The sequence below is a fragment of the Gossypium hirsutum genome, chromosome A09 (assembly GCF_007990345.1).
Source record: "Gossypium hirsutum isolate 1008001.06 chromosome A09, Gossypium_hirsutum_v2.1, whole genome shotgun sequence".
In the NCBI taxonomy this organism is placed as follows: Eukaryota; Viridiplantae; Streptophyta; class Magnoliopsida; order Malvales; family Malvaceae; genus Gossypium; species Gossypium hirsutum.
Window position 1 is genome coordinate 7,740,234 of NC_053432.1, and position 72,089 is coordinate 7,812,322.

Consider the following 72,089-nt stretch of genomic DNA (forward strand, 5'->3'; position numbering starts at 1 on the left):
AACTTGAATTATATAATCAAACTAATAAACTTAAATATAAAATCAAATTATAATTTAAAATTTTATAGAAATAGGTATTAAATGAGTTTTTTTATTTGGATATTTTATATTTATCTCAGGTAATGTATTTATAATTTTAAATTATCTTCTGTCTTTTTAAAAAAATAACATAAGTAAATAAATTCTGTGTTTTCTTCTGCTCGTACTAAGGGAGAAGTCAGAAAATTTTTTAGGAAGGTCGAAATTGAATTGTAATTTTTACGATAATAAAAATGTAAATTTTAAAAGATTAAATCAAAATTTTATCTTTTTAAGGGAACTAAAATGTAATTTTATTTTTACTAATTTAAAATTTTAAAAATTTTTAAGGGGTTAGAACCGCTGACAACCCCTAAATTTGCGCTTGACTCGTATGTTTCTTATAAATATCTTCTTTCTTTTTTTTATTTGAATTCACGGTTGTTTTTTAATTGCCCATCATGCTTATTTTTAAAACGAAAATTATCCTATTTTTTATTTTTATAAATGATCATTTTTATGTGATAAAAATAAAATAAAATATGGAACATGAAATTATTTCAAAATGAATTATTGAGATAATTTAAATTAAAATTATTAACAAAATATTAGATAATTAAAATTAAAAATTATTGAGAATTTATTATATTTTATTTAAAATAGTATGAATTTATTAGATAAAATCAAACACGTGTTACATGACAATAATATAAATATGTCACGTGTAAAAAAATAAATGTCCACTTTAAGTGGGGTCTTAAACTGTGTAATATAACTAGTTCAGGTTCAAACTTTTAGTATTGGGTATAAAATATGATTGGATTTGGATAATATATTTGTTTGGTTTGAGTAATGGGTTTGAGTTTAAATAATTAAAAAATTAGTCGAAACCTTATGTATGTGCGTAGAAATAATAAATTTAGAATATAAATGTGTGCTTAAAATTATATACAATCAAAAATTAAATGTATATTTTGAAACTAGTTAATAATAATATATGAAATATATACGATATTAAAATGAAAAAAAATAGATTAAATTGCAAGTAAGATAACATTTAAACACGTAATTACATTAAGTTAAGAATATTGTTAAGTATGACTCATATTCCGGTCAAATTTGAGAGATAATCTCCCAATTAAATTCAGTTTATTTATTTCAGTTAAACTCTAATTAGTCTATATTATTTTATTATTATTTGAATTACGAATTTAGCCTATAAATAGACTCTTTTACAAAAAAAATTATATTTACCCATAGTTTTTTATCCTCTTTGGAGGGTTTTTCGATGTTAAATTTGTGTGTGTTTAATTTCTCAATTTATTCCATTATTTTTACTTATTCGTTGCTTAATCAGGTCGATCCCCAATAAATATTAAATGGATATAATTATTTATTATGGTGTTGTCATCAATTTGAGTTGGTGTCGAGTTGACTTGTGACACCAACTCAATTAACATATATATAAAGTGTATAATAAAATTAAAATGTATAAAAAATTCAAAATGAAGTTTTGGTTGAGTAGTAAAATTAAAGTTCTACACGTTGTGTGGGTTCAAAATAATATTTTTGTAATTTTCCTAACCTAGTTGGTATCTGATTAACTCGTGATACCAGCTCAGTAAGGGGCTTAAATGATAGTATATATACAACTTATGAAAGTAATAAATTGTGCATATTAAAATATGGTTGAAAAAGACATTTGTTGTTCAAAAAAAATATTTCCCAAATTGAAATGACCTTAGTATAGTTAAAAAAATGAGGTTGGATTGTACTAATGCCAAGGGACTAGAACTTTAGTTTGGCAAACCGCACGGCTTTAGGTTATTTCTTTTATTTAAATCCATCTAAGTTAACTTAACTCTTGAAAGATGATAAATTTCACAAAAATTCTCTAAGGCACTGAAATATAGTGGAAGCAAACTCAACAGACAAACGAGCTAGAAAGAATTGAAAAGCCACTGGTATTATTACAAATGATGAGGAATACTCTATTTTTAGTAAAACTCTTCTAGATCTAACGGTACAAATCGAATTACATCAACGACTATGATTTTAAACTCTATACATTTTTATCCTTAAGGATTTACAATAATTACTCTAGTAAATCTAGTTTTACTGGAGTGTTTCATTGGCACTAATGCTTCAAGTAGATGGGTTCTCCATATGTTTCATGAGTCGGGCCAATTCAAGTGGGTTAAATGAGTCCTATTTCATCAGTTGACCTTCATGGGATGTTTTGCGTGCATTCGTCACGGGCTTTGATCTGCGGCCCGTGACACTAGCGTGTTACATGTCTCATAATTTCAATTATAGGCGGAATAAAAATGATTCATGCTTCGAAGAGTACATGAAGATAATCTCAATGATGTAGATTCAAATTTAGATGATGACGAACTTGATTAAGGACCAACAAACTTGATAAGTCGAATATATTAAATATTAAAGAAGGAATAACCCACCAAATATGCACTAGAACAATTAGATAAAAAATATCATATTTATTTTTCTTGTTATTTTATTAATAATCGTATTATCGACTACTTTTTTGAACTAATATAATTCATATAATGATTTTATTTTAATTTTTGTTAATTGTTTAGATTCTATTTTTATCTCACTAATAATTTTTAAAATATAAATTATGTAATTGTGTAATTACAATTTGTATTACTAAACATGATATAGGAAATTACGATATAATTATTCTTTATAATTACAAGAGATAATTATACTTTTATTCAGTTACTCCATGCTATCTAAACAAACAGTTAAGCTAGATTTATAAAACCTTTAAAGTCATTTATTTTAGGTTAAATTAAAAAAAAAGTCACTTTTGTTTCTTTCAGATTACATTTTTGTCATTTATGTTTGAAATATTATGTTTTAGTCATTTATGTTATCATTTTGTTACGAAGTGGTTATTCTACCGTTAAGTTCTGTTACTTTCATCTCAGCAATTGGACATTCAAGTTGGCATTTAAAACCTATTTGGACTGTCGTTAGGGAGGTAACAAAGTTTAACGGCAAGGTAACCACTTTGTAACAAAACGATAATGTAAGTAACTAAACATAATTTAAAATAGAGGTGATCATGGGCCGGGTTCGAGCTGGGCCCAGACAAGACAAAATTTTAGGCCCGTCTACTAGGCCAGGGCCCGGCCCGACCTGAAATATGGGCCTAAAAATTTATCCAAGCCCGGCCCGAAATAAATTTGCTAAGCCCGAGCCCGGCCCGGCCCGACCCATATTATTATTTTTTTGCTTATTTCATTAAAAAAAATTAAAAATATAATAAATCAAATATATTTAAAAACATAAAAATAAATATTAAAACAAATAAAAATGATACTAAAACAATTCTTAAAAAATACACAAATTGACAATATAATAAAAAATGGTTATATTAAAAATTTAAAATGATTAAAAATAAAATAAAAAATATATTAATATATAATTCGGTCCGGGCCCGATCCGGCCAAAAAACTCTTATCCAAGGCCCGGTCCGTTTTCTAAACGGGCCTCGTTTTTTTGCCCAAGTCTATTTTTCGAGCTTATATTTTTACTCAAATCCTCCTATTTTTCGGGCGAGTCTTCGGACCGGACCGCCCAGCCCATGATCAGCTCTAATTTAAAACAAACATATTTAAATGAGGAAGAAGCAAATTAGTAGGTTGTAATGCCCCCAAATCAGTCTCGTTTTAGTCATTGAGGTAAATAAAATTTGATGGTAATAAAGAGACCCACGTTTGTAAAATATGTCCGAAATTTCTACGTTGATTTAAAAGTTTTCACTCAAAATTAGAAGCCCATCACATTTAAAAAAAGAACATCAAACAACAATTTTTAAAAAAAAAAAAAAGAAAAGAAAATAAAAGAAAACAAATCTCTAAGAAAACGGAGGAAAATAAAGAAGAAGGAAGAAACAAAGGCAAATAGGGAATCCCAAACATGCCCTTATCCTCCTACCTTGGCAGCAACCGCCGTGGCGGAGGATGGACACAGGCGTTGCTTCCGTCTTCATCATCAGTCACCGTGAAATCAACCCCCAAAGCCCATCAACCTCGAAAGCCACGCAAACGGACGGCTCTCCTCAACTTCCTCTTCGCCAACTTCTTCACCATTGCGCTTTCCGTTTCGCTTCTCTTCTTCCTTTTAACCCTTTTCCTCTTCGGAATCCCCAAACCCATTTCCTCACACTTCAAGCCCCGATCCCTGTCCAGAAGGCTCTCCTCCCGGAGGCCTGTCACCCGGAAAAAACCCGGTTCCAATCCCTACCAGAACGGTGCCGCTGTCGACATAACAACTAAACAATTGTATGATAAAATTGAGTTTTTGAACAAGCCTGGAGGGGCTTGGACACAAGGGTGGAAAGTTTCTTATAAAGGAGACGAATGGGATAGTGAAAAGTTGAAGGTTGTTGTGGTGCCCCATTCTCATAATGATCCGGGGTGGAAGTTCACCGTGGAAGAGTATTATGAGAAGCAAACAAGGCATATACTTGATACCATTGTTGAAACTTTATCAAAGGTTATTTTTCTTCCTCTTTTGGGGTTCTTGGCGGTTTAATTCTTGGTGGGTTTTTGTTAATATTAGGTCAAATGGTTGAATAAAGTTGCATTTTGCATTGGGGTTGGGTTTCTGAGCTTGTTACCTTTTTTTGTGGGGGTTGACAGTTTGATATTTAGTGTTTGAAAAAGTTTAAGAATTTGATTGGGAATCGATTGTTAAGCTTGATAGCTTTTTTGTTTGATATTTAGTGCTGAATAGAGATTAAATTTTGATTGGGATTTGGTTTTTGAGCTTGGTTAGTATTTTGTTGATCAATGGCGCTGAACTCAGGTTACAATGAATTAAATAGCGTGAATTTTCTTTTTGGCTTTCCTTTGCATAGAAATGGAATTTCATATATTCTTCTGATTCCTTTGGGATATAAATTTGTTTGATGGTTTTTTGGAGTAATTACTGAAGTAGATTATTGGTTTTCGGTTATGGTGTTTCATTTTATAAAGTTAATCTTTGAATTGTGCTGAAATGGTTAAATGTAGTGAGAATTTTGATTGGCATTACAGTTTTTTGAGCCTTTTTAATTCCTGTTTTCCAGTTCTACTTCATGGACTCAATGTGTTGCACTAAGGTGGTTTGGTGCACCTGGACTTAATTATTTCTATTAAATTGGGGTAGATACAGGAAACTGTTAACTTATAGGAACAACCTGTTAAATTTTCTAAAAGTTGTTTGAATTGAATTTGCAGGATAGTCGACGGAAGTTCATATGGGAAGAGATGTCTTATTTGGAAAGGTGGTGGAGAGATGCCTCAGATGATAAAAGGGAGTCTTTCACAAATTTGGTGAGGAATGGTCAGTTAGAAATAGTAGGAGGTGGCTGGGTGATGAATGATGAGGTATTCCAACACACTTGTATAATACTAGCAATTCATGTATGTGGGGGGTAGGGGCTTACAATTTTGTTTTCTTTTCTGTCATTTTAGTCCTGTATTTCGGATTAGACTTCAATATAGCTGTTTTGCTACATGAGGTTTTGCTTTTGGCTAAACTAATTTCTTTTTCTTAATGCAGGCAAATTCACATTACTTTGCTATAATCGAGCAGGTATATCTTAAACCCTGTTTCTTGGTGATTGTAGTTGGATTTATGACTATTTTCAGGTCGTCTTGGTATGTTGGCAGCTTGTGATTTTATGTGCATTTCCATTAATTTCGGTCCATGATGTCATCTGCAAAAAATATGTAGTTGTCGTACATTTTTTAATTCTCACTCCAATAGATTCTAGACTTGTTGTAGTATACATCCTCAAAAGGAAGGGCTTAGTCTTGCATTTGTGGAATCTAATACTTGTGTAACTTCGTGTATTGTTTTATTGTCTTCTTTGCATTTACACCAATGATTATAAAGGTTTATATTTTTCATGTTTCTGTCCTCAAAAACTCTTTAATGCCTTGTATTTTCTCTTTGATTTATATATATATTTTTATAAGCAGATAACTGAGGGAAATATGTGGCTGAATGACACTATCGGGTTTATTCCAAAGAATTCTTGGGCAATAGATCCCTTTGGTTACTCACCTACCATGGCTTATCTTCTCCGTCGAATGGGCTTTGAGAATATGCTTATTCAAAGAACCCATTATGAGCTGAAGAAGGAACTTGCTTGGAATAAAAATTTGGAATACATCTGGCGTCAAAGCTGGGATGCTGAAGAAACTACTGACATATTTGTGCACATGATGCCATTTTATTCATATGATATTCCTCATACTTGTGGACCAGAGCCTGCCGTTTGTTGTCAGTTTGATTTTGCTCGTGTTCATGGCTTTTTTTATGGACGGTGCCCATGGGAATACCATCCTATAGAGATTGACCAGGAAAATGTGAAGGAGAGGGCACTAACGCTACTAGATCAATATAGGAAGAAGTCAACCCTTTACCGGACAAATACACTTCTTGTACCTCTTGGAGATGATTTCCGCTATGTCAGCATTGATGAAGCCGAAGTGCAGTTTAGAAATTATCAAATGATATTTGATTATATCAACTCTAATCCCAGCTTAAATGCTGAAGCAAAATTCGGTACTTTGGATGACTATTTCCAGACCCTTAAGGACGAGGCTGACAGAATAAATTATTCCCTTCCTAGAGAAATTGGCTCCGCTCAGGTTGTAGGTTTTCCTTCATTATCAGGTGACTTCTTTACTTATGCCGATAGGGAGCAGGATTATTGGAGTGGCTATTATGTATCAAGACCTTTCTTCAAAGCTGTTGATAGAGTACTAGAGCAAACACTTCATGCATCAGAAATGTTGATGGCATTTTTATTTGGTTATTGCCAGAGAATACAATGCGAAAAGCTGCCAACAATGTATGCGTATAAGTTGACAGCTGCGAGGAGGAATTTAGCTCTTTTCCAGCATCATGATGGGGTGACTGGAACTGCCGAGAATCATGTTGTTCTCGATTACGGAACACGGATGCACACTTCTTTACAGGACCTGCAGATTTTCATGTCTAAAGCAATTGAAGTATTGCTTGGACTTCGCCAAGAGAAGTCAGATCAGAACCCTGCCCAGTTTGATCCCGTACAGATGAGATCTAAATACGATGCTCTGCCAGTGCATAGAGCAATCAGTGCTCGGGAAGGAACCGTACAATCAGTTGTACTCTTTAATCCACTGGAGCAAACAAGAGAAGAGGTTGTGATGCTAGTTGTTAATAGACCTGAAGTTTCTATTTTGGACTCGAACTGGACATGTGTTGAAAGCCAGGTTTCTCCTGAACTGCAGCACGACAAAAGCAAGATTTTTACGGGCAGGCATCGAGTTCACTGGAAAGCTTCTGTCCCTGCCATGGGTTTGCAGACATATTATATTGCCAATGGCTTTGTCGGATGTGAAAAAGCTAAACTAGCAAAACTAAAGCTCTTCTCAAATTTGAGTTCAATACAGTGCCCTACACCATATGATTGCTCAGAAGTAGAAGGAGATGTGGTTGAAATTGAGAATCAGCATCAAACTCTCACCTTTGGTGTCAAGCATGGTTTGTTACAAAAGGTAATCCAGAAAAATGGTCCGCAAAATACCGTGGCTGAAGAGATAAGCCTTTACTCAAGTACCGGAGGTGCATACTTATTTGTCCCCCATGGTGAAGCTGTGCCTATAATTCAATCTGGTGGGCATCTGGTTATCTCTGAGGGTCCCTTGATGCAGGAGGTGTACTCTTATCCGAAGACTGCGTGGGAGAATACTCCGATCTCCCATAGTACCCGTATTTATAATGGAGGCAATACGATCCAGGAGTTTCTGATTGAGAAGGAATATCATGTTGAGCTTCTCGGCAACAATTTTATTGACAAAGAATTAATTGTTAGATATAAGACAGATATTGACAACAAAAGAATTTTCTACACTGACTTGAATGGCTTTCAGATGAGTCGGAGAGAAACATATCATAAGATTCCGTTGCAGGGGAATTACTACCCCATGCCTTCTCTCGCTTTCATGCAGGGGTCCAATGGCCATCGGTTTTCTTTCCATTCTCGGCAGTCACTGGGTGCAGCAAGCTGTAAACAGGGGTGGCTAGAGATTATGCTTGATCGTCGTTTGGCGAAAGATGATGGTCGTGGTCTTGGACAAGGTGTGGTGGACAATCGTGTTATGAATGTTGTTTTCCATATCTTGATCGAATCCAATATTTCTTCGACTTCAAATCCCATTTCTGACCCACAGCCTCTGAGTCCATCTCTTCTCTCGCATTGTGTTGGTGCTCACTTGAATCATCCCTTACATGCATTCATTGCCAAGAAGCCACAAGACATTAATGTGCAGACACACTGGAATCCCTTTTCTCCTCTAACTACTCCCTTACCTTGTGATCTTCATATCGTGAGTTTTAAAGTCCCCCGACCAGCCAAATATTCTCAGCAGCAGGTCGGCGATCCTAGGTTTGTTTTAATGTTGCATAGGCGGAACTGGGATCCTTCTTACTGCCGGAAGGCCAGATCTGAGTGCACTACCGCGGCTGATGAACCTGTAAATCTATTCAACATGTTCAAGGGTCTTGCGGTACTGAATGCAAGGCCAACTTCCTTGAATCTTCTACATGAGGATACGGAGATGCTAGGGTACACTGAGCAGATTGGTGAGGTCTCACAAGAAGGCCGTGTAATTATTCCTCCCATGGAAATACAAACATACAAGTTAGAATTGCGGGCACAACAGTAAATGCCGGGGGCTGATTTAAACTGTGTGCTGCTATCTCATGTGATATCTGACCAAGTTAAGAACCTCGAAGACGGTTAGTAAAGTAAAAGACTTTCTGAGGTATGTAACTTAGGAAGAGTAGTGGAAATGCTAAGAGATTAGCGTCATTAAATTCCCATAGAAAGATACCAGGATAGTTTTCGGTTTTTGTACAATTAGTATATTATAACTTCAACACTGAGAAATCTATGTTTACTATATTCTTCCTAGAAACTGAGGTTTGTGGTCTATATTATTTGACCATAATCAACTTCAAATTTTGCTTGTATAATCTTCTGTTGTGAAGATTGATTCTCAAAACAGTGAGTTTAGCTCCAAATGCATATGAAAGTTGCACAGAAAGGGCTTTTTTCAAGCGTACTACTTTGAGAATGATATTAAATGCAGGCCGTTAATTCATTTTCCCTTTGTTTCTTGTCATCCAATCACCTTATTTTTTCCTTTTGACAAAATTGCTATAAATCATTATCATTCATGCTTGGCTCCAACTTTGAAATGAATATGGAATTCCTTGATTCCACTGATAGAATATGCTATGTTTATTTATTGTTCAAGAACTGTTTTTCCATGTGAGCAAATCCACATTTCAATATTTGGAAAATTTAGAGTTAGACTTGTCTGAGAGTATATCCAATCAGAACAGAACTCTTCAATATTTGGAAACAAAATAGGTTTGAGTAGAAAAAAGAAAAAAATATTTAAAATATGGGTTGGCCTAACTTGTTTTGCAAGTTTCTGATAACAAAAAGAAACAGAACTCTTCAATATTTGGAAACAAAATAGGTTTGAGTAGAAAAAAGAAAAAAATATTTAAAATATGGGTTGGCCTAACTTGTTTTGCAAGTTTCTGATAACAAAAAGAAATGATCTCTTTTAATATTATATATTAAGTAATTCATATGAGTATCTTGATTTGGTGCTATAGCTTCCTTTATAATGTAATATAGAGTAAATTGGATGAAATCTTTAACACCAATATACTCTTTGCACTATCATACATGGACTAGTTTATACATTTTTTAATAGAGTGAGTAAAATATAATCTAATTTCTAATACAGAAGCCTCCATAGTACTTTTACCGGCAAAGTTTCATTCCAGCTGAGTTTCCCCGTGGAAGATTGATTCAAGGCTTTCCATTATTGATAAGTCTGCAGCAGCAGCTAATTTAGTAATCATAAATGTGGCATGTAGCTTTGAACAATCATGAAGACTTGTACATATTACGTATGCGACACCTTGTTGATTCTGAGCAATCATAGAATATCTGATCCTATTCAAGGCCTCCGATTTGTGGACACAGTAGCTCGTGAATCCTTGAAATCCAGACAGTAGGACATATCAAACACCACATTGTGCCGCAAGAGTTCCTCTTTAACTGGTAAGGAGTTGTTGTAGATTTTCCGTACGAGTTTCCAAAGGAAAACCTGAATGTAGTGGCTCAAACTGTTAGTGAGCCATTTTTGGAGCCAACAGTGGATACATTTGATACTTATCGCTAAATGGATACTCCGCATGCTTATGGTGCACAAGAATCTGACAAATAAACGGAAAATTTTCTAAAAATAAGTCATAATAGTTAAATGTATTAATTGAATTAGTTTATTACTAATGCATGTAAAAAATAATACTTCTACCGAAACGTATTATTAGTATTATCTGACTGATGAGAGAAAATTTATTATAGATTTTGGGCCTTAATTTACTCACATATATGTTATTTTTAAGTGATTTTTAGTCAGTCTTTAGGTTCAGATGGTTGGGAAATCTCTAGGTTAATTGCACCTCATTGAACTGCACTTAAAAATAGATTTAAGAATAAGATTGCAATTTAATTTTCTGACTTTTATGCGTTAATTCTAAGTGACAATTCGGTTAATATAAAATTTAAAGGGAATGTAGGTTGAAAAAGCTCCTTCTCTACAGATCTAGTATAGAAATTACCTAAGAATAGTTAGAGTTATAAAAAAAAAAAAACAATTAAAGATCACATTGCACTTTGTACGAGACTGATAAATTGTTAAACTAATAGGAGGCGTTGGGGAAGATGCGTAACTCCTAGGAACTGTCTCTCCAACTTCCTCCATCTCCTTCTCATCAACAATAATATTTATTGGTAATTTTGAATTCGATTTAAAATTATAGAGATAATACTATGATATAAATATTTAAAAAATATGTTAAGTTGTTAGGGCCGCACGACGTGGGCGATGCGAAATGTTCGGACCGGTCATATACAATAAAATTTTTAACTAATAATTGTATAATTATAATTATCACAACAAATTTTTATATTTTATACTTAGGGTGAGTTTGGATGGATGGTGGGGTGGGGTATAGTGCGTTTAGCTTACTTTATGTCTTACGCTATAGTATCACTATGGTATCTAATATTACCGCCACCGATAGTTTTACACTAACCTAACTAAATGCACCACCCATCCAAACCCGCCCTTAGAGTTCTATTTAAGGAATAACTCTATTTTAAAATTAGCACAATATTTTTAACTAATAATTGTAAATTAAATTATAATTATTTTTAAATGTGTAATAATCACTACTTCTAATGCATTATAATTTTTTTAAATGTATAGTTATCACGATTTCTATTTTGCTTCAACTTTTTTATTTTTCTATGTGAATCTAATAATATGATGGAAAATAAAGGGTATTCCCACCAGTTCAAAAGTTTTTCCAAATTTGTGCTTTTATATAATATGATGAAAAAATGAAATGAAAGTGAAGTCCCTAAAAATAAATATAGAAAATCAAATACATATTTCACTTTTCTCTCACTTTGGCCCCTATTTTCTCTATTTTAAGAAGAAAGTTATGAAATTAGGTCTTTTCTCATGATATTATTATTAAAAGCAACAAATAAATAATAAAGATTGTTATGGTACTCACTATTACCGACCCGCTACTCGATTACCAATTGGGTCCTGGCCGTAGTCTACATGGTTAGCTTTTTGGTTCACACTTTGAGTTCGCACGTGAGGTGTTTGCATCCTTATATGAGACCGCAAGATGTTGGTTCGCACCACCATGCAAGCAAACCTACATCTAGAAAACACGTGTTAACCTTAGAATAGGGTACGACGTCCCATCCATGAACAGTAATCGTATCATATAAATAGAGAATCTAACCTTTAAAAGTGAGACACACTAAAAACACTCAACAATTTCGTGCAGTGAGTGTGGATAGATTTTTGACCATTAGAAAACCAGAAAACTGAGATGACTCACCCTAACAATAATTTCTCCAGTAGTTTCCCATCGGTCCAGGCAGTAGGTTCTGGCACAAGTAATCAACCTAGTGGGGTAGACCTTTTTGTTTGTTGGTTTGTTGATCGACCGGAAAATCTTGGCAACTCAAGCCAAGCAGGTGCTTCCAACCATTCTGGGAAAATGTTAAATGTTGGGTTGAAGAGGAAAACCGTAAAAAGTGGACTTCGTAGAGATATTTCTTTGAGAGGCATCTTTGGAATTATATGATGAAAAGATAGAGGAATATCATTTACTAAGATTTGAAGTCAGTTAAGTATGGAAGTGAAACTTGTACGTTAAGCATGGTAGTTGGCGTATAAGTGAAAGTCGATATTATAAGGGTGTCGACCTGATATAGGAATGATAGTTTAAGTATGGAAATTGGAGTACAGGCACACATACGATATTATGACTATATTCGCCAAGGTATTCTATATTAAAAGCTCACTAAGTTTGTGTAACTTACAAGTGTTATGTTTATGTTTCAGGTATTGTGGTAGAAGTGATTGTGCTAGGAGGGACAACGCCAAGAAAGCAGTGAACCGGGTTATTATGCATACAGTGGGATATTTGTAAAAGTGGCGTATTGTAGGATTACGCCTTAATGAGTATTTCTTTATACCAATCTTTCATGTTGTAACAAGTTTGATGTATTATTTTTAAATACTTTTATTTGTTTCTTTGATATTGAGCCTTTAAATAAAATAATAAGAAATATGTTTGAAGTAAGGATTATTCGTCAACTGTTTTGAAATTTTGCTAAGCTATGTGAAGTAACACCTGACATCTAGACCCAGTGAATTGGGTTGGGCTTAGGGCGTTACAATTAATGAGATTCCTTTATTCCAATAACAAAGGAACACATCAAAGTCAATGTACATAAATTTTAATTCCATGGTTATTTAAGGAAGATTTTAGAGTGGTAAGGTTTCTATAAAGCATATTGGGACAAACTCCATGATTGCAGATCCGCTTATTAAAGGACTACCACCTGATTTTTTAAGAGCACATTTCTCATATGAGCGTAATGTCATTTCAAGCTATTCAGTTTTAGTGGAAGTTTGTAATTTTAAATGCCTGTTATAACACATTTCCAGTTATGTTAGTTTACAATTTTAATGCTATTTTCTACAGAAATAAGGTTTATTTAGTTTATTCACACTCTGATTTGGTAATGTTTGATCTCACTAGGGTTTAAGGTGGACCAGTAGGAAATAAACATGTTTAGATTACATCGCATATAATTTCCATGCTACACATTTGCACTTGATATATGTCATTTGGTTGTGTTAATATACGTGATTAGGGATGGATTTCGTTACGATATATGCAACGAATGTTTTGTTGGTTCTTTGTTAGCATAATTAATGGACGAGATTGTTTGGAATACCTTTTGGATATAGTAAGGTTTTGAGCTCATAAGGTTATATAATGACATAAAATTATAAAGTAATTAATATAAATATATGTGGTCCAAGTGGGAGATTGTTGAATAATATTGACATCATATATATAATAATAATTACATGTTATTATTTACTGTTATAAAATGTTAGTGCAAATTAAAAATGATCTAATTTGGTTAAAGCTTATTGGGCTTCAATTATTAAATAAGCTGTGAATAAAATATGTGTAGATATTCTAATAGCTAATTTGTAATTGATGATGGACTAATTAGAAATTAAAGTTGATATGCAAAAGTTATATATTAAGATTATGGTCAACAAAATTACACATACTTAACTTTTCTGACATACTTGTGTGTTAATTTGGAAGATCAAAGCAATAAGACTCGAAATTTTCAACATATCAATAGATTTAGGTATACTTACACATCTAATATTTATTCTTAATGATCCAACATGACAAATCAAATTTCAATTTTAACAGTAACTCTTAAAATATTGTTCAAAATCTAACCAGAAAACAAGGTAAAGGTAATTATATGTCTGTCTATATATATGTATATGTGTTATGTATCTATGAATGAGACTTAAGTAATTTTTTTTTCCTTTGTCCCCTTAACTCACTGCTAATTGTTATAATAATAAAGAAATGCTAAGCCATAAAAATCCTGTAAAAGGATAATCAAGTTTATCAATCAAATTTGATGACGAATAGTAGAGTTTTGGTCATCAAAGTAACCGACTTTAAACATTGCTTTTGCAGCAGATAAGATTAAAAAAGAAGCACTATATTTGCTTTGCCATGGTTGAGCAAAGACTCTTGTTTCTAAAGTAGGATTATAATTGCATGTTTTCGGTCCCATGTATTTATTATAATTACAAATGTTATTCAGATGAATCATTATAAATAAATGTTTGCATAGACTATTGGATGTTATTGTCGTATCAACATTAGTACGTACCTATCTAAACTTAGCTTAGCTGAAGCATATCAAATCCTCCTATGTTTATAAATATTAATTTTATTATACCAGCTTGAACACCTGATCTCATAAAAAGTAACTTGAGAAGCGCCCGTAGACAACTTTCCACCTCGCATTGCCTAGTTGGTCATTAGTTGAGTAGCCATTTGAATAGACCACCTCCTATCATGCCACTTGCCTTCAACAAGAAAGTTTTTATCCCCAATAGAGACCACTAGTGAATCATTGAGACATAACAACCTTGTACTAACTTACCAAGGAAGATGTCAAAGCAGTACTATGCTTGATGACAATCTACATATAACGACCTTTCCATCTAGTTGTCACATATTCACCAAGTCCTAAAATTGTCAGTGATGGCACTACTGGCTAAGAAACCTTTATCCTATGCATACCATAAAGAACGATGAACAAGGGATCGGATCCATCACTCTTTCAGTAATCCTAAGTCCTCTACACATTGTCATCCGTAGCTCAGATCCTCCCCCTCCCCCTCCTCACTTACTTACACTTTCCAGTTCTTCACTTGTTTAAGCGAACTGGCCTCCTTTACATCACCATCTTCTCCCTTATTGATACTTTGTATCAACAAACCTAAACCTATTTAAAACTATTCATATTAAGAATTAATATTTTTATTTAATATTTAACAATTTTATTTATTTTGATTTTATTAAACATTTAAATAGGTAAACCTTAATATATAAAAGTAAAGTGAAATTGAAAAATAAGTAAAGTTGAGTTGGTCCAAAACTATTAGATCAACTTATACTTTAAATAAATTTAATTTTTTTTATTTAAATCTATTTCTCAAATCTATTTTTAAAATATCGAGCTCATCTTTGAATTTAGACGATAATCCAAGACTTGGATTGATGATTGTTGGAATGAACACTACAACAACAAAATGAAAAGATAATAGGAAAGGGAACAAAAAGTGGGGGGAGATTACGTTGAATGGGTGGGGGATCTTTTGATTGACCAAATGCTTTTATCTTTTGGGTTTTGGTTGTGGTGATATACCCTTTAGAACCAAAGTGATATCCATCTCATTTTAAACCACTGATGATTTTTTATGTTACCATCGGTCGCTAAAAGAACTTCCCAAAAACCCTAAAAAGTTAAGATTGTTCATCTTTTCTCTACACATATCTGCCTTATTTTTTTCTTTTAATGCTTGATGTGCTTCTTTTTGGGGTGGAGAATCCCGTCAGCTACCACCCAGTGTTTATGTTTTCTTTTAGGAGTGTCTGGTTCTGTTTATTTTGGGTGCTCCCACGCATACATGAATCCTTACTCATCATTTCCATTCAAGTATTTTTGTCTTAAATTTATGTAGGATATTTTTTTTGAATATGAGTATAGAGATAGAGATGGCAAACAACTTTAAATGTTGGATTTTAACTTGAATCGACTCGATTTTATACCATGATTTATTTTTCTTCTAAAATAGGGATCGGGTGAATTTTCAATTAAAATTTTTATATTTGAATCAGATATGTTTTAATCAAACTCGTAACATTATATTTGAAAATATTATCAACATATATCTCTTTTAATTTATAATTATTTTAAAAAGAATTATAAGATTTCTAACCTTTTATTATTATTTATATAAATTTTAATTAAATATTTTTAATTATTCTTAAGAGTTTATAATTTATATTTCTATATAGTAAAAGTTATAAAAAAAATGTAATACTTTTAGTCAAGTCACTTTGAAGTTAGAAAGTTGTTCATTTGATAAAAAATTAAATAAAATCAAATTCTTAAAAAAGATGAAACATAAAACATGTGAGAGAAAATTAACATAATAATAAAATATAGCTTTGGTTGAAATGATATAATTAACCTAAGGATGACATGTATGTATATAGATAATATCATTAAAAATTAAAATATTCATATTAAAAACATAACTAATTAGATTACCGCACTCTTTAAGAATTTAAAAAGAGTTAGGTCCGACCCGGAATCCGACCCAACATAATAAAGAGTGACAGACTTTCTAAAGGAAAATGGGGCTTCTACTTCTTCTTCTTTATTTTTCTCTAGACCAAAACACCATCTTCTCCCATTCTTGACTTCCGTTGAGATATTGTATCAACCTAACTTAAATTCATTCAATTTATGAAATATAACTTTAGTTTTATTTGGAATTGTTTAACGTATTCAAACGCTTTGAATATGATTTGTGATACCAATGATAGATGAGATAGTTGAGGTTGCACAACTTGGGATGTGTCATGTAAATTAGTTCATAACGTAACGCATGGATTAGAAACGTAGAAAAAACTATTTCTTTTTTATTTTTGAGTTTATAGTTTTCATTTTCCTTAGATTGGGGACAAAAGTAGTAGTCTAAAAAGGTAACCCACAATCAATAATTAAGGATAGACAATAAAGAAACAAGACTTCTTTTCTTTTTTGTTCAAAAAAAGAAGTAAGCTTTCTTGGTATTTATAACAAAAGAAGCACACCAATGAAATTAATAATCGATTTTCCAATCAAATTTTTCACTTACTTCAAACTTTCAATTAGAGATGTTTATGGGTCTAAGTCCAGTTCAAAAAGTTATATCTACTAAAAAAAAGCATATATTACTATTTATTTTGTAATTAAATTAAATAAGATAATTTAAAAATAGTTTAATTTAAATTCAAACCTTTCTAAAAATATTTTTAAATTTCATTTCTAATTTTCCATTTTCAAAAAACAGTTATTTTCTTTTTTCTTTTAAATTGAGAAATAAGTTTGATAAATAGAAATAAAAATTTATTTTCAATAAAAAATAAAAAAACATGTTAGGTAACTATTTTTCTGTAATAGAACCACGAGGAATAAAAAAATTTACATTTATATGAATTTGAACTAGGGGATCGGATTTAATATTTTAAAAATATTTTTGCATTTATATGATTTAAACCAAGGTTAATTTATTTAAAGTTAAAAATATTTGTTTTCATCATTTTCATTTTCACTTCCATTTTTGCAAAACATTTTTAATAAAAACAATGAAACAACTTTTTATTACTATTTTTTTTATAATTTTTATATATTTTCATTTTTCCTTTTTAAAATTTTCAATCAAACATATTTTCTTCAATGTTTCCATAAATGTTTCCATTTTTCAAGAAAATGAAAACAAAAATGGCATTTGTTTCCTAAATCCAAACGAAGCTTAAATTTCTTAACCTCCAACTTTGATTCAATAATAATTAAACTCAAATTATATTTTTTTATTGAACTAGAAAGAACATACATCCAAATATATGGTAAGTTGCAATTAAACCAAGTGATAATTGCAGATAAAAATAGCGATGGAGAAAAAAACTTGCTTATGCAGTTCGTAATCTTTCTATGTGGGGCTTTGTCTAAAGAGTTAATTGACTACCTATAAACACACTATCTTTTATAAAATAAATATAACACCAAAAATATAAGAATTGAGAATGGTGGTGTCCGCAAGTGCACGGGTCAAATTGTAATATAGTTGTACAACGAAATACCGAAAATATTTCAAGGATCGTACCCAAGGGAGGATGAAATAAATAATGAAAACACTTTTTACAATAACAAAATAAACAGGATAATCCAATCAGGAATATTAACTCGCTTCAGGATTTGTAACTAACTTCGAATTAGGGTTTTAAGGGGGATTAGCCATTGATTAATCAATTATTACCTCTTGGTCTCTAATTAGCTTACTCGAATGGCTGATACTTGCTTATCTTCTGACTTCACTTTCTCATCCAAGATAAATTATGATTTACTTAGTTTGACTTATCTCCCGATCTCATCTAGCCTATGATAACTTATTAGGGTTGTCAAGTCTAACAGTTCAATCACATATGATTTATACCAACTAATCCCTCTCAAGAAACCCCAAATCCTCAATTAATCACATCCCCATCCACTAGTTAATCTCCCTTATAGGATTTAGCTACTCATGTTATTCATGATCTCTCACTCGATTGAATAAACCATGTAAAGAACACGATCGATTAGGAGGAGAAAAGAGAATTGAATAATTATGGATTTGAATATTGAATGGGGGCCGGAGTAGCAAATCTCTCAATTGGAATAAAGAAATAAAACGAATGCAAAGGAAAATATAAACCGAATACTTTAATTAAATAAACAAACCTTTGAATTAAAACTGATTGAAGAAGTAAAACAAGAAAGTTATGAAAAGCTGAAAAGAAAATAAATTAAATCTATGTCTAAACTATGAGGATTTTGAAGGCGTATAAGACGATTTGGTTACATTTAACTCCTAATGTCTTATTTATAGAGGTGTTGATAGCCCAAATTAGGTCCTCGGCACGTTCTAGGTCTTCGAATAAGTTTGATTGTGTGGACGAGAATACCCTCAATAATATTGGGTAACACATCAGCCTTGTGTTGCACCACACCCCTTGTGTGGCGTGACACAACACGACACCCTCATACACCCTTGTATTGTTCTTTTGGCGTGTTGATGTCTTGGGAAGCTTGTACGTCACTCAACCTTTGCTTCAACATTAATTAGGCCTTTATATCTCCATCCTACACGCTCAATTGAACCAATTAGCACAACCTAAGGCCCGTGTCAGTCTATTGGGTCACGATACCTACAAAATGTGTTAAAAACACTTATTTTTATTAACTTTATATCCTAAGGCCTAATTACTGAAAATGAAACATAAAATCCTAAATTGCCTAGAAAACAAGCTCCTTTAGTTTGGAATTGACCTGAATTGACTACTACATTTGACTGCATATCATTAATCCACTGTACTTTAACAAGTACAACCTATGATTTTAAATACTACACACTCAATATATAGCAACTTCACACTTGTACTCTAGACTGGATGACTCTACCCTAAGACATTCCTTTTGAAAGCTTAAGTGTAAACCAAGTGACTCGCACTTAAAATGATAGTTCTATATAGACAAAATTAAAGTTCTCTCTTAATTTATTTAACCTAATACAAGTTGATTATACATACAAGTTTATTTGTCTTGATAAGTGTGGCACCCTGTTACTTGACCCAATTGTCGAATCCAGGTTATGAGATATCATATTCATCATTGAAGCAACGATAGTCATTCACAATAATTTATACGAGTTAATAATTAATTTTAAACAAGTCATGTATTCAACATGATATACAATTATTATCGAGTCATAGGAGAGCTTACAAAAACTCAACTTTTTCTGAGTATACACTAGGACTAAACTGTAAATTTCTAAAAAGATGAGTATCGCGAATGTAACACCTTAATTGTTTAGCTAAATGATCAGCCAACTGGGGTTGCTCTAAATAGATTGAAACAATCTTATTATGTTACCATATGATTCCTACTTGCTTGCGAACTAAACTACACAATTCACCTATCCAGAAGGATGAGTTAAAAGAGTTTCATAATCACGGGCAAATTAACCAAATTCCAGTCAATATTATAAGACATTCTTGTTGTAAGAGACTTACACCATGTCCTGAAGTTCAATTAAATAACAAATTTTAACCTTAAGTTTAAATTCTACCATCCACTCCAAATATATGCGTGTTTTCATTTAGGAGAAATAAATTCACACTTACGAATTTCTTGAAATTTTATTCCGTAGATAAGCCACGTGCTGTGAGTTTCGACATATGTTTCCATTGTGGATTTATTTGTAAGAATTAATCTCAGTGAATTAACTCTTGAAAATTTAATTTTCGTAAATTCCTGATTAATGGACTTTTACATATAATTTCATTTTTTATGAACTTAAACCTACAGCTAGGTTTTGGTCTACAGCTAGGTTTTGGTAGACTTAGACTTGTGTGTTCACACCTTGCGAACATATGCTTGGAGATGGTTGTCGCAGATACGTACTAGTACACATGCTTAGTAGATAGTTTTCGAATACACATGCTTGATAAGAAATGCCCTGTGATTGTGTGAATGTGCAAATTTGAGGATAAGTTTTGCAGACTTATATACATAGATTCATGATTGGCGGAAACTTGCATGTGGATTCATTCTTCTTAATAAATCTCACTAACTCATGCTTGTAACCTTCCTTGCAGACCCTGATTGAATAATGATTCTTGTGAACTCATGCTTGGAATAGTGCTTGTGGACTCATACATGGAATAATCCTCGTGGAATCATACATGGAATAGTCCTTGCGGACTCATACAGGGAATAGTCCTTGCAGACTTTTGCTTAAAGGTTCAAAGATACAGATTCTTATAAGCTAAATTCATACTTGATGGGTTACGATGCGAGAAATCATTCCATGTGGATTCAAATGTATGGATTCAAAAAACAAATAGTCACGTGGATTCTTATATGACAGAACCCAACATATATCCTTAGCATGGAAACTTTAGGATACATCTAACAGCTATTGTAACTTGAAACATGAGGACAAGTCCAGCAGATTGTCATAACTTGCATATGCCTATTGCTATGGGGCTTGCATACATGCATGAGGCTCAAAGCCTTAGACTTCATAGAGTCTCATACTTGAGAAGAACCCTCGCAAGGTCATCACATACTTGTTTGTATATCTCCTTACAGTCCAACCGAACCTCAACAAAGCCAAATAATAAGTGTCATAAAGTGCACAACATGACATCTCGTTATTCTTTCATCCATCATTACATCCCTCCATACTCCACACATAATTCATTTTCACTAAAATAACATATAGTAAGCATTCAATGATTCCCACACTCAGCTGAACATACGGGTTACTAGCACAAAACAGAGCATACCAAACATTTTACCATAGTTTCTAATACATATTACAACCAGTGGACCATTCAACAAGACAACATAATTAGTAGCAATTTACCCAATAAACATCTCATCAATACCGTGAGCTTATGCTCGCAACTAGATATGCATATGCATACCAGCATTTAACACGCATTATCATACAGTAAAATCTCAAAACAGAGCTACATCTTGATGTTATTTGAACATGCAAATTTTTTTTTCCAAGAAACCGTAGTTTAAATCACCATACTAAACATGCAAAAAAAAAAAAAAAAACTGAAGGTTTAAGTTCAGGAATCCACAAACAAGCATTCTTGGAAGCCAATATCACCTTTCCCTGCTTAACTTCTCTTTTTTCACTCAGTCATTCTCCTTCATTATTAGTAGTTTGACAAAATCTCCATTACTCGAGCTAAAACGCTCATTTCCACCCACATGTAGATTGTTCCCTTAATCCTTTTTTCTATTGTTTACAAAACAACCCAAAAAACAAATGGAAGAAAAGTAATGAATGCAATAATGAGAGAATAAGAGGGTTCAGGGGAAATCCGGACAACTCTGATTCTCCTTATTTTATACCTTCATCCTTTACTGATCTATAGAACCTGATAAACATTATAAAATTTTATAACCTCATCATTATGTTTTCCCTTAGGGAATTGTGTAGTTACTTCTCAATCATTTTTGTTTCACTCCAATTATTTCCCAACCAGAATTACTCTAAGGCTCGCTTCAACCCAAATTTTTACAACTTGGCACTAAAAAATTGCAATAGGGAATAATAAAAAGAAATTAAGTAACCTAAGGACTTTGATTCAAATATACCCAAGCTTTATTTCTAGATTGAGGTGTGACAATAAGATCAATCAATTACAATTACATTCCCAAATAAGTAGTCATATAATCAAGTCTTCTATCATCTTCATAAAGGCTAAGATAAAGACTGAAATCTCCAATAATCCATAAGTTAATACTTTTTGATCTTTAGAAAAAAAGGAACATGAATTGCTTCTAATTAATCCTTGTTGATTTGATTCTTGCACGTTTGAGCATCATAGATAGGCCATAAGTAATTTCCAAAGTTCATATCATTTTGGATAAAAAAGTTTCCAACATAAATAAGGTAGTTTCATCCAAATTCTAGTTATACCTCAAGTTGCAACTATCGTTGTAACTAAAAATCAAAAGGTAGTTCTAATAGAACCTAAATAAGTTACAAAAATAAAACTAGTTTAAATCCATGAGAAACTAAAAAGGCTTACTTCTTGTCTTTGAGCTTAATACAATTTTCAACATTTTGAATCATGCATGTCCTTTGTGTAGTTTCTAGGTTTAGTCTAGTTTAGTTGTTACAACAATGAGTGCAACATTATCTTCAACAGATGGAGTTTCTGGTTCAACTTCAGTGCTTGGCTTATCATCAATTTGAGTAGTGTTATCAACATGTTTTTTTCTTAAGTTTTTTTAGGATCTTGATCAATGGTGGAGAAGGCTCAAAATAGTTGTTTTTAAACACTATGTTTTTCTACTTCATAAGGATTTGGAAGATGAGTGAAGGGAATGGAAACCTCAAGAAGGTATTTGTAACATCTACTAGTACAATAATTTGATCTCTAAGACGAAAAGAAGACATATTTCCAATTTTATGAAGCAAGACTCCATAAGTTTTGTTGATGGAGTTTCTACGAAGTGAAGGCCATCTAGATCCTTACTACTAGGACAAATTAGTCTAACTCATTTGGTAAAGTCTTTGACAACTACATTAAAATCTTCCATATAATCAATTTCTGCTCTATTATGGTTCAAAAAAAATTATTGATTGAGGTAGAAGTGAAATCAAAAGTATGGGCTTGAACATAGACCTGTACATAGTGCTCTATATTCGTACAGTGATAACTTTGTGAAGGTTGTTATAGAACTCAAGAAAAATGGCTTTCTCATATGGTTTAAGATAAATGGAAAAAGGCGACAAATTCTATGCTTACAATAATGTGATCACATACAAACTTTAAAAGTCATACAAATGAATGTTTATATCATCAATAATCTATCACTAATTTCTTTCTCTTCCTGCATCTTCTTTAGCTTCTTGAAAAAGAGGGGCTTTATAGGTTTATTTCCTTTTTTCTCTTTTAGGCATAAGGTTAACTAATATAACATCAACATTTTCTTCTAGTTGACCTTTAACAACTAATGCATCATTTTTTTTATCAATTGTTGCAACACTGGAATTAATAGAAGTTTCAAATTTTAATTCCCCTTTTATAGTAAGGTTCTCCATCGTTGTTATTGAAACATTAGGAACAATTTCATCCAACTCTATGACTTCTTTTGTAGTAGATGTTGGAAAATTAGGTTCGGAAAACACAACGAAAAATAAGTTTAAGGGAAAACTAGAGTTTTAAATTTTTTTTCAAAAAATAAAAACTTGGGTGTATTATTTAAAGTAATAAACATTTAAACAAAATCATACCTTTATGATTCATTTAGGATGATTGCTTCGATTGAGTAGTCTTCTCCGCTATCCTGAAGCTCACGTCTATCGTGTGTGGGCTCGCTTCGAATTAGAAATTTTTTAACAAAATTATCAATGGAGCAATTTTGTAGAACTTCTGAGGTCAAGTTGTAAATAAAAAGAATATCTCTAGAAATTTTCTGAAATAATTTTTATAGATAATTTTCTTTCTACAACTTTTCTTGAATCCGTGTATATGAGAATAATGACTCGTGCTCTCTTTATATAGGGAGACTTTAGAGAGAGTTCAACTAGGATTAGAACTAATCAGATTAATTTTAAAATAATAAAATATTATCTAGATAATTATTAAATCAAATTTAATATCTCATATTAATATTAAATTTAAGAAAATACTATCTAGATAAATATTAAATTAAATTCTTTAAAACAATATAATCTTTGGAAAAGTTAATTTGAAATCAAGTTACCCAGTAGAGTTCCAGTAGAAGTCTAATTTTTTCATTGCTCGACTACCGAAAATCACCGTCATCGACCATCCGTCGGTTGCCATATCATGGTCGTCACAACTATCATGCCTAGTGGTGCCATCGTTGGCATAACTTCCCTCGGCACCCTGAACTGTTGTTGTTTTGCTCGTATGGGCTTGGCCGGTTCGACTGTTTTTGGCTTGATCCAAGCCAATGATGGCATGGCTAGTTCAGTCCAACCACCGATTGGACTGCCGACCTAGTTTTAGACACAAGGCCTGATTCAACTAGTTTTTGTGTTTCGGTCTCGTGTTTTGGTTCTCGGATTCAATTTTTCGATCTTGAATCTAATTTTCAAGTTCAATTACCAATTTGGTCAACTTTCTAACTTTGAAAATTAATTTCCAAAAAAAATTATATTTAATTTAATTAATTTGTTTAATTTAATTTTATTTAATCAAAATTAATTTTCCCAAAAATCATTAAGATTTCCCAAACTATTTTTTCAAGAAAATTCTTTAATAAAATTTTATAATTGAACAATTGACACGACCACCTAATTTAATTCCACATCGAATAAATCGATTCAATTAAATCATATCCAAAGTCATAAAATTTTCTTCTGATTCAAATGCAGTCCGATCGATCTTTTATTGAGCTAGTAAAGAGACCAAGTGAACATATAAAATTAGGCTCAAGCAATTGTAATTATGTCCAGAAGCATCGTTCCAATAATTTTTAATTTATTTAATCATGGAGTTAGTCTACAAGAAGTACCATGATTGAAACTCCTTATTGTATACTCTTTACGGAAGCAATTCATCCAACTGTTTTGTCCAATGACCTCTTCCTGTGTGCGTTACCCTCACATGATATCTTTCGTTCCTTCAAGTTAAATCCGTTCACTAAATCCAATCCAATTCCATCTCATTATCACTATTGTGTCTTTTTAATGATGAATATGATCATTGTCAACTAATGACTGTGATAAATTACTCGTTCGAGAACAAGCAACCCGTGGTCACGTTTCATATTTATCGATTCATACAATGCTAATGAGAGGATATCGTGAAGTCTTTAATCAAGCTATGAATTCAATTGTTACTAGTAAAGTCATGCCATACACAAGTCATGTCACACCCTCATTTAGCGAGCTAGTTCGGTTTAGGAGACTATTTTGGCGAAGATTGCCTAAGTCAAGACTTATACCAGATGAGGATAGGAACTTTATGGCGAAGTACTTCGTAAAACTTCACCAATACTGCAAAATTCCACTTCATGGGATGGTGATTTCTTGGTTGTGGCAAGTTCTTGGTTGCAGAATTTCCTAGATCCTCTTCCCATTACCTCTTTTACACCACTTAACCTTTATGCTCAAACACCGTAATGTTTCTTCCACAAGATCTGAATCTTTGCCCAAGGCGGTATCTAATAGGTTCACTCCTCATTTCCCATCCTATCTTCATTTATCCCTTGAAGGTTTTTCCCACAATAATGTAATGCATGCACATATCAACATGCTTCGTGTTTATGCAACATGGCATATGTAAACAATGTAGACCATAATAGTAAGTTTGAAGTTAGGAACTCACCTAAAACTTCATCGTTTCCACAGATGAGCTTCCTCAAATGCCAGAGCTTCCATTCTCGTAGTAGCCAAGCACTTCAACCAAAAACCTACTGGTTAAACTTGTACTTCATCTTAAAAGCTTAAACTTTCATAACATGTAGGACCCTTAGAACAATTCTGGAGATCCATAACCTCATTTATTAACCTTTACGTACACAGAAGGGTTAAGAACCTTACCTGCTTGCTAGTTTCCCTACTTTTTATTAAGAACCTTACCTGTTTGCTAGTTTTCCTACTTTTTTTTATCTCCATTCTCATGAAGTCTACTCCATGCAGAACTTTTCATAGCCTTCTTCTTCGAACTACCGACTAAGATGATGAATAAGACAAAATAAAACAAATTTGGGAAGAAAATTCATCCCTAGGAGCCATCTTCCAACTATTTATAGTCCTTCTCATGCTATTACTGACCCTAGGGGAACCATATATAGCCAATTATTATGTCTCCCACTAAGGAACCGACGGGTTCCATCCTAACCGAACTAGGTTTGTTCCAATTTAGTTTTCACCTTTCTTATTTCTTTCAATAGTGGTTGCCAACTTGTAGTCTCTTTCAATTTAGTCCTCATTTTATTCCAAATTTTCACGTTATTAGAAATTCGGGTATTACAACTTCTCCCTCTAAAAATAAATTCTGTCCCCAGAATTTCTCATCATGCCAACCTCAGAGGCAGACTTAGATAACCCTTCATTATTCTTCCCTCATAGGGTTCGCATACATATTCACCCATCTCTCTTACAAGTTCAACTAACCTGTTTCCCTTTAGCATCTATACTTCATCCCTACTCTGTCAGCTTGATGAATCCTCCTGTGCATGACGAATTATAGGTTTTCACTCTTTGGAGGATACCCAGTTACTCCACTGCTGGTATTCTTTGTCCCATAGCGTCTCTTTACTACTATAAGTTAGTGGATATTCCTTGACGAACACCACTTGTCTACCAACTCTTTAACCTTATCATTGGCAAATGTTTCCACAAATCTCAAATTTGCTTATGCTCTAACTCCGCCCATCTTGTGAATCCTTAACTTTGGTGAATCTCAATTGCTAGCTTGTTGGAGACTTTCAATCCTTCTATTGCACTACTCTGATCCACAGTCCTTTCTTCCAACATTTAGTTTGGCGGATGCTAAGATGAGCACATATTAACTTAACATTTATTTCATTCTTGGTGGAATATTTCGAAACCTTTAGGCTCATTCACATGCTAAAATTACCCATATTATAGGTTAATTTTTTTTCACAAGCCAACCAAGCTTACCCATGACTCACCACTTTTACTACTATCTTGGAAAAGTGTAAAAGCGACTTCTCTAACTTCAAATTTTTACTTCAATGGTAACAAAGGCTTTCTACTTTACTCAAAGGAAGTTGTTACTAAATAGTCCTTTGACTGGTTCTTCTTTATTGGGTGGTTACACTTTATTGGGTAACATTTGGCATCTATTCCCATCTTGGACTGCCAAAAGACGCTTCTTTCTCCCAATACTAACAAGTGTCCTACCATCATTGGTGGGTTTTAACTGTTTCTTATCACTCATTAAATCTCGACAACTTTCCACGCTCTCCTTTTAGTTATAAATAACTAAGACATGGTGGAGAAGTTCATAGTAATCCAAGTCTTCTGCTTGATTCATCTCTAATTTATTTTTCACTTATCTTTTTCCTATATTTCTTTTTTTCATTTGATTATATTACTGGGGTGTAGCTTCCCCTGTTACTCTCAACACCAAAATTTTCTCTAAAACTAATTCCTTAACCTCTATTTTTCTTGGTTTGACAGTTTAATACTATATGGGGGTTTGCTTGTTGGCCTGAGAAATTTATTTTCCCTACCTTACTTGTGGTCTTAGTGCGAATCCAGGGAAGTGTTGACCATGCTCTTTCACTGGTTTTCCCATCCTCTCTTAAAGTAGAAGTTCTATCGTTGGGAATTATATACTGACTCTACTTCTAATCAGCCCAGGACGTGGTGAGTATCTGCATCCAAGCCTGAGGAAATTATGTTCTTTAGCTTCCCAGATCCTTTTCTAGACTCGGCTCGTTACAATTCCTTTAACAACATCGGGGAGAGACTATTTCGGCCTCACTCACCTCTCTACCCCGAGGTTTCAAGTTCAAGCCTTTAAAGGCTTATAAATAGGGTATGTGTGCAATCTGCATCTCGATAAAAAGATTCAGTTGCAAAATGGGGAGCCATCCAATCCTTTGGCAGATAGCTAATCTGGCATCCATTCCAGACTCCTTTACTACCTTCCCTACTTAATCCTCATACTACTCCTTGCCAATTTGCAAACCCGCGATCATTCCTATATCCTCTCAGAGGACTCAGCCAACAGAAGGCATAAACATTCCTTTTGCGGACTACTATTTTCAGCCCTTGTTATATTTCTGTCTTATTAGTATCCGTACCTTTCCAGTACTTCTACTTTTCAATCAATGTATTTACTTATTTTAACTTTCTCTGTATCTTTTTAATATTTATTTACTATAATTCCCACCACCACATTTTCTTGAATATACTTTCTACATATAATTTCTATATTCAATTACTGGTACTTACCTTTCAATTCACCAATCTAGGTGCATGCATCCATATACCATTTGTATTCTTTAAACAATATTGAGGACTCGAGGGACTTAACTAGTTCAATCGCCATGTACATAGGGGAAATTTTTTCCAATCTTTTAGGTCAGAGACCCGACTAAACCTATGCTCTATTACCAATAAAATTGTAAGACCTCATGCCCGACCCGTCCTTCAGATCTGAGTATGGAGCATCACAGATGGACCTATACCTAGTTAACTTTGCTAACTCAACTACTATAAAAAAATCTAAAAATAAAACTCATTAAATAAATATATTAAAAACAATAATTCTTACAACTAAGGCTTAAAGCCCCTGAATACCTAATCTCTTAAATTTCTATCTCTAGATCGAATGTTTGTTTAGAATACAACTCCTAAAGTTTTACTAAGGACTAACTGTCCTAAAATCTAAATTCTAAGGTGCTATTTGAATGCAACAGAACAATTCCTAAGACGAAGCCTCCAATAATACCTCTTTCCTATGTACATGACTCTAACTGGATACGATCCCCAAACTCACCATTCCATTTGGTTTTGTCCCTTCTCTGGATCCTTGATCAGCTTGGCAAATCTTGTGAACATCATCAACACTACTGTAAGTTCAATTGAACTTAGTGAGTTCCTCCACTAGGTTATACGTAAGAAAACCCAAACTTACAAGGGTAACAAATGTAAAATAAAATAAGCATAAATACTCCTTACTGGCTCAAGGTGAGTGTTCTTTACCAGGGTGGCAAACTCCACTTGATCTTTCGAGCTACTCGGCTCACTAAGAGACCTTCCTCTGGTCAAACTCTCCTTTTAATCAAAATCTAGGTATCTTACTATATCATCGGATCCTAACATTACTTCTTGTATATCATTCTTTTCTTTCCTTAGCGGATATCCATTGTTGAATCGGCCCATAGAAGACTTGCTCATTTTTCATACCATAGTCCTGAAGGACTTGTTGACATTTATTTACCATGCTGACCTTTAGCATGGCTCGCCACTCTAGAGAACTAGTTCTTATTCCACCTTATTGTTCGTAGTGTGAGATTACTTCTTGTAATTTGCCTTATGCACAAGACTAACCTGGGACCTCACCTACCCCATGTAGTTAACAACTGACTTATTGTCCTAGCAAGAAATCATTCATAATACTACACTAGTCGACCACCCTTCTTGCATATCCTCTCTCTTTAGAGCTAGCTTCATGGCACATTTTCATAAATGACTATCCTTAATAAGGAATAGTCTTGATCAAAATTCTGTCCCCTAGATAGAATCATTATCCTGGGAATGGAATTCTTATTCCCCTTACGAGATTTTCTTCTCGCGTTCCACTTTATTGAGCTCTCCCTGGTGGCTCTTGCTTTCAGATCCTTGCTTGCGATCATTGGAAATTTTTTTTCCTTTCATTTCCATAATTAGGCCAGCTCTAGCGAGGCCTATCTTTCTCTTGTTCTTGTTAGGTCTTTGCCCATGCATTGTCATCTATCACAACTATCTTTACTGTTTTATCATTTTTGGTGGATTTCTCTAGATCCACTTGCCACTACTTACACTTTCTTATAACTCTTGTTCCACTTGTATAGTTTCTCGTACTTTGCGCACTGGCCGTATACACTTCACTTCACTTTGCGCACTGGCCGTATACACTCCACCTTTAACCTTTATAGGTTTGAAAGTCTAAGTTTGTGTATCCAATAGGAGACATGTTCTCCCCAGAATACACAAGCATATAATCTCTACTTCTTTTAAGATACCTTAATATATGCTTTACAGTTTGCCAATGCCTGAGACCATGATTCATCTAATATTGACTAACCATTCCTACTATGAAACAGATATCTAAACGTGTGAAGAGCATTACATACATAAGACTTCCAACTTTGAAGCCAACTTTGAAGCATATGGAACCTTACTCACATGTTCTCTTTCTTCCACTGTCTTAGGATATTCATCCAAAGAAAAACGAAAGCCCAATGCAGTTGACTGAGTGCCTAGATTTGCATTGGTCATTAAAAACCATTCTAGTACCTTATCAATGTATAAACCTTACAATAAATCTATTGTTTTATTATTTCGATCCCTAAAGATTCAAATTCTAAGAATATAACTAGTTTCACCGAAGTCTTTCATGCTAAACTGTTGAGTTAACCACAGTTTAACCAATGAAAATTCTTCTATATTGTTTATGATAAGTAGAATATCATCAACATACAGAACGAGGAAGACCATATTTTTGTTATTTATATGCTTATAAAGACAATGTTCATCAATATTTTTCTCAAACCCAAAAGTCCTGATCGTTTGATCAAATATTTTATTTCATGAGTAGGACGCCTGTTGAAGTCCTTAAATGGATCTTAGCATTTTGCAAACTTTGTACTTCTTTCCTTTGACAACATAACTATTGGATTAAATCATATAAATGATCTCATCAAGATAGATATTTAAGAATGTTTACTTGACATCGATTTTCCAAATCTCATATTTAAGAACAGATGCAATGGATAAGAGTATGTTGGTAGACTTGAGCATGACTACTGGAAAGAAGGTCTTATCGTAATTGATGTCTTCTTTCTATGTATAGTCTTTCCCTACAAGTCTAGATTCATGTGTTTTTACTTTCCTTTCTACATTTCTTTTCTTCCAGTAGATCCACTTGCACCCTATGAGTTTAATCCTAACTGGTAAGTCTACAAGTTCCTACACCTATTAGATTTCATAGAATCTATCTCGGCATCCATAGCATGTCATTATCTTGCATAGCCTCCTTGTAAGTGAGTGGATAATCATCCACATGATTGGCTTCTGTATTATAAATAATACCATCATAGGTGAAGAAGTCTGGTTTCTTATAAACTCTCCAACCACAATGGATTCCCCTATATTGTTGATTGTTTGCAGGTCTTTCTATAACTTTCTCAAGAAATGAACTTGATGATTTTTCTACAACTTCTGTAAGTTCCTTGAGCACCACTTTACTTCGAGGCTTAAAGTTATCCATGTAGCTTTCCTCAAGAAAAGTAACATTAGTAGAATCTTTAATGGCATTATTTTTTGAATTGTAGAATAATCCATCATTCGTTCATTTTGGATATCTTAGAAACATGCACAATTTTGTCTATGCATCCAAATTCTTTGTATCCTTATCTAGAACGTGGGTTGGACAACCCTATATTCTAAAGTGATTTAGAGCGGGTTACTTTCCATGCCACAGTTCATAGGGTGTCTTACAAGCAAACTTGGTTGCCACATCATTTAGAATATAGCAAGCCATTTATATTGTATATCCCAGAAGGTATTAGGGAGTTGTGAATAGCTTAACATTAAACAAACCATGTCAAGCAAGGTTTTGTTCATTCTCTTAGTTACACCATTTTGTTGTGGAGTGTCCGACATAGTCAACTGGGATAGAATCCTATTCTTTATGAGGTATCCTAAGCACTCACCGAACAAGTATTCCCTACATCAGCTATATTGAAGATTCTTTATGGATAGATATAATTCTTTTTCCACTTTCATACAAAGCTCTTAAAATTTATCAAAGGTTTCATTTTTTTTCAATGCATTAGATGCACATATCCATATCGAGAATATTTTTTTATGAAAGTCATGTCATAATCGTAACCGCCTTGGGCACTAATGCTCATGGGACCACGTGCATCAGTGTGTACAAGTTCTAAGGGGTGGTTGGCCCTTGAACCTTTCGCATTAAAAGACCTTTTAGTCATTTTACCTTTCAAGAAAGATTCACATTGTGGAAGACTAACTTCTTTTAAGTATGCTTAAAGGACCATCTTTCACAAGTCTAGTGATTTTTTCTTAATTAATATGATCAAGTCTTAAGTGCCATATGTACCCTTCATTAGAGTGAGAAGTTTTAAGCCTTTTATTCACCATTGCAATTTGAAGCATCGAGTAGTTATTTTATTTGATAAAGTAGAGATTGTTTTCCATCCATCCATTACAAATCAAAGAACGATTTTTGCGAATAGCAATCTCTTTAGTAAATGTCACAGAATAACAATCATTAAATAAACATGCTATAAAAATTAAATTCCTCTTAAAAAAAGATACATAAAAGATGTCCTTAAAAATAATCTTCCTAAGATTATCAAAATGTAAAATAACTTCCCCCATTGCTTCAACTGAAACATAACTCACATATCTGGTTTGCAACAAGAGGCTCTTGTCACGTAGACTTCTTGTTTCGTTAGAGCCCTTTAAAGAAACACATACATGGTTAGTAGCTCCAAAATCAATAACCCAGGAGTCAATTGATTCTTCCACTAAGCAAGCTTCAACCATAAACAGTTTCATACCTTTTCCCTTTTCGGCTAGGTAATCTTTATACTCCTTGCAGTTTGATCTTAAGTGCCCTTTTCTGTTACAAAAGAAACATTTTATCTTTTTAGGATCTTCGACGCCTGAGTTTTCTTCCTATCCAGACGAGGTGAAATCGAAGACTTAGTCGATTTCTTCTTTCCCTTAGCTTTTTGCTTCCCGTTAGAGGATTAGAGGCCAATAGCTAAGTTTGCCTCAGATTTCACCTAACCTTGCTTACCATCATTTAATATCAACTCATAGGATTATAATTTCTTTATGAGTTGTATAAGCGTCTTGTTCCCCAAGTTGTAAGCAGCCCTAAAGCAAGTGACCTCCTTAGTCAAGGATTTGAACACCATTTCAATCTGAGTGCTCATGTCCAATTTAGCCCCATTGTCATTTGCTTTTGTAAAGAATCTCGTACCTTGTTAGACCAGTGTCGCGACATCCTAGGTTTGTTGTTGCGACATTGAACATCAAATGCTCTTCCCTTTTGCTTTGAAGTTGGATGTCACAGCATTGAATGGTTGTTGTGGTGAAATTGAAGGCTATTGGTTACCCCTTAAGTTCATTATCTCATAGGCCAAAAACGTTGTCTTCTATACTTAACCAACACTCTAGTTCTTCATTAGGCCCAGATTGGCCTAACAGGTCATAGAACACACTAAAAAGTTCATTTTATTGAATTCAAATACGAAATTAATTAAGTATATAAATTAAATAAAAGGATGACAAGTTACTCAAATACAAGCTCATTAAGTGTTGAAAATAGCTTAATTTGCCACAACGATTTGGGGTAGATCATAGGGACTGTGTCACAATCCAACAAGTCAACCAACCGATAATAATTATTGAATGTTCTGACCTCTTTCATTATTTGGTTCTTGGCATGATCCATTATATCTCATCTTTTTTTAGTGAACTTCATATGCAATCATTGTTCACAAAGTTGATTAATGCTAATTAGTTAGATTTGAGTCCTTCAACAAGGAAAAAGTGTTTCAATTCATGAAAGCCTTCAGTGTTGATAATTCTCTTTCTAAGAAATCTACCTTTCTTTCTATCACCGTAGATAACTCTACCTATATGACTATTCAGAAAATCCTTCAAGAGATCCTTCTTGCCAATCTTATACCTCAAACACCTATTATTGGAATGCAAAACATTTTTAGCAATGGCTTTCAAATATGTATGAACAACTATAAAACATTTTTGTTCTTTTTCCTTTACACTTGCTTCTGTTGACATCCTCTCTTTGTTCTTTGCTTTCTTGGAACATGAGGAACAACATAATATACATTCCTTAGATCACAAAGAAACCTATAGCACATTGGCTTGATGAGTCCACTTATACCAAAGTAATAGCATAGTAGTCTTCCATTCTTCTTATGATGAATCAAAATATGTAATGGTCTTTCCTTAATTTTTTTGGATGCTTGTGGTTCAGTTGTACGTTTTTGTTTTACAAAGGTAGTGGCTAAAGTTGAAAATTTACTTGTATATCCTTTTACCTTATTACCTGTTTCAAATCTAGGAGTAAGGATTTCATCAAGTTTCATGCTTTAATTCCAAATTTTTCAAGATGACTTGGGAAGCAATTAGTTCCTTCTGAACTTCTTTTAGCTTTGCTTCTCATTCTGCCAAGAGGATGTTTTTGTCTTTCACAAGTTTAGTCAACTTTGGTTTTCCCACTTCAATATAAATATTTTTTCATTAAGATTATTTAATATTTTGGAACTTGTCTAGCATATCTCTATTATAAGTTTAGTCCACTTGTACATTAGCAACAACTTCATCACCATCATTACTTTCTTTTGAAACCGACTTTGTACATGTTGTAACATTGAACATACCAACCATTGTCTTAGTTGCAAAAGTAATATAGTTGCTTATATGTTTGTCATATTCTTCACACCCAATTTTCTTATCACTTCAAATATAATTAAATGACTTCTTCTTTTTCTTGAGAGTATATTGCATATTCTTCTTGAATATGACCAGACCTTTTACACTTGTGCTGTCCCCCTTTTTTTTTCACCTTAGGTTCATCCTCTGTGACATAATCATTTCCTTTGCTTTTACAAGAAACTCAACTAGTATATGCTTTCTTGTTATCTTAGTGAACTTGCTAAAAAATTTGTTAAAGTCTTGTTCTAAATTCATCTTGAAAGTTTATAAAGAGTCAATAAGCTTATACACCCTTATAGTTTGATGGCTTTTGCTTCTTCTATTGATTTGATTTTAATGGAAAGCTATTTTAGTAGAGACCCTAACACCTTTCAAACCAACTTGACCTCTAAATATTGCCTACAAAAGTAAAATTTTCATTAATGATACCACATAATTTAGCGTAAAAATCCAGTTAAGTTTCTATTTTCTGACGTTCAAAAGTTTTTAAACCTAGTTAAAAGCATATGTAGCTTTGATCATTTCACTAAAAAGGTCTTTAAAGGTTGCTTTGAGAGTCCTCCAAGCTTTATTAGTAGATACATGTTTGGAAATGTGTTTCAATTTTTAAGGATCTATTACATTATGTATTTCATTTATGATTTTTCTAGTTTACTTGTGATCTTATCTTGCTATATTGTCTAAGTTTCCTTAGATTTTATAGATTTGTATCATCTAACTAGTTGTCAAAGGAGGTTCCTAACTTGCTAAAATAGCTCACTAAGCTTTCTAATAAATAAGTTTGGTGAATTCTATCTCGTACCTTGTAAGCATAATTGGAACCATCCAATAATGATAACCATAAGATTGAGCTTCCTTCCTTCGTGAAATCCATGATCATCAACTAGATACAAGATTACACTAACTACCTTTAGTAGTAAGATCTAATATCAACAAAAATGTCTAGTTGCAACATTGTTACACAAGTTGTTGTATTGATTGTTGTAACAAGCAATGAAATAATAAACTATGAACAAAAAATTAAAGACCACTAGAAATGTTTATGCAGCTTGTATTACAATTTGTGCCCTTAGTCTTGTGGTTTCTCCATTCTACTTGTAATTTTGAACTGATTGAATAAATAAATTTCCATATAAATAAATTTTTTATATCTTTGTATGGTTTCCCTCAATGGATTTTGCAGAAAAGCAAAATGAATAAACAAATATTTGTTCATATATTATCTAAGGGTTTAAGTTGCATAATTTGAAAAGGATCATGATTCGAGAAGACAACTTATACTAGTAGGTATTCTAAATTTTTCTTAGCCTATAAGAATCAAAATGAACAATTGATTCATGAGGACTATTATGTTGTTTATAAGTCTAATTAGAGAGATACCTTATCATGGGTATCAGAGGATTTGTCTTCCAAAAGTAAAGACATATGTATGATTGTCTGGATTGACAATATATTGAACTAGACGCATGTAGAATTTATCCTAGATTTGTTTATGAATTTATTCACTTATGACATTCATTGTGTGACATTTGTGGTGTGACTTACATTAATCCTGAGTAAATGATTGACCATGTCTACATTGTTATGTACTTTGACATTTTGAAAGCTTTTGGCATTAGAGTTGAAAGTTAATATATTGGGTGTATGACTTATGTATAGCATGACTACATTTAGAATAGTAGAATTCATAAATCAGTTAAAGAGTAAGTGATATCTTCTCACTAGCATTGCATGAATTATGAGAAAGGAACGTAGCCACGGGTCATTTGTTAGTGACGAATCGTTATCATTACTATTTGTCTACAATGATCTTTTTCATCATGAAAGATGCAATGGTGACCATGAGATAAAATATAATCTAATTAGGAGAATGAATTAAACCTAAATAGATCAAAGATATCCTATGAGGGTTACACACAAATGACAAGGTCATTAGGCAAAAGCATAAAATCTTAGTTGCTTTCGAAATGGTATATAATGGGGGAATCAGTCATGATACTTTTAGTGGATTGACTCCATGACTAAAAAATTGTAATTAATAAATAAAGTGTTAAACTTAATTACAAATTATTTAAGTCTTAATTATATATGTCTGATTAGTCTTTTCTCTAGCTCAGTACAACTTTAAAGGGATTGCAAATAAGAACCATTATGATGAATGATGAAAAACAATATATGAGAAAAAGATTGCATGAGTTAGTATTCAGAGTAAATACATTTTCTCAAAGGAGCAAGAGATGACTTCAAAATTAATTTAATTTCTCCAAATTATTATTTAATTGAATGTAATTAAATATTTGAGTCCAAAATGAAAATCAAATTATTGGTCATCGTAGTTTTACTAAATAGGACAATAAAATTTATTTATTCGTAGATTTTAGTATAGTAAAGTCGTAATGACTTTAATAGAAATAGAATTAGGTTGAGCAAATAATTTTGTTGGATAATTATATGACCTTAATTTAACTTGATTTAATTTAGAACTAGCTTGCACTTATAATTATACCCAATACATGAAAAGCCTAGGGAAACCAATTAATAGTAAGTGAATGGTATAGAGAGAGAGGAAATCCCTATGCTTGTCACCTACCTTATTATTTTTCCTCTTCTTATTCTAGTAGAACTCTTTTCAATTTTTTTCTATATATAAGGAGTAGAGGCTGTTGAAAATAGGAGGGAAATATATGATGATACTCTGTTGAATTTTAGTGAAAATTTTATTTGGGTTATTTTCTTAAACTCAAATAAATTTTATTTCTCATGAATACTTGTTCAAATTTGTGAGATTATAATTACTTACTTCTTAGAAATTATAATTCAAATTTAAAAGATTGAATTTTCGATTTTGGATTTTTTCCTACAGAAAGTCAACTTTCCCCACAAGGAAGTCTCAATTTTCATCTTGTATTTGGTTCTTTGAATAGAATCCACTCTCTAAGCATCCGAAGGTTTTAAAATAACAAAGAAGATCATTTAGTCTAAAGTTAGAAGGATTTGGACACTAGATTCTAGATTCGTCATATCTCTTTAGCTCGGAAGCACATATACTAAATTTGATGGGACTTGTTACTATGAAAAAAACAACCAAGATCTAGTTTGATGAAAAATTTTAAAATTTTACTGTGTATTTAAAACTACTTTTCATAAATATTCTTCTAACAGTTTAGTGAACAATCTAAGTCAAGAATGGAACAATAAACCACGAACAAAAGATCAAAGGACACGAGATGTTTATGCACTTTGATGAACCATCTATGGATTTGAGAACTTACTCAAAGTTGAATTCATTAATAAGTCTCAATAAAAGCATGAATTTAAACTCATACAATGCAAAGATTGTTGTAACCATAATCTTGCATACTTGATGTGAATTCTCTCAACCTTTAACCTCTTTTATTGAGGGTTGTAAAATCAATTTTTATGAATAAACAATTTACTCTCAAATTACACTAGTTAAATATGTTCTTAAAATAAATAGTGTAGTGCTCTCTGAATTTAACCACTAAATGACAAAGGTTGAAGGTTTCTTAAAAAGTTAAATTTTGTTATTAGTCTTTTTACATAAATTATGGATTTAATCCCTATATTTTAATTTGATCAATTATAGTCTCTGTACTTTTTGAATTGGGCAATTTTAGTTCTTTCATTTTTCAAAATTTTAAATTTTAGCTCTGACCCAAATAGAAGCAATTAAATCTGTGTTATTAAATTCAATTACTAGTCTTGTATCATGCATACAATTATAGATTTGGTCCATGTTCTCCAACTGAATCATTTTAAGTCTTTATACTTTTCAAAATTTGAAATTTTAGTCAAGATGCAAATGACAATCGTTAATCCATTAATTGGATTTTTAGTGAGTAATATGTAGAAATAACAAGTTGACATGATGATAAATGTTTAACACGTCATATTTCAGAAAGGGTAAACTATCAAAATAGTCACTTTTTTTGTCTCAGGTTACATTTTAGTCACTTATGTTTGAAATGTTACGTTTAAGTCAATTGTGTTGTTGTGTTGTAACATTTTAGTCACTGAGTGTTAATTGCCTTAACGGTGTAACAAAAAGCTGACGTGTCACATTAAATCATCATTTCAGACGAAAATTTTAGGTTAAATTATACAATTGGTCCTTATTTTTTTGAGCAATTTAATTTTTTTTCCTTTTATATTCTTTGAACTTTCCCCTTTTTTTTTCATTCTCTTCCCCTTCTCTCTTTGTTTTCATCCCTTCTCCATTCCTTTTAACGTAGTTTTTCTATATTTTACATTTTTTAAAACTAGTCCTTATACTTTTATTTTTTTGAAAAATTTAATTTTCATTTTTATTTCTTTATTTTCCATTTCTTCTTCCCCTTTAATTTTCTCTTTTCTCATATTCTTCACTGCAGACAGAAACATGATCTTTTTCCATCAAATAAACTAAGTCCTTATTTCTTTCACATGATTCCTAAATTGATTTCACTCAAAACTGAATATCAATCATTCTTAATCAAATCTCAATTTGAATATAACCTAATTTTGAAACAAAAACTGGATCTAACTAATCAATATAAAAAAAATTATATCCTTAATCAAATCTAAACATAAATTGAATTATTTATATTCAAAACAATTTTTTTCCATTTCCAAAATTTTGTAGAATTGTGTAGATTATTCTTTCTTTTTCTTTTATTTTCTGACGAATAAAATAAAGCAAACGATAAAATTGATCTAAAACTTCTTGGATATTCCCAGGCAAGCTTGATTGGAAGACAAGCATGAATGAACTAAAGAGAGAAAAGGGAGCATGGAACCAAATTGGTTTGGGTAAAGTTGAGGGTAAATTTCATATGATGGTCGTTTTAGTCATTGATAGTGTAGAAATCATTTGAAGAATCCATGAAACAATGTAGTTCCGAGAGGGAGAGAATGTTGTAGGTAAGATCGATAAGGTGGTCGTGAGAGTTGATTAGGAGGTTAGGAACGGGCTCGATAAACTTTGTTTAGGGTGGACTGCCATAAGTCCCGACTAGCAAGGTCTTTCAGTGAGACAAACTTGTGGTCTAGGTCATTGAGAGATCCAAATTGGTTCGTTAAAGCGATGATGGACGATGAATGTTTGTAATTGTGGGGTGAGAATATGTGAAACAAGTTTTATTTTGGTTTCAAATTTTGCCTTTTATTTTTTCATAAACTTAAAAAAGCTTTAACAAATGAAAGAAATAAAGAAACTATGTTAAAAGAGATGAAGAAGGGAGGAAAACAAATGGAGAAGCATAAGAGAATGAAAAGTAAAGGAAAAAAAAAGGAAAGTTAAAAGAATATAAAAGAAAAAAATATGGTGATAAATTGTATAATTTAACCTAAAATTTTTGTTTAAAATGATGATTTAACGTGCCACGTCAGCTTACCGTTACACCGTTATTGACAATTAACGACTCAGTGGCTAAAATGTTACAACATATTAACATAAGTGATTAAAATATAACATTTCAAATATAAATGATTAAAATACAACCTGAGGTAAATAAAAGTGACTATTTTTGTAGTTTACTCTTTCAGAAATAGTAGAACTTAACTTTGTTAATTTAATAATTATAATTTAGTGATGAGTGGAAGTTTAAAATTTGAAAAATATAGAATATAAAAGCAATCAAACTAAAATACAACACAAATTTCACAAAATACAAAAAAGCAAAGTTTAATCTTCTTAAAAACCCTTAAAAGCACAACTCGTCATGGTAATAGAATTATTATTCTTCTACGACGATGATTTAAACCCAAATTATTTGGGAAGTAAATAAACATCATATCACTATATCAAAGGAATCATCTTGAATAAGCACCCCATCGATATATCAATGGAATCCTCTTGGATGAGCTCGATATTAATCCTCAATACCCATAATTAACTGCTTTTTTTACTTGCTTACAACATTGGGAACTTCATATATCTGAGATTACCTGGCTTACCTATTCAACTCCATGTGTCAATGAAGCAGACGTGTTTGCTTCATCGAATTTTAACTGCTAAATCAGTTTTTCCTGCATTTTCTTGGTAACCCCAAAACTGAAAGTGGGTTAATTTTTATTTATTTAAACTATTTTCTTTCTTCAATAACACGAGCTTTGCTATTGGGATCTTACTTTGCTTTTGAGTATATCCACTGTGTTAGTGTCGCATGACTCAACATAAACAAAAGTCTTTCATAGCTTTCTGTAAGGAAAAAGAAGCCTCTTATTTCAATATAAATATTTCTAATTTTATAGTTTTTTTTTAAAGAAGTTTTCAGAAGTTTATATTTTATGTTTATATGTCAGATTTTCGGGTGTTCGATTTCTGCAGTTAATTAAGAGCTAGCTTTTATAAACTCAAAGAGGTATTTCAATTTCACTCAAGCAGGTTGTTTTGTCTTTAAACATGGCTGAAGAAGGAAGAGCTCAAGGACTTAGTAAATCATGTGTTCTTCTTATAGGTAACCATTTCTTTTTGCATATTTCCCCTATTTCTTAATTTAGCTAGCTTCCATTTCTGTAAGTTTTAAGATTTTTGCAGTGATTGCTGGCATGGAGAGGTTTGCTTTTAAAGGGGTGGCATCAAATTTAGTGACATATCTTACAGATGTAGTGAAGATGAGCAATTCTTCAGCTGCCAAAACAGTGAACAGTTGGTGTGGGTTTACTTCAATTGTACCATTGTTGGTAGCACCCTTGGCTGACTCATTTTGGGATAGGTATTCAACCATCTTGACCTCCTCTTTCCTCTATGTTTTGGTGAGTCAAATCTCTTCTTAAATTATGTTCTTCATTTTTCTGGTTTTGGGTTGTGATAATAATTGCAGTACTTCAACATCCTTGGGTTTGTTTATTATCAATGAAAGGCAATTGGAATTCACCACTAGGCACCAAACAATGTTGGATCCTGACTAATCACTTCCACTTAATTTTCATTCTTGATGTTTCTCTAAGTACCTATAATTGGATAGGAGAGTGACGATATGATTAAAATGTCATCCGACTTTGGGTGTTTACTTTTCTTTGAAAATTGGATTCTAAAGAGGGGCAAATCAGATATTTTAATAAAATTTTCGGACTTGGATCGAGATATGATTTACCTAAAATCTATTTCTCTTGTTATAGTTACTAATTCTTTTTTCTTTTAATTTATAATACTTTTAATAGTAAAAAGTAGTATGGAAGCCCGTTTCCAATGAGTCAAATTTTATGGTCTCTTCTATTAGTATTTATATATTAAATTAAAAAATAAATTAATTTTTTTAAAATTTTATTCATTTGTGTTCTTAAAGATTATAATAGTTGATAGAATAATCCCACATTAACATGTGGTATTTCACGTACACTTTATATTAACATATAAAGATTAGTTTTTAACAGCAAAAATAGATAGAATTTTAACAAAAGAACCAACTTATTCTTTAATTTAATGGATAAAAATTTACCCATTTTTTAGTAGCGTGGACAAAATGCAGTGTGACTTTTAGTACGACAGTATTTATAGTATTTTAATATATTATTATTATAATATTTTTAATTTCACTTTCGTAAAATGATATAAAATTTTCAAACGGATGAAATTGGGATATATGATTTTGGAGTCGGAATCATTAAATAAAGTTGGAGATTGATGAATTTAATCGAGATTGAGGTGGACAAAAATTTATTCCGCCCATATGAGTATCATCGCTAAACATCACCCTCCAAATATATTTAAAAAATATCAAAAAGTAACAAAGAGAAAACATGCCAGTATTAATTACCCACGTATGGATCCAAGTAACAAAGTTTTTTCTTCTTTTGTAATTGAAGGGCCTTGGAGCAGTGGCATCAACAGCTTTGCTATGGACATATACACCTCCAAGCACCACAAGTTCCTCAGCCTTCCTCTTTTGGTCCCTTTGTTTGATTTCATTAGGCCAAGGTGCATATAACCCATCACTGCAAGCCTTTGGAGCCGACCAATTGGACCATGATGATGAACTTCCATGCACAATTGATGACAAAAAAACCTCCAAAAAAAAGGGGTTATTTTTCCAATGGTGGTATTTTGGTGTTTGTAGTGGCAGCCTCTTGGGTGTAATCCTTATGTCCTACATCCAAGATACCTTAGGTTGGGTACTCGGTTTTGCCATCCCCATGTTTGCCATGGTTATATCGGTCGTGTTTTTCACATGCGGTAATCGGACCTACGCTCATAAACCGGACCGAACCATGTACAATAAACACTTTCCCAACATGCTTCGAGTCATCAAAATGATGGCATCGAGATTAATCAATGGTGGAATCGCCTTGCCAAACGACAAGTCCAATATGGCCGAGCTAGAGTGAGTTTTTCTTATTCGATTTCAAGGATGCTTTAGTTATATGCATGAGCTTTGAGGGTGATTCTAAGTTTCTAACTTGTTTATAGGCTTGAAGAGAGACCTCTTTGCGATCAAAAGGTTTGCATCAATGAGGTCTCGGATTTAAATCTTGAGTCTGAATCCAATACTCATCTAATTGAAAACGCGAAAATAGTGCTCCGACTTTTGCCTATATGGACGATGCTTCTAGTGTTTGCAGTAATTTTCCAACAGCCTGCTACGTTTTTTACGAAACAAGGGATGACAATGAAACGAAACATCGGGAAGAACTTCATCATACCTCCCGCTACGCTACAAAGCGCTATTACATTGTCTATAATCCTCTTGATGCCTTTATACGACAAAGTTTTCATCCCGATCACAAAGATGGTTACTCGTAACGAGAAAGGTATTAGTGTAATGCAAAGGATGGGAGTCGGGATGTTCCTTTCTGTCATCGCTATGATCATCGCTGCAGTCGTTGAAACGAAGAGGCTCGAGATCAGCAGGGAAACTGGCGTCCAGGAATCTGAAACGGTGCCATTAAGCATCTTTTGGTTACTTCCTCAGTATGTTCTTTTAGGCATTTCAGACATTTTCACTGTGGTTGGCATGCAAGAGTTCTTCTATAACGAAGTACCAGTCCGTATGCGGACGATGGGATTCGCTCTATATACCAGCGTTTTTGGCGTCGGAAGTTTCCTTAGCGCCTTGATGATATCGGTCATCGAAGCATTTACGAGTTCGGGAGGAAGACAAAGCTGGTTCTCGGATGACATGAGGGAGGATAGGCTTGACAAACTTTACTGCCTTTTAGCCATTGCCAGTGCTTTGAGCTTACTGTTTTATGCAATCTGTTGTAAATGCTATAAAAGTAGGATTGAGCTTGAAAATGGAAACTGTAAATAAGCTCTTGAAATTTCCATTTTCATCTTTTTTAAATGCAATAGTTTCAATTAGATGTAAATATTTCATCAAATTAATTTAGCACGAAGGATTGAAACCGTACTCTTCTTTTTTAAAAATAGCATTCATACTTATTCTTTTTGTTCGTAAATCATCATGTCAATAATTATTGACTTTTAATTTGATTGGTATGGATATTGTTATTAATACAGGAGAACATAAGTTCGAGTGCGCTGAAGCGTATTATACTCTACTTTTATATATGAGTTGGAGAGAAATTATATTAGTTTTAGGTATTATTTAGGTGCAGAGGAAAGTGATAGTGTCATAAAATCTGGGCTGTAAGGTTTGGAAAGGACTTGAAATCGAAGCCCTTGGCGGCAAGCCCTGATTATTAAGGTGATAGGCAAATCGATTGCTTTTGAAACTCTTCTGGGTAGAATGATTACTTTATGGAAACTTGAAGGGGACTTTGATTGCATTGATTTGGGTTGTGGGTTCTATGTGGCGAAGTTTGAATGACCTGAAGACAGATTGAAGTTATGATGAGGGGGCTTGAAAAATTATAGACCACTACTTTGATAGTCCAGAAATGGAAACCAAATTTTCATCTAGTGACAACGTCGGCACTCTTATGAATTCATTTATTGGGGTTACTGCTAGAATCTTTTAAGAATTGGTCTTAGTGGAGATTGGTAAGCTAATGGAGGAGGACTCTAATACCACGTGGGCGACTAGAGGTAAAATTGCTGGGATTTGTTTAAACCATTAATGTCAAAAGTGAAAATTGGGAATTTTATGTAGAATATTGAATACGAATGAATTTGTTTCTGTTGTGGTCTTGTCAAACATTGCTTCCAATCATGTCCTCTGCAACATTTACAAACTTCAAATGAGGCACAACTAATCGATGTTATGGATGAAATGGAGAGGCTAGTGGAGACGATGGAAGTTAGCGGTGAAGTTGGGAGGACCAAATGGACAGTCGAAGTTGGTTCGGTACAAGCCTGGGGAAATATGAGCTACCCGTGGTTTGGGAAGAGAAAATAGATTTTCAATTTTTAATGGTACCACCGCAAAGATAACACTAATTTTGAGGAAATTACGATTCATGAGCGTGTAACCTATCTAAAATAAAAGTATATGTTTAAAAGAAATTAAATTTGCTCCATTCATTTAATCTTTTATAATTAATTTTTTTTGAGTAATTTTCGTGTCTATAATTTGTGTCAACTGGTACGAAACAGAAAGAGATTAAATCTGAATATAAAAATAAGTAACATATATTAAATAAAAATGAAACACAACAAAAATAAGCATAAAGAAATTAAATCTCGATAAATCAATAAAATGGAAACTCCAACCTCAGGCACGATTTTAACTATGATTTTGACCTGATCTTGGATAATGAATTTTTTTCCTCCAATCAATAAATCGATTATAGTAATTGAGGAATAACCTCAAACCCCATTTGTAGGTAAATTAATCGCGGGAACAACTAGACAACTAATCCTTACCAAGTGAATAACTTTGAAATCAACTTTCACGATTTAATTCCTCGACAGCCTTGCGAACTAGGACTTTGCTCAAATCAATGGTCTCAACTATGTGGGTTGTTTAAACTTGATCATTAACTCCATTTGGATCCAATCACTCACTCAATTGGTCACGTCAATTTGTCCTTCAATGAAACAAATACGACAATTATGGATCATATGAATTCACCAATGATATGTTGTCCAACACTGAACTAAGGGCCCCTCTCAATTTGATGCTAAAACAACATTGTGAAATTATTGAATCTACCTCATAAACCAAAGAATTAAAGAATACCAAAATGTAGAATGTAAATGCAATTTCAAAGTCTCATTGTTCAAACATTTAAATTAATTATCAACCTTTAGCTAGATAAATTTAGCTACTCATAATTAAAGAACAAAAAAAATTAAAAAGAATTTTTTATTGAAAAGAAAAGAAATATAAAACAACAACAATGGCTTTTTTTTTGGCAGTTATTGTGCCACCCCTCTTCATTTATTCATCTAATGTCAAGTTATAATAATTAATTATAATAAACCTAAATCCAGAGATTAAAGCAATCTGATGCTTTCTTTCTTAAAATTTTTTAAAAAATGTAACACCCCTTATTCGGATTAAATCGATATCTTGAATAATGAATATCACACTTAGACATGATAACCACTTAAATTGAAAATTTATTTAAACACTTCATTTTTAATATATTTGAGCTTATTTGAAGCTATTCAAGTTATTTCTAGACTTGTTTTAAAGTTTGGTTACAAACAGGAACTATTCAAGGCCTTTTTGAGTCAAAATAGGGTAATCAAGATCAATGTCGTGACATTAGTATGTGAATGTTACAATACTGGGGCCAACACACAACCAATTTCGCAACACTAGCTAGTGGTGTTACGACATTGATTAGTGATGTTGCAACCTTGGGGACAGTTTGCCTGATACCTGTTAAATCACCAAAAATCAAGACAACACTATCACCATTCATTCCATAACATCTCTTAACACTTGTAAAACTCAAAATATGTCAAGATATCACTCAAGCATCATGCAACATCTACATAAGAACAACCTAAAAAAGTACCCCTCAAGGTACAAAATCATATCAAGCATGCATGACATAGTTTTGGAACCACTTGGCTAATTTACTACACATGTTCAAATGGTTCTAATCATATGTACATACCACTCTAATTACCAAAATTCATGAGTTTCATACTCTTCAAGTGCTCATTTGGTGATGAGATGTGATTGAGAGTAGTCACTCCAAAAGATGTTTACAACTGAACTTTACCTACACGTTTAAAACAATAAACGCGTTTAAAACAATAAACGCGTTAAGTTTACAAAAGTGTAGTAAGTATTTGGAATTCTAACTTACATTTTAATTTAATATGGCAAATTGATAAGGAAGTACTTAAATAATAAATATAATGGGCATGGCTACAAAACATTACTCAAAGATAAAGATTGATATGAGCAACAAGGTTAAGTAGCATCATTTCACTTACCACACTTTCTTCACTCACTTATCATTCATTTATCATCTCTTTGCTCATTGTAGACTTGAGTGAACAACAAGGATATACGGAATATAATAAAAAACTACACGAACACATAAATGCTAGATTTTCACAAATGCTTGAAGTGTTGTAACACAAGCACCAAAATGCTAAATGCACGTGCGCACTATGGAAAATCCTGATGACATGTCATCTATCTCACAAGTTCAAAACTTGCCTACAAGTACTTCCACATTAGTATAAACTCAATATACATCACAAATACAATTTAGTTTTCACAATTTCATAGTCATACAACATTTTTTTAAAACTTTTCAATTTAATTCTTTACTCAACACCATTATTCTTACGAATAATAAACACATCCATTTATCATTCTCTTTGATTGAACACTTATTTATCAATATATATTTAAATTCATAACATTAACATGTTTATTAGTATATTTATCATAGTAATAAAATTAGATAAGAAAGAATTTAAAGTACTTACAAATTTGTACTATACTCCCTTCAAGCTTTGTCTACTCGTTTCCCTTTGTCACACTCCCTCCATCTTCTTTCTTGTCTTTCTCTTAAAATATTAGTTTATTACATTATCTAGATTTTCTCCCTTCAAGTATGAACACTTCACTTCAGACTTGAAATCTATGTTTTCTAGCTTGTGGGTAATTTAGTTTAACTAAAGTTTATCATGAAAATTTGGTGATTTTTAGCTTGGAAAGGCCTTTAATAATGATGGAGGATGAAATTGTAAAAGAAAGAAAATGTTTCTTTCTTTCTATGGTGGTAATGTGAAAGGATAAAGAAGATGGAGAATGTTCTCCATACTTCTTCTAAAATATCATCATTATTTTAATAATAATATAAAATAAAAAAATTATAACAATAATAAAAATATATTCATCATACTTATCCACTTACTCTTGATAAAATTTTATCTCCATTTTCTTACACATTTCACAACTAAACTTCTTACTTTGACCCCTAAACTTTGTAAAACCTCACAATTTACTCTATACCCTAGATTAGTATTCCTTGATATATCAATCTTTTCAAGTTTCTTCAGTCTCTTACTACCTTCTCCTCTAACACTAATAAATCACATTTTATTTATTTTGAAAAATTCAACTCGTATTTACTCAAAATAACACTATTACAATCAATGAGATTTAGAGAATGCTACAAATAAAACCTGAATATAAATGAAAGGATAAAATAACGAAAGTCAAGCAAAAAGCTTTATTTGCTCTTAAAATAAATTTAATCTTATCATATTTAATCTTTCCCAATAAAAATAATAAATAACTAAATTTTAGGAGTCTTGAACACCACTTTAGCTCCTATGCCAAATCTTCCTTATAACTTACAATTCGATTTGTTTTTCAATAATATCGTACTTACATAGAAAATTACCAATAAAGTGTCAAAATTAATAGAAGTTTTATAAAAAATTAGTTAAAATAAATTGTAAAAATATGTCTTTCAATAGCATTAGCAAGCCCCCCAACTTAGTCCATTATTGTCCTCAAACATTTCATGCCTTTACTAATCCAAGCATACCACAATCATCCAGGTCAATTCAATTTCCACAATCCTAAATCTAATCAAACAAATAGACACTATTAAAATTTTAGCCCTACAACCGTCTCTTTAAAGCAAACACATTGATCTGCAATTCAGTTAGGCACATAAATTGTCAATTTATCTCATAATTAAGTCATGTTTTTATTGTGTGTTGTACACTTTTTGCGTAAATGAGATAAAATTGATAGTTTAGGTACCATTTCTAACATTCCCCCCCTAAAAAAAAACGTTAGATATCTAAGTGAGAAAAAATATATAATTTAGGGGTCAATTTAGTAGTTAAGCCTTTCCTTATGTTTCACTCTTTTCTTTTATTTTCTTTTTGTGTATAATTCCTAAATGTTCAAATTTCATTATATACAATAATTTTCTCATTTAAAAAAATAAAAAAGTAAGCTTAAAATAAATTTTCAGTTTTACTTGTTAAGTAAATTTTTAGCTTTAAAAGATCCTCAGTTGAATGGTATATTTTGGACGGGGTGGATCATAAAATTTTAATTTTTTTTGGTTGAAATAAAAAACTTTTGATTAAGGAAATTCCATAAGGAACATTAAATACAAGATTTTCAAGTGGTCCAATAAGACTCGCAAACATAAAATCGATATAACAACATTCATATTCGTTTTAGTAAAGGGAGAAGCAACTTGCCTAACCAAAATGGTCACAAAGGACTAAACAAAAATGGCTAAAAATGACCAACAACAGGAAATGAAAAGGATAAAAGAATAGGAATAAACTTGACAAGAACTTAACCCTTGTTCAAACATCAAAAACTAACAAAAGTCCTAAATCCATAGTCTTTATCATCATTGCCAAGGAACAGCCAGGAGAGGTGTACCACCCATTAGCAAATTTTATGATGACATCGAAGATTGGAGATCACCTAACCACAAAAGCCTTCAGGTGGAGTCATATACACATTAGAAAAGAAAAGCGTAAAGAAAGTGTTTTAGTTCCGACAAATTTTTAGTTCAATGGTTGGATATAGGTTGCATTTCTTATTGCTTATGAAAAGTGCTTTAAGAGTTAAAAACACTTTTAAACTCAGAAGCAATACTAAACAAGTGCTTTTTGGAGTCAAAAGTGATTTTGCATTCAACCGCATAAGCACTTGAAACTAGCCAAAAGAATTTTTGGCCATAAGTTACTTTTTTACCTTAATTTAACACACCAACCCAACCCTCAACACTTATTTTTTCAATTTTCATGCTGAATTTTGAACACCTTCCCTTCTTCATTCAAGGGTTAAAGATTTTTTTTAATTTTCTTTAAACAAATTTGGCTTGTATTTATGAAATAACAATAGAAGAAAACTTTCCCAGTGCTTAATCCTATAATTTTTGAATAAAAATAAATTTTAAATGATCTATTAAATTATTGAAATATAACTTTTGTTGTGCTATGTGAAAATAAATAATAAAAAATTAATAAAAGTATAGGGATTAAATTCCAAATTTTTGTAAAATGCAAAAACTTATGGCATATTCTAACCTAAAAAATATTTAAAATTTATATTTCATGTATCAAAATATGAATAACGAGTTACAATAAATTATTTTTTATATTGTATTATATTTTTTTTGACAATTAAATCTGGGAATTTGTTCATTTAGAAGGTTGAGCCCAAAATGTATCTTACAATCCTAAGAAAAAAACAAGTAGCTCTTAAAAAACCAAGAAACTCCTAAATTAGCCTACACCTAAAAGGCCCAATTAGAAAATAACACCAAAAATTTTCCTAAACAAAACCCTAGCTCAGCCTTTTCTCCATCCATCTTCTACCCAACTTACCAAGATTAGTCGTTTCCCCTTTTACAAGCATTTCCACAAAGAAATTAAAATTAGTTAATATTACTACAAAAATTCTTAATAGAAATTGATATCTTTGTTATGCTCCGCTCAATGCTTAATGGATTCTTTCTCACACCCAGTTTCACTAAAGTCCCGAATTTAAAGGAGAGTGAAAAGTTAATTGAATAAAATGGTAAGTTGATAGGCTCTACTGAGAAATTTGGAATTTTAGTGGTTGATTGGTAATTAGTTGAGTTTCAATTCTAGTTTGATTAAGTTGGAACTGGTTGGGAAATAAAATGATTGTCGATGGATGGCTTAATTTAGGCTTAGTCACCATGCAAGAAGAGTTATATATGTGGGTGAGAAGCCTTATTCAATAGAGGAAAATTCTTCCCAGTTTCATTTATAATTTCTCATCTGCATCATCTTTTTCGGTTGCTCGAAAAAAGAGAAAGTTAAAGAATCCCTTGCATGGGGTGGCAAATATGAGACTCAAGTCTAGAAAATAGAGAATCTAGTAAGCTGGTATGCTCCTAAGTCTCACTGTATTCGTGAATTAGAGAAAAAGAGAAGTAAGGATTCCTAAAAGGCTTCTGTATAATAATGGATTCATGGTTTTAAGGTTTGAACGCCTTTGGTTTAACCGATATATATATATATATATGGTTGTCATGCTTAGTTGCCAGGACAAATAAGGCTTTACCATTTGGACAAGCTAAGTTGGCAAGGAAAAATGATTTAAGGTGAGTTTTTGGACTCTATCTTCTATTTAATTCCACGGTTGTGTTGCTTGTATGATCTGCGTCTGTGTTTGCTCTGAGTCTATTTAATTCCATGGTTGTGAATTAGTATGCTGTGTATGCATAATACTATGTAAGTAAGTGTATTCTTGCAAGTATGTTCACTGGATGTCAATGTTTGTGTATTAACGTAATGATAAGTGATGTATTCTATGTTATAGTAATAAGTACAATACCTTGCATGAAATGTGTGTTTATAAAACGTGGTGTTCAGAGGGAGCTACTTTGATGGGGTAGATGAAGATAGGGAAATTGGCGTAATGAAGGAATAGACGAATTGTTATGGGATTTAAGCGAGTTTAGCAACAACCTATAAATGGTTATTGACTGGTCCTTCAGGGTGACACTATGACAATGGTTATCGATTGGTCATTCGGGGCAACATTGTGACAACGATTATCAATTGGTACTTTGAGGTGACACTGTGTAAATGATATATAGGTCATTCGAGGTGACACATCAAAAGGGGTTTATTGATTCTTTGATAAAAGTCCATGGTTAGTTATGGTATGATACAGCGGCAAACAAGTACAAAGTATTGCAAAGATGGAGTCCGCTAGGACAGTGGACATGGAAGCCTGTCATGGCATAAAAAGAGAGGATGTTGTGCGTCTCGCATAATGAGTTGTTTGACAAGATGAACATGGTGCGTTTAAAAACATGAGTAAGCTTGCTAAATAGGAGGATCTACCAAAATGTGAAGATAGGAGGAACCGATAGAAGCGTTTAAACGCGACACATGTGAAAGGAAAGGGTATTTCCTTCAAGGTATTTATAATAAGTATTCGCCTTAGTTGGTATAAAACCATCACTAGCTAAGTGCTTACGAAATGGTTTATTAGATTTGAAATCCGAAGTGATGTTGAAAAGGATGTCGCTAGAAAACTGAAAGTCCGCCTAAGACTCTTTTAAGAGGGAAGTCCACTTGGGACTATCAAACGTGGAAACCGTCAAAGGAAATATAAGGAAGAGCTTGTCTACCAAGAACTTTCTATTGCAAGGAGTATCTCAGTAGAATGGTCTGAAGTGGAGAAGTATTACGATACTATTTTATGAGTACAAGACCATAAAGAACAGGGTGATTAAGTATCAGCCAAATCTCAAGTTCAAGACAAAAAATGAGATTGTCAGTAAATGGGTATTCTTTAGAAGAAGGGTTCAAGCATGAGCTAAGCCATAAGAAGAAAATTTCCAGGTTATTATAAGAACACTATATTAAGTTTGGCATAAAACAAAGGGATTAGGGAAAGAACCCGCACTTATTGTAACACTCCAAATCTGTATCCGTTGCCAGAATAGGGTTACGAGGTATTACCAAACTATCACATCATAACATGTACATATCTCATACATTTAAACATTCAAACACATACATCATTCATATACAATCATATTTTCCCTTATAAGGCTCTATGAGATCTTAAAACATGCTTGGAAGAGGTTTGGGACTAAGCCGATAATATTTGAAAACTTTGGAAAACTTAAAAAATTTTCTTGAATATAGAGGTCATACACCCTTCTCCTCAAGTCGTGTGTCTCACACGGCCACCAGACACACCCGTGTCTTAGGTCGTTTGAAAATAGGGCATACATACTGACTTGGGTCACACGGCCGACCACAAGCCCGTGTGTCAGCCCGTGTGTAACATACATGACCAGTAGAAACGCCTGTGTGTCTAGGTCGTGTAACTCATTGACTTATTTTAACTAAGCTTCAATAGACATACGGTCGAGTCACACACCCGTGTGCTCAACCGCGTGGACAAGAAATAGGCTTATTTAAGCCACTTTTCTTCACCCAAATTCAATCACCTATAAGCATACATATAACACCATACTGTCATCAATTTGGTAGCCAAAACAACCATTTCAAAAACACATTATGTGTCATTTAAAAATCCAAGCATCTATATACTCAAATTAATAACATTTGTGCCATCAAACACATACCAAACCATTATGACTTGTAAGCCAATATATGCATATAATCTATTCAATAATTCAAACAATTTGCATATCTTTATCTCATCAACTACTTGCCAAAACATGCCATAATTAGTACACATATACATAACCAATATTTAACCAAGTCAAGCCAAATCACATTGCTTAAACATATCAATGCATATAAGCTTTAATAGTTAAAATAACTCATATATCTCATATCATCAACTCCTGGATAGTGTGATGAAATCTTTTATGACTTCCAACCCGAGCGAGTTTTCAAATCACTGTAAAATACGAAAAATAAGCAGAGTAAGCTAACAAGCTTAGTAAGTTCGTATGACTAGTATGTACTTCATACAATTTAACAATTAATTCAGAATTAGAGAAACACGAGGACATATAAATCAGCTCTATCAAAATCAACAAGTAATACAAGAACAACCTGGTAATTCTTGTATGTATTCATTGGTTTTCACTTACATATCATATGAAATTATTAAAATATTACTTATTTTTCGAGCATGTCACATATTCCTGAACTGATTCATATCATCATTTCAATTCTCATACTGTTATCTCCGTTGAACTACGAAAATAACATCGAATATTTTGTTTTTACACACTAATGGGCATATATGTGGTTAAACCACCTATATCTCAATTCACATATATAAAATTTGTTCGTACGCCATTGTAACCTATATTACCATTTCAATACAATCCAACCAAATTTGCCAAATGCATAAGCATATAAAATCATCAATACCATGTAATTCATATAACATTATGGCAATTCATTTCTATTCGTATAAATTTTAATTCATTCATATAACCAGTAGTTCATCCGTATAAATAGTAGTTCATCAGTAATAAGAGTAATTCATCCATATAAACACATATATTATTCATATGATCAGTAACAGTAATTATGCCCGTTGAACTACGAAGAATATGGATAGATAGTCAGGTGATACACACTAAGTGTATTTATCGAAAATCTATCAATTCATTATCATTTTCTCTTTTTCAAGCCATAATCGGTAAGCTCCTCTTGAGCTGATAAACAGTTGAGCTGAACGGTAAGCTCATACGAGTTGAAACGGTAAGCTCCAATGAGCTGAAAAATAATAAGCTCTTACGAGCTGATATATCGGTAAGCTAATATGAGCTGTGGTGAGTCCACAATAAATGTAGGAGCTCGACCAAATTGATAAACTTAGTGACATGTCACTCGTATCTAACAAATTCTTAGGTTCAAACGGGCTCGGTAATTATCCAACTTTATCATTTAAGCATTTAATGATCAATAATTCAATTCCTCAAATCATATATATATTCAATTCAATTAAGTACATACATTTAAATATTCAATTTGCACACCTAATGCATATTATTTTAAATACTCATTCGCATACCTAATGCATATTATCATACCGAATCCATGTAACATATATAACAATGGTAGCATTTCACTTTCATTCATGTAAACAGAAATTTAATCATATAATCAGTAATTCAAATTTCAATTGGGTTATTCATTCAACTTATACACATTAATTTTAAAAAATTACAAATATTAATAGTTCGATTCTAGCTATTCGAACTTACCTTAAGTTACTCAGATGGAATTTTTCGGTTATTCGTCCATTTTTCCTTTTTCCCCGATCTAAGCTTGATCTCGACTTATCTTGATCTAAATAATATATCAAATCCAGGAAATTAACTCACTTTCTATTAAATTTGACACTTTATACATATTTTGGCAAAATTACGCTTTTGCCCCTTATATTTTACATTTTTACAATTTAGTCCTTATCTCGTAAAATTGAAAATTCATGAAATTTAAGGGCAACCCATGCTAGCCGAATTTTGTATAGCTTCATAAAAGCCCATTTTTTTTCTAAATAATCACACTTTTAACCATGAATTTTTCACTTTTCTTAATTTAGTCCTTAATTGACATTTTTGTCAAAAATCACTTTATAAAACTTGTTAATCTAGCTTCAAACATTAATAATCTATCATAAAACATCTAAACAACCAATAATTCAACAATGGCATCATTCAAAAGCTATAGCAGTTTCGAAAATGAAGGTACATGCTAGCTAGATTAAGCTGCAACGAGCTCAAAAACGTAGAAGTAATTAAAAATCGAGTCAAAACCATACCTTAATTGAAAAGGAAGCTTTGCTGAATGTCTAGCCCTAAAAATGGTTGTTTTTTGTTCTAAATTTTAGGCAAGAAGATGAATGGAAAGAAAATTTTGGTTTTTGTTTTATTGTTTTTAACTTTAATTACCTATTTACCATTTTAACCTTTAAAACATTTAATAATTTCAAAAATACGAAGCCAACCACTTCCACTATGTCATTAAAGGAATAATTACCATTCAAGTACTCCCATATTTCAAGTTGATAGCCATATAGTGCTTTTAACAAGTAGAACCCTAATTTTACACTTTATGCGATTTAGTCTTTTTTATCGAATTAAGTATTTAAACGATAAAATTTCTTAACTAAATTGTTATACTATCATTCCATCATGCTATAAAACTTATTAAAATAATAAAATAAATATTATGTCTTCGGATTGTGGTCCCAAAATCACAATTCTGATTAACCCTAAAAACGGGTTGTTACAACTCTCCCCCCTTAGGGATTTTTATCCCCGAAAATCTTATCAGAGAATAGATTAAAGATTTCTCACATAGGTACAAATTTCTCAACTCTTTAATCTAACAAGCTAATATTTTTTTATTTGTTCTTTGATATACGTCATATCAAGCTGAGTTTCTACTTCTGAAAGAGATATTATAGACAAATGATCTTATTTGTATCATCAAATCATATATATAAGAAACACATTACGAATCTTCTCAAGTTCTAATGATAATCCCATACAGCCGATGAATTATGAACTCAACTTCTCTTATAGCTAAATCGAGAAATTCTATTTCCACTGCAATACTTTCACAAATATTTAGTTTCTAACTAAAATTCAATGCTTTAATGTATAAAATCCGCATATGTTTTCTGTCAATCTAAAACTGCTTTTAGACTGTCGTGAATTACTTTCAATTTCTCTTCAGCCTTTTTAATCAAGTTGAACCCGTAATTCCTTTTATCATAATTCGATCCAGTATAACAGAGTTCAGTAATTGCAACCATACCATACTCATACAATGCTATCTTAATATTCATCTCATAACTATTATTATATAAATTTAACCAACAGTAAATATCTTTCTCAGTTGCTTTCAAGTTATAAAACATAGTAGAAAAATATATTTTAGAAAATTTGAATCACTTCTCATATTTATCCTTCAGTTCGAGGAGGAAATGCGGTATTAGAACTCAACCTTGCACCCAAAATTTACTATAGTTTTCTACTGAATCACACTATAAACCTCGGGTTCCCAAATAATAGAGACTGTCACACTGTATAATATGAAAATCTATGAAATGTACAACTCAACAATTTTATCAAAAGAGAAATTTGTACGTATAGAAATAAATATACAAACTTTTTAAACATTCGACAGTAATCTAGATAATATCTTTCTTTTTCGGTGATAAGAAAAATCCCAATACAGAATCCATCGTAATATTATCCCATTTCACTTAGATATCATCTCAGACTGTAACAGTCTTGAAGGTACATAACAATCAGTTTAACTTGCTGATACTTTAAACTTCTAAGCGTAAAGTTAGAAATGTCTCGTTTCACACCTATCTATCGATACAACAATTTTAGATCATTAATCATCTTCTTTTCCTGGAAAAACAGGCAAACTACTATTGTGAGCTTCGTGCATTAATCACTGAAAAATCTATGGATTTCTTGGTACTCAAACTCTATTTTGGAACAACAAGTAATCATTAGTTCTAATCAAAAACTCTGAATTAGAATACGTCTCCCATTGTACTCTTTTAATTTGCAATTCACTGCCTTATTTCCAAGTCCCACAAACTTGTTGAATAAACATCGATTTAGATTTTTAACTTAGCTAATATCGAATCACCTTCTGATAAAGTAACTACACTCAATACCCGTAAAGCAAATAAAGATTTTATGCTCTCAATACCTGTGACTACAATCACTTTCCTCAGATGATAATCAATCGCTAATCCAAAATCCTTCTATCGTTAATAACTTTATTAGCAAGTATCAAACCATTCAGAATTCACAAATGCAATAACTTTCTCCATCAGAATAACTTTAATTTACAATATCATTTCTGAATTAGATCTGATTCGATAGTTATAATTCTACACCATGTCCTCTAGAATACGAACTCTTCATTCAGACTACTCGTCTGTTCACCCGTGAGTGTACAAGATTTATTTTCTGAACCTACAGATAAACTCAAGTACCCAAAATTCAATTACCTTTCAAGTGGATATCTCAATCAGATTAAACAAATGAGTCGATCTCTACTATCAATAATGCAGTCTGAAACAAAAGTGAAAATCAAATATAGTTCCAATAACAACCAATGCAGAATCACGACCTCTATAAATCCGAGATTTGTATAGCAACGTTACTATGATCAAACCAGAAATTATAATTGAAGTAAATATAATTATATCCATTCAATAAATATCTTTCATAGATAACCATATAAAATCATAAGAAAGTTGAGATACTGTAATCCCAAATATAATACTATACTGAACTTTTTGAGAAAGCACCCATATCAGATGGTAAATATCTTGATGATGTCCTAGAGAAAATCCAGAAGTAAAGCATCACTCATATGCAATGGAATCAATGGTAACAGAAGCAATATGATCTTCATGTATATTCAACAAAACAATAGCCAATAGAAACAGAATACCAACATCATACAGATTTTTCCATCGACCTTCTATCGACACAATGTAATAGAATACCAGATAAATATAGAATACTCCGAAGATAGATGAATACATAGAATACCCAGAAGAAATCATCGCAATTTACTTCAACTATAATCGCTGCAATCAGCTATCAGTACAATTCAAACATTATTTCACTGTCTAATCCTGTCATCACTAATCCCACATTATCTCATCCATCAATGAAAATCAATTTAGAAGAAATTTTGGTAATACATTCTTTAATTAACATACTTGAATAATTCAGTTAACTGAAGTAAATTTCTTCTTTAACAATGACATTGCGTAATCCGAATGATCTTCTGAGCAATCTACTATCTCTTCTAGAACTGTCTTTATTTGCTGACCCTTTCACATATTTGACGACGTTATAAATCATTCAATCTTTGAACTCTTTGATTTCACACTTGGGAACTTATTTAATCCAAATCTGGTAAATTTCATTATAACTCTCTACTGGTAAGGGGGTGAAGGTCGTAAAGCCTCATAATTTGACTTTTACATATACTCGCATATGACATAACATTTATCAATAACATAATATTATAAACTACCATTCGTACCTTTATGAGTTTCGACTCATCATAAACATATTTTACTCAAGTATTTGAGTACCACATTCAGTATTATCTGAATTAGCTCGGTTGGAAAGCACGTCTGTCTAATTAAAACAATTCTCATCAGAGTCAGGAGATATCACACTATTACAGGTTAAATATGACATGTATAAATAGACTCACATATGCTACGTTAGTCCTGGAAACGACTAAATCGTAGCTCTGATGCCAATAAATGTAACACCTCAAATCCTTATCCGTTGCCGGAATAGGGTTACGAGGTATTACCGAACTATCACATCATAACATATACATATCTCATACATTTAAACATTTAAACATTTAAACATTCAAACACATACATCATTCATATGCAATTATATTGTCCCTTATAAGGCTTTATGAGATCTTAAAACATGCTTGGAAGAAGTTTGGGACTAAACCGATAATATTTGAAAACTTTTGGAAAACTCAGAAAATTTTCTTGAATACAAAGGTCACACGCTCGTGTGCTTAGGCCGTGTGTCTTACATGGCCACCAAACACGCCCGTGTCGTAGGTCGTGTGAAAACAGGGCATACATATTGACTTGGGTCACACGGCCGACCACACGCTCGTGTGTCAGCTCGTGTGCAACACACATAGCCAATAGACACACCCGTGTGTCTAGGCCATGTTACTTACTGACTTATTTTAACTAAGCTTTAGTAGACACACGGTCGAGTCACACATCTATGTGCTCAACCTTGTGGTCAAGAAATAGGCTTATTTAAGCCACTTTTCTTCACCCAAATTCAATCACCTATAAGCATACATATAACACCATACTCTCATTCAATTTGGCAGCCAAAACAACCATTTCAAAAACACATTATGTGCCATTTAAAAATCCAAGCATCTATATACTCAAATTAATACCATTTGTGCCATCAAACACATACCAAACCATTATGACTTGTAAGCCAATATATGCATATAATCTATTCAATAATTCAAACAATTTGCATATCTTCATCTCATCAACTACTTGCCAAAACATGCTATAATTAGTACACATATACATAACCAATATTTAACCAAGTTAAGCCAAATCACATGGCTTAAACACATTAATGCATATAAACTTTAATAGCTAAAATAATACATATATCTCATATCATCAACTAGCCTATACATGCCATGTTACCAATTTCAAAGAGTTCACAAATACCAAATCAACTCCTGGATAGTGTGATGAAATCTTCTATGACTTCCAACTCAAGCGAGCTTTCAAATCACTATAAAATACGGAAAATAAGCACAGTAAGCTAATAAGCTTAGTAAGCTAGTATGACTAGTATGTACTATATACAATTTAACAATTAATTCAGAACTAGAGAAACATGAGGACATATAAATCAACTCTATCAAAATCAATAGGTAATACAATAACAACCTGGCAATTCCTGAATGTATTCATTGGTTTTCACTTACATATCATATGAAATTATTAAAATATCACTTATTTGTCGAGCATGTCACGTATAAAAGAACTGGTTCATATCATCATATCAATTCTCGTACCGTTATCTTCTCCGTTGAACCATGGAAATAACATCGAATATTCTGTATTTTGCACACTAATAGGCATATATGTGGTTAAACCACCTATATCTCAATTCATATATATAACATTTGTTCGTACGACACTATAACCTACATTACCATTTCAATACAATCCAACCAAATTTTCTAAATGCATAAGCTTATAAAATCATCAATGCCATGTAATTCACATAACATTATGGCAATTCATTTTTATTCGTATAAACTGTAATACATTCATATAACCAGTAGTTCATCTGTATAAATAGTAGCTCATCAGTAATAATAGTAATTCATCCGTATTAACAGTAATTCATCAATATTAACAGTAATTCATCCATATAAACACATATCTTATTCATATGATCAGTAACAGTAATTGTGCCTATTGAACTACGTAGAATATGGATAGATAGTCGGGTGGTACACACTAAGTGTATTTATCGAAAATCCATCAATTCATTATCATTTCCACTCTTTCGAGCCATAATCAGTAAGCTCATCCTGAGTTGATAAACAGTAAGCTCTATTGAGCTGAAACTGTAAGCTTTATCGAACTGAACAATAAGCTTATAAGAGTTGAAACGGTAAGCTCCAATGAGCTAAAAACAGTAAGCTTTTACGAGCTAATATATCAGTAAGCTCATACGAGCTGTGGTGAGTCTGCAAAAAATGTAGGAGCTAGACCAAATCGGTAACCCTAGTGACATGTCACTCGTATCTAACAAATTCTTACGGTTCAAGCGGGGCTCAGTAATTATCCAACTTCATCATTTAAGCATTCAATGATCAATAATTCAATTCCTCAAACCATATATATATTCAATTCAATTAAGTACATAAATTTAAATACTTAATTCGCATGCCTAATGCATATTATCATACCAAATCCATGTAATAGATATAACAATTGTAGCATTTCACTTTCATTCATGTAAACAGAAATTTAATCATATAATTAGTAATTTGAATTTCAATTGGGTTAGTCATTCAACTTATACAAATTCATTTTAAAAAATTACAAATATTAATAGTTCGATTCTAGCCATTCGAACTTACCTCAAGTTGCTTAGGTGGAATTTTTTGGTTATTCGTCCATTTTTCCTTTTTCCCTGATCTAAGCTCGATCTCGACTTATCTTGATCTAAATAATATATCAAATTCAGCAAATTAACTTAATTTCTATTCAATTTGACACTTTATACATATTTTGGAAAAATTACACTTTTACCTTTTATATTTTACATTTTTATAATTTAGTCCTTATCTCGTAAAATTGCAAATTCATGAAATTTAAGGACAACCCATGCTAGATGGGTTTTGTATAGCTTCATAAAAGCCCATATTTTCAAAATAATCACACTTTTAACCATGAATTTTACATTTTTCTCAATTTAGTCCTTAATTGACATTTTTGTCAAAAATCACTTTATAAAACTTGTTAATCTAGCTTCAAACATTAGTAATATATCATAAAACATCTAAACAACCAAGCATTCAACAATGAAATTATTCAAAATCTATAACAGTTTCAAAAACGAAGGTACGGGCTAGCTAGATTTAGCTGCAACGAGCTGAAAAACGTAGAAATCATTAAAAATCGAGTCAAAACTGTACCTTAATTGACAAAGGAAGCTTGGACGAATGTCTACCCATAAAAATGAATTTTTTTATTTCTAAATTTTCGGCAAGAAGATGAAAGGAAAGAAAATTTTGGTTTTTGTTTTATTGTTCTTAACTTTAATTACCTATTTACCATTTTAACCTTTAAAACATTTAATAATTTCAAAAATTCCAAGCCAACCACTTCCACTATGTCATTAAAAGACTAATTACCATGCAATTACTCCCATACTTCAAGTTCATAGCTATATAGTGCTTTTAACAAGTAGAACCGTAATTTTACACTTTACGCGATTTAGTCCTTTTTACCGAATTAAACATTTAAACGATAAAATTTCTTAACGAAATTTTTATACTATCATTCCATCATGCTGTAAAACTTATTAAAATAATAAAATAAATATTTTTTACTTTGGATTGTGGTCCCGAAACCACTATTCTGATTAACCCTAAAAATAGGTTGTTACACTTGTGGTGGTATAGTTTATAGTCTGCTAAAGTAGTCATCAAACCGCATATTCAGATGTATGGTATCTTTGATGAGACAAGCCAGAAAGGTAATATGGGAGCCTAAGAGGGAGCTAGATAAGGTTGAGCCCTAGAAAGGGGTTACTTAAAAAACTGTGTCTTTGATCAGATTTGCCGAAATATTCGCCAACAATTAGTTCAGTGAACGCATGAACGTTGGATACGCCAGTCATACTACGAAATCTCCTAAGTTTTGTATGGGATTTTTAATTCTATGCTTTTATTCTTATTTACTCTAAAATTAAGGGTCTTTGATTTTTGTTGTACAAAATCTCACTAAGTTTATCTGAACTTATGATTGTATTGTATTGTATGCAAGGACAAGGATTGGATCAAGGGTCACATGGAAGGTCAAGCCAGACACTATCAGGTTCACGCTAAGGGCGTGGTGGCTGGTTCATGCATATAGTGGGGCTTCCTTAGAGGCCAAGTCTCGAGAATTAACCAAGTGTAATTGCAATAAAGTCTTGAGTTACAATTTGTAAATAATTTTTCATGGTAAATGAGGAAGAATGACTGTAAGAATGTAGAACTATATGGTATAGAATATAATTCAAATTTAAAATTGAATGTTGTTGTTATCCATGATGTTGTAAAGGTTTAATAGAGTTAATAGATGTATAATGTTGTATTATCCAAGTCTGTATGTAAATCAAGTCAGAAATTTCAGTAAGATATTCAGGTTAATTGTGACACTTGGTGCCCAGACTTGATGTTTGAGTTGGGTATAGGGTGTTACACTGTTTCTGCCAGTGCAAAATGTAAATAGTCATTGGACTGTATTACATCCTTGAGGTTCATTTTCCAGTAACTCTTTTGCATACCATAATATAGATGGGGGCGCATAGAACATTAAAGAAAGTGGTATTGATACATGCCTTGAAACCTTATTTAATTTCTCATAAGTTTATTTTTATCCTCACGCACTAACACTTAGGAGAATTAAATGAGTTCAAGGGGCGATTGAGAGGCGGTGCTTATCTGGTCTACTGAGATTAAAGAAGATATTGTTAAAGTTGAAAGAAATTTTAGACTATGAAAAGTTGTAATGGAGCCAAAAATCAAGGTGGGAGTGGCTTTCTCATGGTGATCGGAATACTAGGTATTTTCATGGGTGCATAATGGCTAGAAAGGTCCATAATCGGTTTAGTTCATTGAAACTTGACCGGGATTGTTGTTATGATGGGAGGGTAATAAAGCAGTATGTTACCTCTTTTTTCAAGCATCTATATTTCGTTGAGGGGTATTGTTCAAGGGAGATTCCTTATCCGAACTTGTTTCCTTTATGTGGATGATAGTGTTTGCAATATACTTATAGGTGAGGTTTTGTTTGAGGAGGTAAAGGCAAAACTTTTTGATATGGCTCCTCTTAAGGCTTCGGGTATTAACCGTTTGAATGCGTAATTTTTTCAATTTGAATGAGAGACTGTGGGTGATTCAATTTTCAGATGGGTTCGGAATGTTGTTGAGGTTGGGTGTATCTTTTATTCAACAAAACTCCCTTGGTGATTATTCCAAAGGTCATTTCTCAATTTAAACCCATAAGCCCGTGTTCAGTTATTTACAAGATTCTGACGAAAGTAATTGTTAATAGAATTATAGAAGTCATGCCAACTTTAATTTGTTCTAATCAAGTTAGTTTTGTGGCTAAAAGGAATAATTACATACATTATTCTGCTAGTCCAAGAGGTAATTCATTCTTTTCTCATTCGCAAAGGTAATACTAGATGGATGGCAGTTAAAATTGATCTTGAAAAGGTGTATGATAGAGTATGATGGGATTTCATACAAAATTGCCTAAGTGATGTGGGTTTTCCAAGCAATCTGCGTAGGGTCATTATGCACTATATCTCATCGACTTCTATGCAGTTGCCATGGAATGGGGCGCTAATTGAAGAATTTGTTCCATCAAGGGGGGTTAGACAAGGTGACTCATTGCCCCCCTTACCTCCTTGTTCTTAGGGTGGAGAGGTTAGGGCATAGTATTTGTGACACCGAGGAGAATGGGTTGTAGAAACCTATTCGTTTATGTAGAGAAAGATGGTTGTTTTCTTATTTATCTTTTGCAGATGATTTAGTTTTATTTGGTGAAGCCACAGTTATCAGGTTTTACCTATGAGGTCCGTTTTGCAACGGTTCTTTTATTTTTCTAGTACAAAATAAATGTTAGTGTAACACCCCTAACCCGTATTCGATACCGAAATAGGGTTACGAGGCATTACCGGATAACACACCTCATTCACATACATATATGCAATCATAATTAAAATCCATTCAACTCATTCACATTGTCCCTTATAAGGTCTTATGGGACCTTAAAACATGCTTAGAAGTGGTTCGGGACTAAACCAATAACATTTACAGACTTTAGGAAACTTAGAAAATTTTCAAACATTTAAGGGTCACACGCCCGTGTAAATAGGCCGTGTGCCTCACACGGTTACCAGGCACGATCGTGTGAAAACAAGCCGTACAATACTGACTTGCACCACATGGCCGGAGACACGCCCGTGTGCCATGGCCGTGTGAAAATTAGGGAGGTTACTGACTTGGCCACACAGTCGACCACACGCCCATGTGTCAAACCCGTATACCTTTCAAAATGGCCACACACGCCCATGTGCCAAGCCTGTGTGTCTCACACGGCCAATAGACACGCCCGTGTATCTAGGCCGTGCCAAAACTCTAGGGTATACTGACTTAATTCGAAAGGGTACCCTAGGGGACACACGGCTGTGCAAGCTTACCGTGTGTCGCACACGGCTGAGTCACAAGCTCGTGTGGACAAAAATTGGCCATTTATAAAGCCAATTTGCCACCCTTCTTTCATGCACACAAAGTAACCAAAATAGTACCATTTTAATACATATATAGGCAGTCAAAACATGCCAATTCATACCCATAACATGCCATCTAACCACAACCATTTCAATTACTGAATTCTATATTCAAAAGCATACCAAATCACTAAACCAAAATCATCACAACTTACATAAGTTCCAAATGCAATAACTAATTATCTTATCACCTATTTTATATCACAAAACACACTATATTATAATCTCAAGATCAAACCACAATATGTCAACTTCCAAGCATTAATACATCAACTAATAACTATCTAAGTGAACAACCATTTAGCTTTATCAACAACTATGGCAAACATACCAAATCTAGCCAACATATAAGGCATTATATACATCACTTATATCACTCATCAAACACATACTTAAGCCAACTTAAATGGCCAAATACACACCAACATTTACATCATAAACAAGCCAAATCACATGGCTAATATCATAGCTCAAAACATACCAAAATAACACTAACCTATACATGTCATATACCATATATACAAAGCTCCAAAAGTACCAACAAGATGATCGATAGTTTGATGACATTTCCCGATGATCCCCGAGTTCGAGATAGCTTCGATAATCTATAAAACAAGGAAATAACACACAAAGTAAGCTTTAAAAGCTTAGTAAGCCATATAAAAGTAAAATCAACAGATGAATATTTACATATCAATTCAAATATGCTAAACATAGCTAATCACATTCAAATTTACAAACCTTTCTCATAGAACATATATTCAATGTCTTAATCAAGTTCATCAAATACTTTCCCTTTTCAATACTCGTATGAATTTTGTACGTACCTGAGTTACTTAGCTCATTCACGTATTCTTTCTCGACTTGATTTTGCCTATTGAACCGTTCAGAATCATTAAGGATACTCAGAAATCACATAAGCTCGTACAATGCCATATCTCAGATATGGTCTTACATGTTATCTCATATCGATGCCACTGTCCCAGACAGAGTCTTTTACGAAATCGATTAACGATGTCAATGACCCAGACATGGTCTTACACGTAATCTCAATACAATGCCAATGTCCCAGACATGGTGTTGCATGTAATCACATCTTGATAACCTAATGTCATGACATTCATATCCTATACTATTCCTAAGGTTCATACGGGACTTTCAGATGTAGTAACTTTGTCGATTCATGCTCTTATTTGCTCGTTCGACATTCATAGAAATTCAATGATAATAAAACATATATAATTCAATTCAAAGACATTTATTTGCATATGAACTTACCTCGTAGTCGGAATAAAAGGGGTCAGATCGACTATTCGATAACTTTTGATTTCCCTCGATCTAAATCCGATTTCTTTCATTCTTGAACTATATACATTCAAAATTAACTCTTTTATTCATTAATTTATTCAATTCCATCCGAAAATACCTATTTGGGTATTTTTACACTTTAACCCCTAAAGTTTCACATTTATTCAATTTAGTCCTTATTTCATAAATACACAAAATTACACAATTTCTTTCAAATACATGCTATCTGAATTTTCCTAGTGCATATATCAGCCCATATTTATCAATATTTCACACATTTAACCATACATTTTCATCTTTCCACAATTTAATCCTTTTTATGCAATTTCACTAGAAATCACTTTACAGAACATGATATTCTATCAACAAATACTCATTTTCCATCATCAAGCATTCAAGAGCTCAAGCATTCATCAATGGCACTTCACAAAATCATCAACAAATTCGAAAATTAGGGTACGAGCTAGCTAGTACTCAAAGCAACGATCACAAAAATATAGAAATCATCAAAAACAAATCAAAAACCATACCTTAATTAAGGTTTAAAAGTGCCGAACCTTAAAGCTTGTAAATGAATTTCTTTTTCTTCAAAATTCTGTGGAACAAAGATGATACATGGCTACCATTTTGATTTGTTTTAATTAATAATTACCTTAATAATCAAATACCAAATTTACCCTTAATGAAAGCATTATAAAATCACCTAATATATGTCCATTTATGTCAAATTCCACTATAAATGGTTTAATTATAATATAAGGACCTTTCATTTATTAAGCCATGACAATTAGACACCTTTATCAAATAGAATACAACTCTTGCATTTTACATGATTAAGTACTTTTTCTAAAATTGAGTTATTAAACAATAAAATTAGCTCACGAATTTTTCACACATATATATTTACATGCTGTAAATACCAAAAATAATATTAAAATAATTTTCCAATATCAGATTTGTGGTTCCGAAACCACTGTTCTGATTTAGCAAAAACTGGGATGTTACAGCTAGCAAATCGAAGGTCTTTTTTCCTACGAACATTTCAAACTCTACTGCATCAATTATTTCTCAACATCTGGGTTTTCAAATAGTAGACGACTTAGGAGTATATTTGGGTATGCCTTTTTTTCACCAGGAGTTAAGAATACCACTTTTCAGTTTCTAATTGATAAAGTTTGTACCAAGCTCTTAGGATGGGAAGCTAAGAAGCTCTATTTAGTAAGAAGAGTAGCTTTAGCTAAGTCTATTTTGATGAACATCCTAGTTACTTCATCCAAACTACCATGATTCCAATTGGGGTGCGCAATACTGTCGAAAAACCAGTGCATGGTTTTATTTGGGGTTAATTGGAATTTTTGTTGCCAGCCTTTAGCTAACGAGAGGGTTTAGACTTATGAAAATTAGATGACCACAATAAGGCCTTTCTCTTCGAAGGATTTCAACTTATTACTAAAAGGAAGCTTTTTAGGTTCAAGTTTTAAGGAGTAAATATAAGTTTGAAGAAGGATGCCCTATCTCTAGTGACCAACCGATCTGCTCCTTCGTTTGGAGTTCACTTTCTAATATATGGGGTCAATCCGTGAATGAATTCATTGGGTTATGTTCAAAGGTGGCAACTACAGCAGCAACATTCATGCTACCATGCAATCATGTAATAGCTGACTTTTATTAGTTTGTAATAACATTCAAGTGACCAAGCAGTCCAGCTGAGGCATTGAAATGTCTGTGGTGTAATTCGGTTGAAGAACCATTTTTGTAATAGCTGACTTTTATTAGTTTGTTTGTTATCCTTTTATGTAATGTTCAGCTAAGATTAATCATGCTCTTAGCTGATTTAGTAGTCATTTTAGGATGTCATTATGCTGATTTTACAGCTTAGATAAGCAAGTTTTGTTTTCTTTCTATGTAACCCATCTACTTATGTATCATGTAATTTTTTACTTTAAAGTAACAAGTATAGCCAACTTGTTCTCTCATCTTGTTCATCCGATTTTGATTCTGTTTTTTGAGCTTTCAAACACAAAATCTCTTTGTTTTGTTTCATGGATCATTTGATTGAAACTTAACACATACTTTACTCGGGTTTATTACTTTGTTGCTTCAGTTTCAACAAGTTGTTCATATTTTATCTGGGTAAAATAGATCTATTTTTCTTCCTGTGTGAAAAACTCAACAAATGGTATCAAGAGCCTGTTGTCTTTGAGGGCCCTGGTTGTGCACAGTTTGTGGCTGACTCATGTTTGAAAGAAAGAAGCAGGAGCTGTTGTTGTTGGCCTGTTTTTTAGTTGCTGCAAGTATGAGCTTCTCACCACCACCACCACCACCTATTTTTGTTGGTAAAAATTACAATATCTGGGCTGTGAAAATGAGGACATACCTACAGGCACATGACCTGTGGAATATGATCCAAAATGACACTGAGCCACCTCCCCTAAGAGCAAACCCGACCATTGCTCAGATTAGGCAATATAATGAAGGTTGTGCAAAGAAGTAGAAGGCCATATCATGCCTTCAAAGTGGAGTTTCAAATGTGATCTTCACAAGGATAATGGCCTGTGACAGTCCAAAGTAGGCATGGGACAAACTCAAGGAGGAGTTTCAAGGATCTGAGAAGACTAGGCAACAACAACTAATAAACTTGAGAAGGGACTTCGAGAATCTGAGGATGAAGGAGTCAGAGACTGTCAAGCAGTATGCTGACAGGATAATGGCCACTGTCAACAACATAAGATTACTTGGGGATGATTTTAGTGACCAAAGGGTAGTTGAAAAAGTCATAACAACCTTGCCAGAGAAGTATGAATCAAAGATCTCTTCCCTGGAGGGCTCGAGGGACCTATCAACTATTCCATTGACAGATTTGATAAATGTTCTCTATGCACAAGAGCAAAGAAGAGCAAACAGAATGGAGGAGTATTCTAAGGGAGCCTTTCAAGCTAGAGGCAAAGAAGGCTCAAACTCGAGCTCCAACTTCAAAGGCAAGAAGCCTTGGACAGAAAAGAAGGACAAAGGCAAGAAAGAAGCCACCAAAAGAAAGTTTCCTCCTTGTGCTCATTGCAAGAAGACCAATCACCTTGAAAAATACTGCTGGTACAAGCCTGACATTCAGTGTAGAGGGTGCAAACAGCTTGGACACATTGAAAAGGTGTGTAAAAACAAACCAAAACCACAGCTACACCATCAGAATCAAGCTCAGACTGCTGAAGATGTTGAAACACAGGAAGAGCATGTCTTCAAAGCTTCTTGTTTTGCAAGCTCGAGCAAGGTTAGCAAGATGTGGCTGATTGATAGTGGGTGTACTCATCACATGGCTTCAAACAGAAGCATGTTCAAGGAGCTAGACACCACCTTTGTGACCAAAGTCAGAATAGGGAATGCTGAGCTCATAGAAGCCAAAGGCAAATGCAAGGCAGTGATTGGCACAAAGTCAGGTAACAAAACTATTTCTGAGATTCTTTATATAACTGAAATTGACCAAAATTCGCTGAGTGTTGGTCAGTTATTGGAGAAGGGGTACTCTCTCATTTTTGAAGGCAAGGTGTGTGTGATCAAAGATGCTGTCGACCAAATGTTAGCAACAGTAGCCATGAGTGATCGAAGTTTCACTTTGGATGTAAATCAACTAGAGCCAAAGACACATGTGGCTCAGGCTGATGAGTCAAGTTTGTGGCATAGGAGGCTAGGCCATGTGAACTACAAGTCACTTGGCCTACTGCACAAAATGAGCCTAGTTGAAGACATGTCCTGCATTGAGCCAAAGAAGGATGTGTGTGAAGTTTGTCAGCTTGGCAAGCTGACCAGACTGCCCTTTCCTGCCAACAAAGCATGGAGAGCTCAAGAGAGGCTCTAGTTGGTTTATACAGACATCTGTGGACCCATGAAGACCACTTCCCCAAATGGGAACAGGTACTTTGCACTCTTTATTGATGATTGCACTAGGTTCTGTTGGGTAACTTTTTTGAAGCAAAAGTCAGATGTTGCTGACTTCTTTTGCAAATTCAAGGCTTTGGCTGAAAACTAAGCCAACTGTAAGCTGAAATGCTTAAGGTCAGATAATGAGACTGAGTATGTGTCTCAAAGATTCCAAAAGATATGCGATGATGCTGGAATTCTTCATCAGCTAACAACCATCTACACACCACAGCAAAATGGTGTCTGTGAGAGGAAGAACAGAACAGTTTTTGATATGGCCAGATGCCTTTTGTTTGAGGCTAAAATGCCTAACAATTTTTGGGTTGAGGCAGTAAACACTTCAGTTTACTTGCTGAACAGACTTCCAACTAATGCAGTGAAAGGAAAAACACCCTTTAAAGCTTGGTTTGGACAAAAACCATTAGTGTCACACTTGAGGGTATTTGGTTGTTTGTGCTATGCACTGGTTCCAGCTGAGAAAAGGACTAAGCCTGAAAAAAGGCCAATGCCAGGGGTGTTTGTAGGCTACAGCAGTGTGAAGAAGGGTTATAGGATCTTTGATCCATCAACCAAGAAGATCATTGTGAGCAGAGATGTAAAGTTTAGTGAAGAAGGGCATTGGAAATGGGATAGAACAGATGCAAGCCTGCCTAAGGAAGATCAGAATAGTCCTGACCTGTAGCTTGCTGAGATTGAAGCTGTTATTGAAGATGATTATGATGATGCACTTATTCGAGGCACTAGAACACTGGCAGACATCTATGAAAGGTGTGCCATGACCATAGTTGAGCCATCCTGCTATGCTGAAGCTGCAAAAGAGAAATGCTGGCAAGAGGCTATGGAGGTTGAACTGAAGATGATTCAAAAGAATGACACTTGGGAGCTGGTCAATAGGCCAGAAAATAGAAAAGTTATTGGTGTTAAATGGGTGTTCAGGACCAAGACAAATTCAGATGGGTCGTTGAACAAACACAAGGCCAGGTTGGTTGTGAAGGGCTACAGTCAGCAACAAGGGGTTGATTTCTTTGAAACTTTTGCACCTGTTGCAAGGTTGGAACCTATAAGGTTGCTATTTGCCTTGGCAGCTCAGAAACAGTGGAAAGTGCACCAATTAGATGTGAAATCAGCATTTCTAAATGGACTTCTCAAGGAAGAAATCTTCATTGAGCAACCTGAAGGATTTGAGGTCCTAGGTGAAGAATACAAGGTCTTCAAGCTCAAAAAGGCTCTGTATGGCCTAAAACAGGCTTCAAGAGCCTGGTATGATAGAATAGATGCCTACTTGTCAAGGCTTGGGTTCACAAAAAGTATAAGTGAGCCCACTCTTTATGTCAAGAAGGATGAAAATGAGACCCTGCTGATTATGTCATTGTATGTTGATGACCTGCTAGTCACTGCCAGTAAAGATGAACTGATTGAAAACTTTAAGAAGCAAATACAAGATATTTTTGAGATGACTGATCTTGGTTTGATGGCGTACTTCCTTGCTATGGAGGTAAATCAGGAAGAACAAGGTATTTTTATAAGCCAACAAGCCTTTGCACTAAAAGTTTTAAGCAAATTCTGCATGTCAAAGTGCAAACCTGCTAGCACACCAGTTGCACTAGGAGAGAAGTTGTCAAGCACAAGTGAGCACGATCGAGTTGATGAAAGGGGGTACAGAAGTTTGGTTGGTTGCTTGCTCTACCTAACAGCAACAAGGCCAGACATCCTATATGCTGTTAGCTTACTTTCAAGGTTCATGCACTGTTGCAATGTTGCACATTTTAAAGCAGCAAAGAGGGTCCTAAGATATGTCAAAGGGACTTTGAATTTTGGTGTGAAGTT

The 72,089-nt window shown here is 33.0% G+C and overlaps 2 protein-coding genes across 4 annotated transcripts; both read left to right on the forward strand.

Moving 5' to 3' along the window:
• Positions 1 to 3,829: 3,829 nt before the first annotated feature.
• LOC107888651 (alpha-mannosidase 2) lies at positions 3,830 to 9,194 on the forward strand. Its single transcript, XM_041077495.1, has 4 exons — positions 3,830 to 4,548; positions 5,274 to 5,423; positions 5,599 to 5,631; positions 6,021 to 9,194. Exons 1-4 carry the CDS (start codon positions 3,970 to 3,972, stop codon positions 8,754 to 8,756), a joined length of 3,498 nt encoding a protein of 1,165 aa, XP_040933429.1. The 5' UTR covers positions 3,830 to 3,969; the 3' UTR covers positions 8,757 to 9,194.
• Positions 9,195 to 40,405: 31,211 nt separating this feature from the next.
• Positions 40,406 to 43,951, forward strand: LOC107888650 (protein NRT1/ PTR FAMILY 5.9). 3 transcript variants are annotated; one of them, XM_041077496.1, is made up of 5 exons: positions 40,406 to 40,641; positions 40,987 to 41,059; positions 41,140 to 41,357; positions 42,411 to 42,925; positions 43,012 to 43,951. In XM_041077496.1, the coding sequence occupies exons 2-5, from the start codon at positions 41,005 to 41,007 to the stop codon at positions 43,850 to 43,852; spliced, it is 1,629 nt and encodes a 542-aa protein (XP_040933430.1). In that variant the 5' UTR covers positions 40,406 to 40,641; positions 40,987 to 41,004; the 3' UTR covers positions 43,853 to 43,951. The 3 variants fall into 3 exon arrangements, with proteins under 3 accessions (XP_040933430.1, XP_016668309.1, XP_016668308.1); XM_016812820.2 differs by having other exon boundaries at positions 40,633 to 40,802; XM_016812819.2 differs by lacking the exon at positions 40,406 to 40,641 and adding an exon at positions 40,675 to 40,802 and having other exon boundaries at positions 40,905 to 41,059.
• Positions 43,952 to 72,089: the final 28,138 nt, after the last annotated feature.

Bases quoted from the DNA above. Each gene is read 5' to 3' on its own strand.
- LOC107888651 (XM_041077495.1), top strand. From the start codon at position 3,970: ATGCCCTTATCCTCCTACCTTGGCAGCAACCGCCGTGGCGGAGGATGG. The intron at 4,549-5,273 runs GTTATTTTTCTT...TTGAATTTGCAG, and splicing joins TTGTTGAAACTTTATCAAAG to GATAGTCGACGGAAGTTCAT. The intron at 5,632-6,020 runs GTATATCTTAAA...TTTTATAAGCAG, and splicing joins ACTTTGCTATAATCGAGCAG to ATAACTGAGGGAAATATGTG.
- LOC107888650 (XM_041077496.1), top strand. From the start codon at position 41,005: ATGGCTGAAGAAGGAAGAGCTCAAGGACTTAGTAAATCATGTGTTCTT. The intron at 41,060-41,139 runs GTAACCATTTCT...AGATTTTTGCAG, and splicing joins ATCATGTGTTCTTCTTATAG to TGATTGCTGGCATGGAGAGG. The intron at 42,926-43,011 runs GTGAGTTTTTCT...ACTTGTTTATAG, and splicing joins TCCAATATGGCCGAGCTAGA to GCTTGAAGAGAGACCTCTTT.